Source organism: Staurois parvus, unplaced genomic scaffold (genome assembly GCF_062004578.1).
Source record: "Staurois parvus isolate SC_StPar_1 unplaced genomic scaffold, SC_StPar_1.0 ptg000195l, whole genome shotgun sequence".
Classification (NCBI taxonomy): Eukaryota; Metazoa; Chordata; class Amphibia; order Anura; family Ranidae; genus Staurois; species Staurois parvus.
The window spans coordinates 11963247-12024194 of record NW_028317991.1 but is presented as its reverse complement, the minus strand read 5'-3'; the positions used below and the strand labels follow the sequence as shown (position 1 = coordinate 12024194).

The 60948-nt window shown below is 44.6% G+C and overlaps 1 protein-coding gene across 1 annotated transcript; it reads left to right on the top strand.

The window, feature by feature from the left end:
• The first annotated feature begins 11708 nt into the window (after positions 1 to 11708).
• LOC149461719 (interleukin-10 receptor subunit beta-like) lies at positions 11709 to 53976 on the top strand. The gene is made up of 7 exons (XM_089677972.1): positions 11709 to 11834; positions 35646 to 35775; positions 37440 to 37600; positions 42313 to 42479; positions 46272 to 46422; positions 48015 to 48166; positions 48610 to 53976. Exons 1-7 carry the CDS (start codon positions 11795 to 11797, stop codon positions 48748 to 48750), a joined length of 942 nt encoding a protein of 313 aa, XP_089534098.1. The 5' UTR covers positions 11709 to 11794; the 3' UTR covers positions 48751 to 53976.
• Positions 53977 to 60948: the final 6972 nt, after the last annotated feature.

Below are 60948 nucleotides of genomic sequence, written 5' to 3'. Positions count from 1 at the left end.
GAGAGGAATAGTGCCCCATCATTGGCGTCAGCGGGAGGAATAGCGCCCCATCATTGGCGTCAGTGGGAAGAATAGCGCCACATAACAGGTGTCAGTGGGAGGAATAGTACTTCATAATTGGTGTCGGTGGGAGGAATAGTGCCCCGTCATTGGCGTCAGTGGAAGGAATAGTGCCACATAACAGGTGTCAGTGGGAGGATTAGTACCCCATAACAGGTGTCAGTGGGAGGAATAGTGCCCCGTCATTGGCGTCAGTGGGAGGAATAGTGCCCCATCATTGGCGTCAGTGGGAAGAATAGCGCCACATAACAGGTGTCAGTGGGAGGAATAGTACTCCATAATTGGTGTCGGTGGGAGGAATAGTGCCCCGTCATTGGCGTCAGTGGGAGGAATAGTGCCCCGTCATTGGCGTCAGTGGAAGGAATAGTGCCACATAACAGGTGTCAGTGGGAGGATTAGTACCCAATGACTGGTCTCACTGGAAGGAATAGTACCCCATAATTGGTGTCAATGGGAGGAATAGCGCCCCGTCATTGGCATCAGCAAGAGGAATAGTGTCCTGTCTTTGGCATCAGTGGTAGGGATAGTGCCAGTGGAGTGCCCCAAGGGCCGGATAAAGGCAAGCAAAGGGCCACATACGGCCTGGAGGACACAGTTTGGAGACCCCTACACTAGAGAAACCGAATACATTAACTTCAGGAGCAGTAACTCATAAGGTTACTAGATTAATTGAAGCTTGACGGTTAATTTGCTAACATCCCCCCCATCTTGATCCCCTTCACCCTTTCATCAACATGCTAATCACAAATTTTAAGTAAAACCTTGCCATTTATACTTTTTATTTAGATCCAGCAATGTTATCATTGGGTCTCTGTGCTTCTTTATGCAATGCAGGCAGATCATGGCTGGTAGGAGGGGCTGGATGGGTGCTGTAAATAGCTTTCTGAAAACATCACAGCACCCTGCCTCTGTACTCCACTCAAGAAGCCTCAACACAAGGAGTCTCCAAACTTTCTAAACGAAGGACCAGTTCATTGTCCTTCAGACTTTGGGGGGCCAGACTGTGACCAGGAGGAGTAGAACATGTCCTGATGTCAGTAAGTGTAAATAATGCCACATCTTTAGTGGGAGGAATAATGCCCCCCTCATTGGTGTCAGTGAGAAGAATAGGGACCCATTGTTGAGGTCAGTTGCCGGAATTATTTCCCATTGTTGGTGCTAGTGGGAGAAATATTGCCTAATTGTTGGTGCCAGTGGTAGGAAATGTGCCCCATCATTGGTGTCAGTGGGAGGAATAGTGCCCCATTGTTGGTGTCAGTGGGAGGAACAGTGCCCCATCGTTGGTGTCAGAGGGTGGAACAGTGCCCCACTGTTGGTGTCAGTGGGAGGAACAGTGCCCCATCGTTGGTGTCAGTGGGAGGAACAGTGCCCCATCGTTGGTGTCAGTGGGAGGAACAGTGCCCCATCGTTGGTGTCAGTGGGAGGAACAGTGCCCCATCGTTGGTGTCAGTGGGAAGAATTATCCTCCCATTGTTGGTGTCAGTAGGACGAATAGTGTTCCAAGGGCCAGATAAAAGCAAACAGTAGGCTGCATCTGGGCCCCTGGCCTGCAGGTTGGAGATCACTGCTCAACACTGATGTAAGCAGTGGGCTGACTCTTTGGAGGAGCTATGCAAATGTCAAAATGCCTTAATGGACAGATATCAGTCTGGAGGAGTGGGTGTTTCTAGTCAGGATATATTTGCATGCAGACCGCACCCACATGTAATGTTGAACCTCCGTGATTGGAAAAAACAAAATCCAATGAATGAAAGAAGAGGGGCGTGGCTGAGGAGGAATGGGCTAGATGATGCTGAATGCCTTCCAACCTGGCCTCTAGAGAAGCTCACAGCGTGCAGTGAAATCAGAGTAAACAATTTTCAAAGAGGATCCTGTACAACTGGACAAGACTAAGCCTGGGTTCACACTATGCGCTGCAGAACACCGCCTGTAATTCGCACTGGAATCTCATGGCATTATCACTGGTTCCCACAAAGTGTCAGAGTGTAAAAATATCCGCCGCAATATCACAGTCCCGCTATAAGTCGCTGAACGCCGCCATTACTGGTGTCAAAACTTTTCTTAAAAATCCAGTATATGTACCATAGTTTGTAGAAGCTATAACTTTTGCACAAACTAATCAATATACAATTATTGGGATTTTTTACCAAAAATATGTAGCAGAATACATTTTGGTCTAAATTTATGAAGAAATTTGATTTTTAAAAATTTTTATTGGATATGTTTTATTGCAGAAAAAAAAATATAAATTTTTTTCAAAATTGTCAGTCTTTTTTTGTTTATAGGGCAAAAAGTAAAAACTGCAGAGGTGATCAAATGCCACCAAAAGAAAGCTCCATTTGTGGGGAAAAAAGGATATAAATTTAATTTGGGTGCAGAGTTGCATGACCGCGCAATTGTCAAAGTAATGCAGCGCCGTTGTCATGTTTCACATGACTGTCATATTGACTGTCATATGCCTTTAAATGTTTTCTATATCTTGTCTCTGCTCCTCCCTTTCCTTTGGTTTAGATTGCCAACCCCTTTCCCAGAAATGCATTGCATTGCCTCATGTCATGGTGCAGGAAACAGAATGATCTTTTGACCTATTGAATGTTCATTGTTGTAAGATTCTCTCAGTTTATGGAATATACTTCACAAGGTCTGCCAGATGTCTTATCGATTGAGTCACTGACTGTGGTATCCAGCTGAGGTTGAAGTTATCGCTATCTCATCACAACTGTATGCAGGCCATAGACAGGTTGTTTATTGGCTGAATTTTTGTCCACACTAAAAATATTCACGCTGTTAGTGGGGACAGCCCGTCGGCTGTTTTTCGAGGATCTTCTTGTTTATTTTTATCGGTCATCCTGGAAAACCCATGAAAAACGTCCAATTTTCATGAACATTGGTGGCAGCATCGGCAACGGGGCCAACTGATTCTTCATTTATCGGCCGATAAAAGGCCCGTCTATGGCCTGCATAAGTTACAGATGTCACGGATCCACGGTCGCCGCCACCAACATGCGACTATCGCACGACCGCGACTAACAGTAATACGTCACGCCCACAGCGTCAGACCCCAGACTTTCTCACCAAACTCGTGACCGAAGGACCGGCCGATCTAAAACCGCGGTGTGACATGCGTAACAAGGCCCCACCCAGCTGCACCCTGCACAGCGATTGTCCAGCTAAGGGGCTACAATCGGTGCCTGCAGCCTGAATGCGCTTGTTACTGGGTCGGGTTAATTAAGCAACTAACCCTTCTACTGCCACCACCGTCTTGAAATGTACAGAGAAGACGGACTCTGTCAGAAATACACTATAATGATTGAAAAGTCACCTGTGAATTATGGTCAATTGGGCAGGGAGTAAACAAACACAGTAGCGTCTCTTCAAAAGGCAGGAATTCGTGAATTGCAGGTAAACGCTTAAAAACAGTTTAACACTTTCAGAAAGAAAGATTTATTACTAAAAGAGTCAAATAGGTGCAATAAAATATTTACAAAGAGATATCACAAAAAAAATAAAAAATAAAAAATATATATATATATATATATATATATATATATATATATAAAGACACAGCAAAGAGATAATTAGGAAGGAAATTACAGGATTAAGTTACTTGCCCTTAGCCTGGGTTTGCAGATCCAAGTTGCAGAGCAGGACGATTCTTTATCTCCTCCTTAGATGTTACTGGGAGATCTGTATCAACTCTCTCTCAGACTTGCTATCCTGCCTCTTTTTAAAATCCCCCCCCCCCCCCCCCCGGCAAGGGGGGGTGGCTCTGCGTCTGCCCAATACAATATGTTGGCCAGGATGTCAGTGGACTCTCAGTTAAAAATAACAGCTTCATAATCCATGACATGAAACATACAGTTGACCTGAGGAATATTCAATTCTCTTTTAAGTCTGGGAAAGAAGCTATTATCTGTTTTATGATGGGTGAAAAAGGTTACACTTACACAAATGTCTGGCACCAAACTGGGGAGGCTTAACCTGGGCTGACCCACACCATCTGTCAGGAGATAACGTTTGCCTCTCAGGACTGGAGGGGGGTAGGGAGTGTGAGGAATACTTTCCCTAAAAGAAAAGAAAAAGGGGAGCTCCGCTTCCAACTCTGATGAGCAAGTTTGCTACAACAGAGATCACACTATCAATGCTTAGATTGGAGAGACAGAACAGCCATATCGCAAACAATTCTCTGGTCAGAAAGGGGGGTAAATCCTCAGGAGGGCTAGTGGTTAAACCTGGTACAGGCTGAGAATATCGGATGGATGATCGTCCGTTTTTCTTTGCATGCTAGTCTCGTATCGAAAATGAAGAGGTACTAAAGTTACAAAAGTTCTTACACAACAGAATACAACTTCCTGCGATGATGTAATGTATTGTATTGTAATGTATTCTTTTGCTTCTGAACATGCACGGTCTTGATCTTCTGATTTTTTTTTTTGACAAATACTGTACTGATTAAACGAAAATCATTTGTTCTGGTTCATTTGTGTTTGTCCCTTCGGATAATTCAGATAATGACTTGTTGTGATCAGCCCTTGAAAGCTGTGTACGAACAATCAGATTATCAGACGATCTATCCAAAAGAGATATTTTTCGTCCAATTTTCTGATCGTACTAGGCATTGGGGTTCACCCTGCTGATTTTTTAATGGCTGCAGCAAGTGGCACTGGCAAACCTAAATATTTTGACTTTAGGTCCATTTTAAATCTGAACTCCCATTATTCTTGTACAGGTGAACAGATAAAATAAAATGATTTCAATTGTATATTCAAAAGAATAAAAAAGAAAAAAAGCAAATAAGGGAAATTTATTTTTCGAGTATAAACACTTTAAAGCGGAGTTCCACTCACACTGTCAAAAAATAAAAGTCAGCAGCTACAAAAACTGTAGCTGCTGACTTTTAAAAAACAGCCACTTACCTGTCCCACGAGCCTGCAGTGTCCTCCCCGCAGCCCGTTTCACCACCTGTCCTGGATTCCTGGAGGCCGGCATCTTCAGTGTGGGCACCTGGCTGTTACAGCTTGTGGCTTCACAGCCGGGTACCAACTGCGCATGCGTGAGTAGCGATGCGCTTCATGAATGGTCCTGTAGTCTTCTGGGACCTGTCACATGTCCCACAAGACCAGGGGATGGAGGGTAGGAGGACAACTTCTGCTTCTGATTGCCTAGGCGATCGCAGCAGAAGTGTTGGAGCGGGTACCTGTCAAATTCGGGTACCCGCTCCCCAAAGGTGCCAATCCTTAATGGGGAGCGGGGAACCAGTTTTTACAGTGGAACTTCCCCTTTTGGTTGGAGCTTCGCTTTAAGGCACCCTACCAGCCCCTCCCATTAGTCATCTGCCTGCATTGCATGGAGAAGCACAGAGACCTATTGATGATGTCATTATTCTAAAATAAGGTAGGCAATGAAAAGCAAAGGTTTCATTTAATCATTTCATTTGCAGTTTGATGAGGGGGGAGCAGATAAAACTTCAACTTTAAGTTGTCTGCGGTCAAAGTGTAGTTGAGTTCTTCTCTCTAAATTCTCTGTTGACAGTTGCATAAGCAGAAAAGATCATAAATTACGTATGAGACAAAATTCTACTTCCTCTTTCTTAAAAAACAAAAACCAGCATAACAAGATCTATATAGTAAAGTTTCCTCTACTCTCACACAGATGTCTGGCTCAATCCACCCTAAAGCACAAATGACTCATCTTCAGGCCAAATGATCCTTTCAGTAATACGTACATCAACATACATTCCTGATGCAGCACGTACCCCTGAAGGGATGACAAGGACCCTTCTGGCAACGCCGCACCCTCTGACACACCAAGAATAAAGGAAGATTTTATTTAGAGAAATCCTTCCTACAAAGAAACATACAGAATGTCAAAAGTAATGACAGGCAACAATCTTGTACAACAGCACAATCAATGAGGGGAACTTTGTACCTGAAGGATGTAGTCACATGCCTGCGATTAGAACAAGGTCCCCGGCAGGGGATTCCCGTGATTAGGTGGTAGGCAGCTCTATTGAAAGAAATGGGAGGCTGTTGGTTCTTGCAGCTAATGGTGCCCCGCCGCATGTAATCACTCATGCAATATTAACCTGCAAGTGATTGGCCCTGGACAGAGACTTTCATGGGTTTGCTGCTTAGGAGATTACATGCGAGTGGCTATGAAAGACAATAAGGATCCAACGCACCAACAAACTCAACCCAGTCACTATGTATAGAGAATTGGCTTCCTCCCAAAGCCACGTCCCCACTGATGCGTTTCACCCCTCCATGGGTTTAGCCATAGAGTTCAGCCTGTGGGAGTGTGAAACGCATCAGTGGGGCATGTCTTGGTGAAGAAACACTGAAGCTGATTCTCTATACATAGTGACTGGGCTGGGTTTGTTGGTGTGGGGCTCTTCTTTGTCTTTCACAGCCAGTTTCAGTGGACAAGGTGAGTCCTGCTGGATGTCGACACCGAACAGCATTGAATAAAAAAGGATGTATACTCACAAACCAACGTGATTATAGGCAGTATGGGTGATCCACAAAGACAGTCACAATGCAACTGTGTCTAATGATGCGGATAGTATAAAAAATACAGTGAGCGCTCCAATGGTCAGCAGCTGAACATTCAAGGAAAACACATAAAAGTCCCAAAAATATATATATAAAGAAAATACAGCACTGTGTGATGTTACTATATTGTGGGCAGATATAAATAATAAATGAAACCAAAGCAAATGAATAAATAAATCAATAAATAAATAAATCACAGTCTAGTAATGGTGCTCGCTGATTCCCAGTGCAAAAGTTAGAAATGCGCACTAACCAGAAACGTATTAATAATACGCATGTGTATATGATATCACATGCGTATTATCTGAGGAAGGGGGTCCAGCCCCCGAAACGTGTCAGATTATCCGCATCATTAGACACAGTTGTATTGTGACTGTCTTTGTGGATCACCCATACTGCCTATAATCACGTTGGTTTGTGAGTATACATCCTTTTTTATTCAATAAATTACGTGGTATACCCCGCTAATGCACAATGAGAGTGCGCCCTTGTTTATTTTCATTTACCAGTGGTCAGATGTCGCGATCTCAGAAGGGCAGCACCTCTTCGATTGGCATTTTGGCAATTCCTTGGCTTGCATGAAGATTGGAGCGCTGGTTTCGTTTGTCTATCTCTTGGACCGAACAGCATTGACATCACTGGGTTGTTGTAGGTTGGCGCTTGGATTGGCACTCTGCATTTCTACCAAGGTTAAAGGCAAGTGGGTGCAATTATCTAAGCGCCTACAGACTCCCATTGCTTTCAGTGGGGCTGCTTACTTGCAGCTAGGGACAGGAACCCCCATGGGGCTCTCGCCTCTAGTTGCAGGCAGGGTGGATTCGCAGGTGTGAATACATCCCAACCCTGAATCTAGGGAGGCCAAACTGAAAGCTAAAAGGGTCCTTTGGTCTCTCAAAAGCCCTCCCGCTGGCCAGTGTACTATTAACCACTTCAAGTCCGGACACTTTTACCCCCTTCCTGTCCAGGCCAATTTTGAGCTTTCAGCGCTGTCACACTTTGACAATTGCGCGGTCATGCAACACTGTACCCATATTAATTCTTTAGCATTTTTTTGAGACAGATAAAACTTTATTTTGGTGGTATTTATTCACCGCTGGGATTTTTATTTTTTTGCTATATAAATGAAAAAGTCCAAAATATTTTTAAAAAGTGTTTTTCTTATAAAATTTTGCAAATAAATAATCTTTCTTCATAAATCTTGGCCAAAATGTATCCAGCTATCTTTTTAGTAAAAAAAAATACCCAAATTAGTTTATAACCAAAAATTATAATTTAAAAAAAAATTTTTTTACATTCTAAGTTGTTGTTCCGTGTCTTGGCTGCTCGTTTAGCTAAGGTAATTAAAAAGTTTTTTTTAAATATATTCTTCAGACTTTTTTTAACATATTGAAAAGTAATTTTAACATATATTTGTAAATGCATTCCAAAAATGTAGATCTGTATTTTTAAAGACATACAGTATATTTGAAATGTATTTTTTTTTTAAATATATATTTATTTAAATATATTTTGAAATATATTGAATATGGCCAAAATTGTAGTATTTCAAATATATGTCAATATATTTGGGAAGAATATTTTTGAAATATATTTCAAATATATTTTTCTTCCATGTAGGATTGGCCTTAATGTGGACATGGGATTCCTCACTCATTATCCAACAGTTTTACAGACCCCCTCTGTGACTGTAGTCCCAAACCCTGCCCCCCCCCCCCCCCCAGTCTTTGCTTTTGCTCTGTCTTATCTCTAGTCTAATCCTAGTTTTATAACCATTGCTGTGATTATTTCTTTTAAGATTCTGCTATAAACCCCGAAAAGGGATGTTGAAGTAGGCGACATACCCCGAAAGGGGACGTTGAAGGGGACATACCCCGAAAGGGGACCTTGAAGAAGGGGACTGTCACAGACCTGGTCCTTCCTTCCCCATCCTCCAGGTTTGCTGGCTGCCACCCTTCTGTCCCATCCATGCTGGGACTTCTAGTCCTCTTTGTCCCTGACACAGGCAGACCTCAGCAGCCCCTCACCCCCCTGGCTTGCAGCCTGGCCTCCTGCTGAAGGAATCTACAAACAGGCCATCTCCTCCCTTCCCCCTCATGCACAAATTCCTGGGCCCCATGGACAGGTCTGGAGACAGGGCCCGTTGCCATGGTAACCCGACAGGAAGTATCCGGTTACCAGCTCTATACTTAAGGGTGAGCAGACAAACCCCCCTGTGTGTTCTCCTGGCTGTGTGTGTGAGGGAAGGCTGTGCTGAGGGCCAGCTTCTCTCATCCCCCGTCCTCCTCCTCATCTCCTGGACTGTCTGTGCTGCCTGGAATCCCTGCACTGTGGAGGGATCTTCTGCTGTCCCCGTGCATCTGCCTGGATCTATCACCTACCTGGACTTAACCCCTCGTTCTCTGTGAACCTGCCTGGACTTAATCCTTTGTTCTCCGTGATCCTGCCTGGACTTAACCCATCCCTGCCTGGAGCCATCTGTGTGGACTAACCCTGTGGATTACAATACCCCTGTTGTTCCATATTGCCTTCCAGAGAACTGTACTGTGTTGCTGTGTCTGGTGTGGATCTGTGGACTAAAGGAACTGTTGTCTGTGCCCCAAAAACCTCCCCAATAAAAGCACGTTGGGTTCCGTGCAATCTGTCTGTGTGCTCTCTGGTTCTCTTGACAGGGACATACCCCTAAAGCGGACGTTGAAGTAGGCGACATACCCCGAAAGGGGACGTTGAAGAAGGGTACATACCCCGAAAGGGGATGTTGAAGAACGGAGGGGACATACCCTGAAAAAGGGATGTTGAAGTAGGCGACATACCCCGAAAGGGGACGTTGAAGAAGGGGACATACCCCGAAAGGGGACGTTGAAGAAGGGGACATACCCTGAAAGGGGACGTTGAAGAAGGGGACATACCCCAAAAGGGGACCTTGAAGAAGGGGACATACCCCGAAAAAGGGATGTTGAAGTAGGTGACATACCCCGAAAGGGGACGTTGAAGAAGGGGACATACCCTGAAAGGGGACGTTGAAGAAGGCGACATACCCCAAAAGGGGACGTTGAAGAAGGGAACATACCCCGAAAGGGGACGTTGAAGTAGGGGACATACGCCGAAAGGGGACCTTGAAGAAGGGGACATACCCCGAAAGGGGATGATGAAGTAGGCGACATACCCCGAAAGGGGACGTTGAAGAAGGGGACATATCCCAAAAGGGGACCTTGAAATAGGGGATATGCCCCGAAAGTTGACCTTGAAGAAGGGGACATACTCCGAAAGGGGATGTTGAAGTAGGCGACATACCCCGAAAGGGGACGTTGAAGAAGGGGACATACCCCGAAAGGGGATGTTGAAGAAGGGAGGGGACATACCCTGAAAAAGGGATGTTGAAGTAGGCGACATACCCCGAAAGGGAACGTTGAAGAAGGGGACATACCCCGAAAGGGGACGTTGAAGAAGGGGACATACCCCGAAAGGGGACGTTGAAGAAGGGGACATACCCCGAAAGGGGACGTTGAAGAAGGGGACATACCCCAAAAGGGGACCTTGAAGAAGGGGCCATACCCCGAAAAAGGGATGTTGAAGTAGGTGACATACCCCGAAAGGGGACGTTGAAGAAGGGGACATACCCTGAAAGGGGACGTTGAAGAAGGCGACATACCCCGAAAGGGGACGTTGAAGAAGGGGACATACCCCGAAAGGGGACGTTGAAGTAGGGGACATACGCCGAAAGGGGACCTTGAAGAAGGGGACATACCCCGAAAGGGGATGATGAAGTAGACGACATACCCCGAAAGGGGACGTTGAAGAAGGGGACATATCCCAAAAGGGGACCTTGAAGTAGGGGATATGCCCCGAATGTTGACCTTGAAGAAGGGGACATACTCCGAAAGGGTATGTTGAAGTAGGCGACATACCCCGAAAGGGGACGTTGAAGAAAGGGGATATATCCCGAAAGGGGACGTTGAAGAAGGGGACATATCCCGAAAGGGGACCTTGAAGTAGGGGATATGCCCCGAAAGGGGACCTTGAAGAAGGGGACATACCCCGAAAGGGGACCTTGAAGAAGGGGACATACCCCGAAAGGGGCCCTTAAAGTAGGCGACATACCCCGAAAGGGGACCTTAAAGAAGGGGATATACCCCGAAAGGGGACGTTGAAGAAGGCGACATACCCCGAAAGGGGACCTTGAACAAGGGGACATACCCCGAAAGGGGACGTTGAAGTAGGCGACATACCCCAAAAGGGGACCTTGAAGAAGGAGACGTACCCTGTAAGGGGACCTTAAAAAAGGAGACATACCCTGTAAGGGGACCTTGAAGAAGGGGACATGCCCCGAAAGTTGACATTGAAGAAGGGTACATACCCCGAAAGGGGACCTTGAAGTAGAGGGCATATCCTGAAAGGGGACCTTGAAGAAGGGGACATACCCCGAAAGGGGACCTTGAAGAAGTGGACATACCCCGAAAGGGGATGTTGAAGGAGGGGACATACCCTGAAAGGGGATGTTGAAGTAGGGGACATACCACGAAAGGGGACCCTAAAGAAGGGGACATACCCCAAAAGGGGACCTTGAAGAAGGGGACATACCCTGAAAGGGGACCTTGAAGAAGGGGACATACCCTGAAAGGGGACCTTGAAGAAGGGGACATACCCTGAAAGGGGACGTTGAAGTAGGGGACATACTCCGAAAGGGGACCTTGAAGAAGGGGACATACCCTGAAAGCTTGTCCTGAAAATTGTATGTTAATGCAAATAAAAAAACTATCACAGACAGTACTCAAACTTTGTAACAAGTTTCTTTTTGGTGATATTAAAAGTGGCAGCTGCATTAGTGGTTTTCTGTTGACACCAATAATCGCAAAGATTTCACAGTTTTTTGTTTTTTTTCTGATAGTACACAAAGAACTGGTCCTGTTAGTTCCGGGAAAATCTGCACTATATATACATTTACAGGTAGTCATGTTCTGGAAGGAAGTGACCTTTATATACACCAGGGGGGAGACAGCCTGCTCTGACACCTTGTGGCGGTTCAAGGATGATACAGGAGCCTGTCAGCTGTCCCCTCCCTTTGGCTCTGTAATATTTTCCTCCCCTCTACTTTCCCTGTAAAAATGAGGAAGTGACAGTATCGTTGTCGTTGAGAGTGAGAATAAAAAAGCGACATATCATCGGAGGACACAAAGGGGCTCACGATGTATACAATCCTCGTCTTCCTCGGCCTCGCTATACCAGGTATGTGTTGTTTGTACTTTTATTTATATACAGTATATACACGTTTAGAGTGTTAGCCTGGTGAGCCAATTTCAGATTTCGCCTTTCTAAAGTAACACAAGAGCTCAGGATTTGTCTCAGGAAACTTTTCTGAGGAAATGCCATACAGAGCACCGTGTCCATTGTTTTGTGCGATTGTCTTGTGGACACGGGGGGTCCAGTCATGTGACTACGCTGTGGTCCATACAGGGGTATGACACTATGGGGGCCATGCTGGAAACTGTTCAGAAATGTAAGGACAGGAAATGGGGTTGTCACAAAATCTAAAAAAACATACATTGTTACTGTTTTCGCTGATTTTTGCACATCAGCCAATCATAATAGTGTATCAAACACTAGGGAAGTCTGTTACACAGCTCTCTACAGCCATGATGACCAGCCTATGGCCGAAGGGCCACATACGCCTTTTGGTACTCATTGTGCCGCCCTTGGGGCCCTGCTGACAGCAGACAGTTTTCCCTGGCTAAGTGACTTGTTTTATTTTTTTTTCTTTTTGTTATTATTTGCATTGTTTTACTTTTCTGTGCTGTCCATCACTGTTCTGTTTTTATTTTATTTTTTTCTTCTGATCTGTTATAATGGTTCTTGCTGAGAAATATCAAATGTGGCACAAGTCTATTTTTTAGGAGAGCTGTAGAGAGAAAAAATATGGAAGCATTGTAAAGGGCCTGGATGTGCTCTCTAGCAGTCTCATGAAATGTGTCTTCAGTCTATGACTGTCTTTGGAGCATGTCCCCCACTCTCCAGGAACTCCTATATCATTTAGTCTCTAACTATCTAATGTAACTTGTCTGCAGTCTCTGATCATTTCTTGTATCAAACCTGCAGTCTCTGACCATATCTTGTAGCATGAATGCAGTCTCTGACAGTCTACTGAAGCATGTCTATAGTCTATGACTATTTGTTGTATCATGTCTACAGTCTCTGACCATCTCCTGTAGCATGTTTATATCTCTGAGCATTTCTTGTATGATACCAGTAGTCTCTGACCATCTCTTCTAGCATGTCTACAGTCTCTGACAGTCTACTGAAGCATGTCTACAGTCTATGATTATTTGTTTTGTACCATGTCTAGTCTCTGACCATCTCCTGTAGCATGTTTATATCTCTGAGCATTTCTTGTATCATACCAGTAGTCTCTGACCATCTCTTCTAGCATGTCTACAGTCTCTGACAGTCTACTGAAGCATGTCTACAGTCTATGACTATTTGTTTTGTACCATGTCTACAGTCTCTGACCATCTCCTGTAGCATGTTTATATCTCTGAGCATTTCTTGTATCATACCAGTAGTCTCTGACCATCTCTTCTAGTAGCATGTCTACAGTCTCTGACAGTCTACTGAAGCATGTCTATAGTCTCTGACAGTCTACTGAAGCATGTCTACAGTCTCTGGCCATTTCTTGTATCAAACCTGCTGATACAACTAGAAAAAAAGGGGGGGGATAAAAAGTAGGGACAGCACTATAGCGTAGAATCTTTGTCTCAAAAAGTTAGATAAATAGGACGTATCTGTACGGTATCTGTACCTATGCTGATTGGCAAACCGATATTAAAGTAGACATCTGGACTATCTAAGTATCTAAGCTTAAACCTGCTCCCAGCCCCATTTAGGCCCTACACTGACTATCCTGTAAAGGAAAGATGCCTTTAAGGGCTCTCCGGTGAAGTCATGGGTTGGCTTCAGGGAGGAGGAGAGAGCAGCACAGCAGGGCCTGGACAATGATATCACGCATAGACTTACTATGGGGGCATCCATTGTTGGCTGTCCCTCCTCTGTCCCTGAAGCCTATGGGAGCCAATGCATTTTGTAGCGACTCAGGCTACGTCGTCAGGTATGGTACATCAAGACTCCTCTGCATTCCTGTTGGTAGTGTGCAGAGAAGTGTACACTGGAGTTTGACATTTTTTTAAGAACTGGTCTACCTGGTTGCTACCTGCACCCAAAATGCACAGTTCAAATGCCAAACCTTTATCCGTTCAGATCTCCTCCCAACCAATTGGCTTCATATATACTGTATACTTACAGCATTTGACATGTCCTTCAAACATCACAGTAGGTCATTCACTTCCTTGACCTCAAGTAACTATTTGGCAGTCAGATTAAAGCTGTCTATAAATGGGTTGCTTTTTTTTCATTCAGCCAGGGGGTTACATGAAAAAAAACAAAAACCAAAAACAAATGTGCTCCTCCATCCACAAAAGTGAGGTAGATGAAGGAATCTTCCCCATTAAGACATTGTACTCTGACTGCGGGACTCTCTCCCATTCAGCAGAAGTCAATCTAACAATTGACCTCTGTGAAACAGGGATGCCTACACATGGATCAAAATTCACCAGTCCCTGCTGAATCAGCCAAACTTCCATCTATGACCAGCTTATGAATGGCCACGTAGAGATGGCTGCTACTCACAACACTGGAGCTGCCATGCAGGCAGATATAGAGTGTCACATAGGGTCTACTCTTGTTCACAATGCTAGAGCTTCCCTGCAGGAGATAAGGAAGGTTCCATGAGGTGGCTTCAGGAGCATAAAATAGGACATGAATGGCTTCGTTCGGGAGAAGAACTGGGACATGCACAGTAAGAGTGGCAACAGAAGACAGAAGATCACAGTAAAAGTAGCGTTGCCACTCTGATAAGGAAAATCTTATGAATTGTAGAAATTAAATTTTAAAAAATGTATGTAAACCCCAAATCTATGTTTTATTATCTTTGGCATCTGGCACCATGGTATACAGTTATCTTCGATTGGAACTAACCTGAAAATACTCACCTTCACCTTCCAACAATGTGGTGGTTACATCCCTCAGTGGCTGCTGTCATCTTCTCCCTGGCTACATCCGAGTTTTCAAGCTCCTGATTGGCTGGTGGGGAATGACGCCATTCATGTGTGCGATCGGTAGTCGGTCATTCTGTCACAACTGGAGTATGCACACTAAGCTCACTGTACGTTCGATAGAAGACCATGAGTATGTAGGCAGGTGCCTACAAGTGGGAGTTAATAGAGAATGTGGGTTGCCCAGGCAGGTAGGGATTAATGCCAATTCAGTGTTTTCCCAGGTTTTTCTCTGGGTCCTGCCCTCCACCCTGTGTGACGTATAAAAGGAGGATGGTTGGGCTCAGGAGGCACTGGGGAACACCTGGGAAAGCAGTAAGGATCCACCTGAGAAGATGTGAACAGCACCTACCTGCAAACCCTGCAGAGGAAACCTACCTCTTTAGGGATTTACCACTAATGTTTACTTATTACCACAAATATGCCTGGCAGCCAGATGCTCGTTAGTTAGGAAAAGTTGTGTCTGAACTTCAGTCTGTGATGCTGCAGAATCTCCAGTAAAGCTTTTGAACTGATTAAGATCCTGGTCTGAAGTTGCTACACAGTGGTGCGTGAAAATAAATAGCATATTGAAGAACAGAGCCTGTAAAGCACCCATGGGGTAGAAGAGGAAGTTCTCTACAAGGGGTTAACTCAGCATGAGTGATGGAGGAGAGTAGTTGAAGATGTGACGTAACGCGTAGGGTACGCTGATGACGTCAAGCCGCAATACAGGAAGTACACGGGCCACCATCTTGGTATAGGAAAACATACACATACTAGGGCCAATTAACCTACCAGCATGTCTTTGGAGTGTGGGAGGAAACCTACACAGGCACAGGGAGAACATGCAAACTCCAGACAGGTAGTGCCACTGTTGGGATTTGAACCAACAACCCTAGTGCTGCTAGGCAGAAGTACTAACCACTTAGCCACTATTTACAGAGGATTTCTGTTCAATCACCACTGCATATAGTGTATGGCCCATCTCTAAGCTGAGGTTCCGCCTTAATGCTGTTTTCCACATGAGCGTGGTCCTCCTAGTCCCGGGCATTGATGAGCGCATACACAAAGAAAAGGTACCCCTGCGTATACCGGGCAAGGGAGCCCCACTCCCATGCAGGACGGTAAGTGTGTGTTATTGCAGAAGAGACATAGCCAGGGGCGGACTGACAACTCATGGGGCCCCAATAGGGGATCATGGGGCCCCTGTGTCCTTGCCCAAACTTAAAAAAGCCTATGAAAAAGGTACCAGGGGCATCTCATGGGGCCCTCTACTGACCCCGGGCCCTCGGGCAGTGCCCGAGTTTCTAAATGTTCAGTCCACCCCTGGACATAGCGTACCTGCCCCGTGTCCTCCTTCAGTTGGTCATTAGGCCGCCTATTAGGTCTTCAGCTGGCATCACAATGTACATTTCTTCATGGTAAATGAACAGCTACTCATCATAGCCCATACCCAGCTCTTCCCCTCCCCACCACCCTGTTAGCCCCCCCAGAGCCAAGGAAATACCGGCTAATTATAGATCATGGGTGAGAATGTGATTCTCTCACTTTCATCTGACAATGTAGTACTAGAGGCCTGATTGGTGGGCCCACATTTTAGGGGGGGTGTCTGACCTTGGCTCTTGGTCATGGCTGTGGTGGTCCTACAAGGTGGCGGGAGAGGAAGTGTCAGGTTTGCTTTTAATGTTACTTTAAAAAATGTTGGGCTGTATGTAACTTTTAGGACTGATATAAAAAAATACATACTTGGACTGGCAGCGCTAAAGAAGAAAACGAATGCAGCCACCATGTCAAATGATTGGTAACTGCAATTTATTACGGTTTTGGTTTGGGGTTTAATACGGTTTTAGGCTAGTCATACATGGCCAGGTTGTTTCTTGTTCACATTCTTGGAAACTGCTAACTGCCAGCTATTGTAATTGGCAGTCACAATACCAGGGGCTGTGTGAACACCCAGTGACTACGGTACATCGAATAGGATCAGGGCTGTTCATAATGGGGTATCACCAGTCCTCCTGTATGGGGCTCAGGCAGCTGGGTGAATCAGGTGTTGGCAGGGAGGATGATCGGCACAGCAGGGGGGCAATCACAGGAACCAATCCCCTGCATGGCTCTCTCTGCAGCAGCTGAGAGCTAACTTCTCCTCTTCCTCCTGCTGACTTTCGGCTGCTGCAGAGAGAGCCATGCAGGGGATTGGTTCCTGTGATTGCCCCCCCTCCGTGCCGATCATCCTCCCTGCCAACACCTGATTCACCCAGCTGCCTGGTTCCAGTCATTGCCTCCCCCGGTCCACCCATCATCCTCCCTGTACCCCATACATTTCCCCCTGCTGCCCAGGCCCCCCTGTGCACCCCCAAAGTGTTTCCGGCTTCCCTCCTCTCCTTCCCACCAGCCTCTGCAAGCACACAATAGGATCCTTCAGGATGGAGAGTGGGGGAAGAGTCCAGTAAATATGTCACATTTACCAGCCACTTCATTTCTTGAATAAACACAATGGGTGATCAGTACCAATCACTCACTGTGTACATTCATAACTGAACTAGGTGTATGGGGCCCTTTGGTTTTTAACAGCAGCCCTGGATAGGATGTAGTCACTGTCTGGTCGATCATTTTCAACCCGTCTCAGTCAGTTTTACATGGACTGTTGTAGAGCTGAGTAGTACTTGCAGGGCCACCCTGGCCTGGCATGTGAGCCGTCTTCCTGTGTCTGACACCCTCCTTCAGGCAGACAGGAAGCAGAACTCATTTTTTTTTCCATTAAACCTCTTTCCTGCCCTCTCTCCCACGCCTTTCACTTTTCACTGCACAATATGAAGTGGTTACGTTGGCTGACTTGTTGTGCAAATGTTTCTGGAAAAAACAATTATTGACCAATCAGATTCTCCCATTTATGCAATCTAGAGCAGAAAATACTAAGACGTTGGCCCTGTAGTGACCCTTGTTCTTCTTTCTGTCAGTTCTGTAGAGATCATGGCCTGTGTGAGTCACAGGAAACCCCGCAGTCCGGCATTTCCTCTGCTGAGACATTTGTATTCTCTGTCTGGAACTGCATCTTGTTCTGGCTTGGCCTTATGGCCGCTTGTGGCAAGACGGTGAGCATGGCAGGCTGACATGACAGATTGGTGTGACCGTGTCTCTTACATGTAAGGCCCCGTGTACACAGCCACACACAATTCACACAGGAACTCACTGTGTTTAATAGTGCCCCATCATTGGTGTCAGTGGGAGGAATAGTGCCCCATCATTGGTGTCAGTGAGAGGAATAGTGTCCCATCATTGGTGTCAGTGGGAGGAATAGTGCCCCATCATTAGTGTCAGTGGGAGGAATAGTGCCCCATCATTAGTGTCAGTGGGAGGAATAGTACCCCATCATTGGTGTCAGTGGGAGGAATAGTACCCCATCATTGGTGTCAGTGGGAGGAATAGTGTCCCATCATTGGTGTCAGTGAGAGGAATAGTGCCCCATCATTGGTGTCAGTGGGAGGAATAGTACCCCATCATTGGTGTCAGTGGGAGGAATAGTGCCCCATCATTGGTGTCAGTGGAAGGAATAGTGCCCCATCATTGGTGTCAGTGGGAGGAATAGTACCCCATCATTGGTGTCAGTGGGAGGAATAGTACCCCATCATTGGTGTCAGTGGGAGGAATAGTATCCCATCATTGGTGTCAGTGGGAGGAATAGTGTCCCATCCTTGGTGTCAGTGGGAGGAACAGTGTCCCATCCTTGGTGTCAGTGGGAGGAATAGTATCCCATCATTGGTGTCAGTGGGAAGAATAGTGTCCCATCATTGGTGTCAGTGGGAGGAATAGTGCCCCATCATCGGTGTCAATGGGAGGAAGAGTTTCCCATCATTGGTGTCAGTGGGAGGAATAGTGTCCCATCATTGGTGTCAGTGGGAAGAATAGTGTCCCATCATTGGTGTCAGTGGGAGGAATAGTGTCCCATCATTGGTGTCAGTGGGAGGAATAGTGCCCCATCATCGGTGTCAGTGGGAGGAATAATGTCCCATCATTGGTGTCAGTGGGAGGAATAGTGCCCCATCATTGGTGTCAGTGGGAGGAATAGTGTCCCATCATTGGTGTCAGTGGGAGGAATAGTGTCCCATCATTGGTGTCAGTGGGAAGAATAGTGTCCCATCATTGGTGTCAGTGGGAGGAATAGTGTCCCATCATTGGTGTCAGTGGGAGGAATAGTGTCCCATCATTGGTGTCAGTGGGAGGAATAGTGCCCCATCATCGGTGTCAGTGGGAGGAATAATGTCCCATCATTGGTGTCAGTGGGAGGAATAGTGCCCCATCATTGGTGTCAGTGGGAGGAATAGTGTCTCATCATTGGTGTCAGTGGGAGGAATAGTGCCCCATCATTGGTGTCAGTGGAAGAACACTGTCTCATCATTGGTGTTAGTGGGAGTAATAGTGTCCATCATTTGTATCAGGGAAAGCATTTATGCCCCATCATTGGTGTCAGTGGGAGGAATTGAGCCGCACTTGTTGTGTTCACTGGGGGTAATAGTAACCCAAGGGCCGGATATAGGCAGGCAAAGGGCCGCATCTGGCTTCCAGGCCACAGCTTGGAGATTACTGATCTAGACGAATGACACGGCACTTTGAGGGCAACCATAATGCTGATACGGCCCGCGGTGAAATGCAGTTTGACACCCCTGTAGTAGACCCTTGGTGCCTAACTTGCAGCCCATCGATACGTAAAGAGCAACATTTGGCCTCTAGCAGCCAGTAGCAGGAGGGCTCCTTTGTAAAGGGGCTGCAATATCCGCCATCTGTCCTCCCTTTGCCTTTAGAGTTATGCAGGGAGGAACCTGCATATCCCTAAAGCATTGCATCATCAGGAGACGTAGCAGCTGAACCAGCAAGAACCTACGGGCCTCTTGATTATGTCATAATCAATATGGAGACATGGGATTGAGAGGTGGCAGAAAAGCGGAGGATCTCAGCGGGACCCTCTGGGCGGGTGAGTATAGGAAATACAAGCAACGTGTCAGTGGCATTTTATGAAATCAGTGGGCCTGTGGACTATATATTTGGAGAGTGTGATTCCCCCTGAGGATCCGCTGCTGTAGCTGAAGCCAGCGGGAGGGGGAGGACGGAGGCTGGCCGGCAGTGCTGCAGGGAGGGAGTGCCAGGGCATCGGTGAGGGGGGCCAGTACAGGGGAAGTTGGTCAGAGCAGTGGGGGATCTATTTGCAGAGTTAAATCCCCCTGTGACTCCTCTGCTGCATTTGTGGCTCCTGGGCTCCCGAAAACGACAGGATTTGACACCCATGGGTCACGCGTCTAGTGTGCATGTAGCCTAATACTACATGTCAAAGATTGCTGACACTGCAAGAGATGGTCAGAGACTGAGCACATGCTACAGGTGTGACTGGAGAAGCAGGTTTAGACTAGAGACATGTTATGTCAGACTGCTACAGATCGCCGATATTGCAGCCCCGTTACAAAGGAGCCCTCCTGCTACTGCCTGCTAGAGGCCAAATGTTGTTCTTTACATATTGAGGGGCTGCAAGTTAGGCACCAAAGGTCTACTGCAGGGGTGTCAAACTGCATTTCATTGTGGGCTGTATCAGCATTATGATTGCCCTCAAAGGGCCGGTTGTATCTGTAAGGATGGCCATGCACTATACAATTTTCTGTCCAATTTCTGCCCAATTTTCTTTAGATTTACCTTCAACTGTGTAGTGCAAGGGCCTGTCTAATTGGATACAACTGAAAGTGTTGTTTAGGCTTGACCTCCTATTATATGGTTTTTGGTAAATCTAAAGCAATTTTCTAAAGAAAATTATATAGTGTATGGCCAGCCTTAGACTAGATATCCAGAACACCCGACCCCCCATTACATCAGAGGTCAAGAATCCCACACCCTCCCTAACATCACCGTGCACCCCCTTTGGTGGCAGAGCTGGGAAGCAGAAAGTGCAGGGTCTGGAGGAGGACCAGAAGAAGAGTGGAGTCAGTTACCAGAGTCCGCTGAATGCCGAGAAAAGGGGAGGCAGAGAGGAAGGGGTGCTGCAGTTGCCCTGAAAGGTGTAGGATTTGGCAGAGGAGTTCTGTTCTCCTCTCTGCTGCCGACTGCTGAGATAAGATGGGGGTGGAGACAAGGGGGTACCTGCAGGAGAGGTGCAAGGGCCACATGAAATGGCATGGAGGGCCGGATTCAGCCCACGGGCCTTGTGTTTGACACCTGTGGTCTACAGTGATGTTTTGCCCATGTAGTGGATAATTCATTAACCTCATTAATCTGAACACAGGTGTTATTCACTCCACACAATACCCTTCACAGATTTTTCAACCCAGAAATCTCTAAAATTTTATTCTAAAAACGTTTTTTTACATGGCATAGAGTGCGTCTCTATGGAGAATTCCCCTTACTTCCTGCCTTCATAACATCATTGTCACCAGAACAAAAGTAATGGGAAACTCTCTTTAAAACAGAACTTCACTGCATCTGACGCCACAAACCCAACGGCTATTTAGCCCCCGGTCACATCGGATGTGAATTGACATGCGATTTTCATGCCATGCGACTTGCAAATCATATGCCAAGTCGCACCCTATTGTCCGCTATTAGAGCGGTCGTATCGGTGCGATTCCAACTTGGTCAGAGCCGCACAGATTTCTAAAGCAGTGCATGCAATACTTTTGTTGCAATTCGCATAGACATCTGTGTCAGATATCTTGCAAATCGCAATGAAATTGGCAGGTCATCCAATTTTGAAATCGTGCGACTTCACTGTAAGTCTCATGCTTTCCAAATTGGCTTTGATGTGACCGGGGGGTTCATTCACTTTCAATATTTAAAACAAACTTCCCCATCCATCCATGTCTCCATGCTTTATTTTGCTGAGAAATCACTTTGAACACCCCCTAGCATATCTGGCCATGGCCAGCTTGAGTAAGGGCAGATAATTCATGTAGCAAATACTTCCTTGAATCCATCTGCCCTTAGCTTAGACATGCAGACAGGAGGGTGTGCTTAGCTGGGAAAACCCTTCCTTCCTTCCTGAAGACTCCTGGGATGTACAACATCATTTGCCTAGGCCTGGAACCAAGAAGTAACTGAAGAAATGTAAAAAAAAAGAGTTTAAAGCAAGTAAATATAAAATACCTTCTTATCTATTTACTATTGCTAGCAGCATAAGGATTAAAAGTAGTCAATGTTGATTGAGAGAGTGACGTTCCCCTTTAACCGCATGCCGCCCAGCCACTGTACATATACGGCGGCAGGGCAGCACTGGCAGGCAAAACCACGTTTTAAAACGTGTGTTTTGTAAACAAATAGGGGGCGCGCGCGAGGCGCGCCGCCGCCCTATTTGTCCCGAGGATCACCGCCGCAGATGTCAGTCGCCGGGTCACAGCCGCTCCTTAGTGGCTATGTTCCGGCGATCGGCGGCAAACAGTGACAGAGAGCACAGCTGCAGTAGCTGTGCTGTCTGTCACTTCCCTGTCAGCTCGAGGATGAGCTGATCGAGAAAGAACAGTTTCTCTTTCTCGATCAGCCTTGTCCCGCCCAGTACACCCCCCGCCTCCTAGTAAAACACTCCCCTCACTCCTATAACCCTTCCCTGCAAAATAAAGTTAACCCCTTCCTCCCCATTGCCATTAGTACAGTGTCAGTGTTTTTTTTTTTTGCACTGATCACTGTATTAGTGTTTTTGGGGATGTCAGTGACCCCAAGTCAGTACCCCCCAATGTCAGAATGTCCGCCGCAGTCCCGCAGTCCCGCCATAAGTCGCTGGTCGCTGCCATAAGTCACTGATCGCCGCCATAATTCGCTGATCGCCGCCATTATTAGTATAAAAAAACCCTAAAAATCCCAGTATCTTTCCCGCCATTTGTAAACGCTATAACTTTCACGTAAACCAATTAATTTACATGTATTGGGTTTTTTTTTAGCAAAGACATGTCGCAGAATGCATTTTGGCAGAAATTTATGACTAAATTTGATTTTTGCATTTTTTTTTTACTGGACATGTTTTATAGCAAAAAGTCCAAAATATTGTTTTTTTTCCTCAAAATTGTCAGCCTTTTTTTTTTATAGCGCAAAAAATAAAAACCGCACAGGCGATCAAATACCACCGAAAGAAAGCTCAATTTGTGGGGGAAAAAAGGATGTAAATTTCATTTATGTACCGTATTGCATGACCGCGCAATTGTCCGTTAAACTAGCGCAGCGCTGTATAGCAGAAAAATGGCGTAAATTGCAGTATTTATACCATAGTTTGTAGACGCTATAACTTCCACACAAAGCAATCAATATACACTCATTGGGATTTTTTTTACCAAAAACATGGAGAAGAATACATTTTGGCCTAAATTTATAACCAACTTTGAGTTTACTTTATATTTTTTATAGCTGAAAATAAAAAATGTTTTTCTTCAAAATTTTTGGCCTTTTTTTGTTTATAGCGTGAAAAATAAAAAGCGCACAGGTGATCAAATTACACCGAAAGAAAGCTCTATTTGTGTGAAAAAAAAGGACGTAAATTTCGTTTGGGTGCAGCATTGCATGACCGCGCAATTATCAGTTGAATTAGTGCAGCGCCGAGTAGCAAAAAGAGGCGTGGTCATTAAGGGGGGTAAATCCTCTGGAGCTCAAGTGGTTAAAGCGGTATTAAACCGCAGGAAAAAAATGAAAACATCCCCTGCAAGGTAATGTCATAATGTCCTAGTGTGCATCTCATACTAGCGCACTATGAAGGACTTACCTTAAAACGAAGCCCTCCAGCGGCACGCTGTCACCACTGCAGAGGCTTCCATCTTCCCCCATTCTTGTTAGTGCTCCATCACTAGCATCATCACTCCCCCATGTATGCCGGGCCACGGCGCAGTACTCTGAAAGAGCGGAACGGGTATGCCATCCCTACAGAGCGCAAGCGCTGGCTCTAAAAAAAGATAATATCTCCTAAATGGTGAACGTTTAGGAGATATTCATTTTACTTACAGGTAGGCTTTATTACACACTTATCTGTAGGTAAAAGTTTAAAAAAATGAGTTGACTACCACAGGGAGCATCAGCAATAAAAAATCTTATCTAGTTGAGTGGGAGAAGGCAGCAACCTTTGGCAGCTTTTTTGTTCATCTGTCTGTGTACTTGTTTGGAGATATCCCCTCGCTTCCTGTCCCAGTGACAACTTTGTCATCAATAAATAACAGCAGCGCTAACATTTTACATATAATGCCTGTAAGCAGGGGTGGACTGACAACTCATGGGGCCCCCGGGCAATAGGGGATCATGGGGCCCCTGTGTCCTTGCCCAAACTCAAAAAAGCCTATGAAAAAGGTACCAAGGGCATCTCATGGGGCCCCCTACTGACCCCGGGCCCTTGGGCAGTGCCTGAGTTTTCAAATGGTCAGTCCGCCCCTGCCTGTAAGTAAATACCAATAAATAACATATAAATGTGTATATGAGTGTTCATATGAACATTTTGTGACGTGAGTCCGCGTAACCAAAACCAAAAAGAGTAAATACTGTAAATGCAATACAGTACAGTGACGTCATCACGCACTCAACCCCCGCTGGAGTCAGCGTTTTTTATCACTACAAGCGATTATCCTGCTAATTCTTTTTGATTGTTTCACATTTGATTGTATTTGCTTGTGAGGCTGTTTTGTTTCAATTTGGTTTACTCCAATAAACAGCGTAAGCCTATTTTTCAACTTGCTTCACTATGGAAGAACACTGTATTGCCAGAAGTATTGGGCCAGCCCTCCAAATCATTGGATTTAGGTGTTCCAGTCACCTCCATGGCAACAGGTGTATAAAATCAAGCACCTAGGCATGCAGACTGCTTCTACAAACATTTGTGAAAGGATGGATCGCTCTCAGGAGCTCAGTGACTCCAAGCGTGGTACCGTGATAGGTTGTCACCTGTGCAATAAGTCCATCCGTGACATTTCCTTGCTACTAAATATTCCACAGTCAACTGTTAGTGGTATTATAACAAAGTGGAAGCAACTGGGAACAACAGCAACTCAGCCACCAAGTGGTAGGCCACGTAACATGACACAGTGGGGTCTGCGCATGCTGAAAAGCACAGTGCTTAGAAGTCGCCAACTGTCTGCAGAGTCAATAGATAAAGACCTCCAAACTTCATATGGCCTTCAGATTAGCACAACAACAGTGCATAGAGAGCTCCATGAAATGGGTTTCCATGGCCGAGCAGCTGCATCCAAGCCTTATATCACCAAGTGCAATGCAAAGCGTCAGAGGCAGGGGTGTAAAGCATGCCGCCACTGGACTCTAGAACAGTGGAGACGTGTTCTTTGGAGTGACAAATCACCCTTCTTTGTCTGGCAATCCGATGGACATGTCTGGGTTTGGTAAACAACACAAAAACAGCGCGAAATCTAAAATTAAAATAACACAAATAAATAAACACTAAATTTATAATAAGTGTCCGTGAAAAAATATATATAAATAAGTCCTTATTCCCATCAAAACCAATAAAAAAAAAAATCAATCAAAAATCTTCCAAATGTGCTTCCACCTATCCACCACGTGAGAAATAATATTGACCGCACTCACCAGATGGAGGTGAGTAGTAAGCCTTATAGAATATAAGGGATCCTATAACCCCTCCAAAGGAACTCCAATCTCCTTCTTCACCCTGCTATGGTATAGCCCTCGTCTCCACTCTATTCCTCCATGGATTCCTCAATGGTGTGCAGAGAAAAAAACTACATAGTATAATACTGCCACTCCATATAAAATATAAAGATAGAATAAGGCCACTCACATGTTTAAATAAAATTAAAAGCCTTGTTTAATAGCCTCAATGCCTCATGATAACCAATTTCCAGAATGTAGATATAGGGATCTCACGCTTTTATAGTCACTGCAGAGGATGAACAGCCTTCCACCTCCAAGATGGCCACTTGAACCGCATAAGCCGGCATGCGTTCCAAACACCGGAAGTGCCGTTAACCAGAATGTCGGCAGGACCAGAAGTGCGTCAACGCGTTTCGCCCCACCCACAGGGCGTTCTCAAGACACTGCCTTCAGTGTCCAGCCGACATTTATACAGCTCAGGGAGAGCTCACATCCATCTCCTATGCAAATATCTGTATGTACCTCCCACTGTCACCCCTGGTGAATAATCCCTTCACATCGCTGCTGCTAGTACCCGCCCACTACCCTTACCTCATCCTCTGTGAACTAAACGTGAGATTCCTTCACAGCTTATATACAAACAATGACCCACAATTTGGACAATATAACAGAAATCAAAGCAAATATATATTAAATCGCATTAATTGAAAATAGCATTTATCATATTAAAACTGATCAAGAAAAATGTATTCTTTAATACAATATGAAGATCTAAATAAAATTGCAAATACTAATAAAAATAAATACAAATTTAATAAAAATACAAAATAAAATAAAATAAAAATAAAAATGAAAAAATAAAAATAAAAAATAATAATAAATATTAATGAAAAATAAAATAAAAAATAATGAAAATAAAAATAAAATTAAAAAATAAAAATAAAATTAAATTAAAATAAAAATTAACATAATAAAAAAAAAATATATATATATATATATATATATATATATATATATATACAGTTGCAAGAAAAAGTATGTGAACCCCTTGGGATTACATGGAGTTTTGCATGAATTGGGCATAAAATGTGCTCTGAACGTCATCTAAGTCACAACAATAGAAGAACACAGTCTGCTGAACATAATACTACACAAACATTAGATGTTGCCATGGTTTAACTGCACATAACATGTAAACATTCACAGTGCAGGGAGGAAAAAGTATGTGAGGCCCTAGCTTAATGACTTCTCCCAGAGCTAATTGGAGCCAGGAGTGAGCCAACCTTGACTCCAATCAGTGTGATGATATTGGATGTGTTGCTAACAGCTGTCCTGCCCTTAAAAAACACACACCTGTTTTGGGTTTACTGGTTTCAAGAAGCACTGTCTGATGTGAACCAAGCCTTGCAGAAAAGAGCTCTCAGAAGACCTACGATCAAGAATTGTTGACTTGCATGAAGCTGGAAAGGGTTACAAAAGTATCTCCAAAAGCCTTGATGTTCATGTGTCCACGGTAAGACAGACTGTCTACAAATGGAGAAAGTTTAGCACTGTTGCTACTCTCCCTAGGCACGGTCGTCCTGTAAAAATGACTGCAAGATCACAGCGCAGAATGCTGCATGAGGTAAAGAAGAATCCCAGAGTGTCAGCTAAAGACCTACAGAAATCTCTGGCACATGCTAACATTTTTGTTGACACATCTACAATACGGAAAACATTAAACAAGAATGGAGCACATGGGAGGACACCACGGAGGAAGCCATTGCTGTCCAAAAAGAATATTGCAGCACGTTTTAAGTTTGCAAAAGAGCACCTGGATGTTCCACAGCACTACTGGCAAAATATACTGTGGACAGATGAAACAAAGATTGAGTTGTTTGGGAAGAACACACAACACTATGTGTGGAGAAAAAAAGGCACAGCACACCAACATCAAAACCTCATCCCCACTGTAAAACATGGCGGAGGGAGCATCATGGTTTGGGGCTGCTTTGCTGCCTCAGGGCCTGGATGGATTGTTGTCATTGATGGGAAAATGAATTCCAGAGTTTATCAAGACATTTTGCAGGAAAACATACGACCATCTGTCCGCCAACTGAAGCTCCGCAGAGGATGGGTGATGCAACAGGACAATGAAACAAAGCATACAAGTAATTTAACAAAACAATGGCTGCAACAGCACAGAATACGCCCAGTCAGAGTCCTGACCTCAACCTGATTGAAATGCTGTGGCATGACCTTAAGAGAGCAATTCACACCAGACATCCCAAGAATATTGCTACACTGAAACAGTTTTGTGAAGAGGAGTGGTCCAAAATGACTCCAGATCGTTGTGCAGGTCTGATCTGCAACTACAGGAAACGTTTGGTTGAGGTTATTGCTGCCAAAGGAGGGTCAACCAGTTATTAAGTCCAAAGGTTCACATACTTTTTCCTCCCTGCACTGTGAATGTTTACATGTTGTGTGCAATTAAACCATGGCAACATCTAATGTTTGTGTAGTATTATGTTCAGCAGACTGTGTTCTTCTATTGTTGTGACTTAGATGACGTTCAGAGCACATTTTATGCCCAATTCATGCAAAACTCCACGTAATCCCAAGGGGTTCACATACTTTTTCTTGCAACTGTATATATATAAATAATATGAAATGAATGAAAAATATAATAAATAGAAATAAAAATAAAAAATGAAAAAGAAAATAAAAATAATAATAAAAATAATAATGAAAATAAAAAATCAAAATCAAAATAAAATACAAAAAGTGTGCTCAAATAAACATAAAATTAAAAATTGAAGCTATAACACCAGAAACCTATATTGGATGCAAGCATTAACCTTCCACTGAGTAGAGTGACTGACACCCACCGAGAATAATATTAATGATCTCAGTCAATCTATTCACCAATTGGACAAGAAACAATTAATGTCAATTTCTGCATTTAAACCTTTGGGGACCAATGTCCCCATATTATAAATCCACTTAGTTTCATTTTGTGAGATGCCTATCAACATATCCCCTCCTCTCCACGGCGTCTCCACTCTATCTATTCCACAAAATTTTAAACAGGTTGGATCCCTATTATGACAAACCCTAAAGTGATGTGATAAACTGTGATACTTAAATCCTTTTTTGATGTTTCTAATATGCTCTCCCAATCTAACAGATAGTTTTCTAGTGGTTCTCCCTATATATTGAAGGTTACAAGAACATTCAAGCAAATAGGTAACATGGTTAGTGTCACATGATATAAACTTCTTAATTTTATAAGATGAACCAATAGAGCTTGATTTGAAACTATCACTGTCAAGTATTTTTTATTATTATCCCCTTTCAAAAGCCTACATGCTAAACATCGTCCGCATTTAAAAAAAACAACTCTGTCCAAAAAGGTGGCTATTTTCCTCGGTTTATCAGGAACATTCTTTACCAACTTATCCCTTAATACAGGCGGTCTTCTATAAATGAAACTAGGCCTTTCCGGAAGTAGTTTATTCAAAACCTCATCTCTTTTTAGAATCGGCCAATGCTTTCTTATAATCTTTCCACTAATTTAAATTGGCGAGAATAACTCGTTATAAAAGCCATATCTCCCATTTGCCTATCTTTAGACTGACCAGCAGTTCTTCCCTATTCATTCTCTTGACCTGTTCTAGAGCACATTGCAAGGACTGTTCTTTATAACCTTTTTCTTTAAATCTATTCAATAACATATCAGATTGATTTTGAAATACCTTATTATCATCACAGTTACGTTTTAACCTAATAAGTTGACCTTTAGGAATGGCCTTAAGCCAATTCCTGTGATGACAGCTATGGTTAGGAATGTACCCATTCCTGTCAACATCTTTAAAGTCGGTCTTAGTAAAAAATCTATTTCCTTGCCTGTACACCGTCAGGTCCAGAAAATCAATGGCTGTTTCACTCACGTGATAGGTGAACGATAAGTTAACATCATTATTCCCCATTTTATTAATAAAGTCAACAAGTCCTTCTCTCTCTCCTTTCCATACAATGATAATGTCATCTATGAACCTTCTATATAATAGCAATTCTTTCTTACTACCTTCAAAAATAGCCTTGCCTTCCCACCTACTCATAAATAAATTGGCATACTTAGCACCCATAGCTACACCCATAATTTGTTTATAAAATTTATTAGAGTGCCAGAAAAAATTATGTGTCATAGCCAGATCCAGACATTTTACAATGAATTCTATTTGGTCAAAACCAACTCCTGACTTAATTTCCAATGCCCATTTGACTGCTAGTAGGGCATCATGATGTTTTATATTAGTGTATAATGAATTTACATCTACACTGGCCATGACACAATATTCACTTTCATTAATATCTTTGAGTAAGTTGATCAAATCCCCGTTATTTCTTAGGTAAGCGGGAAAGGAAGAAACCAAGGGTTGCAGAAACTTGTCAACATTTTCTCCCAGTCTAGAGAACAGCGAGTCAATCCCATTTATGATCGGTCTTCCTGGAGGTTTTGCCAGATTTTTATGAATTTTAGGTAATTGGTAAATCACTGGTACTTTAGGAGCCTTAGGCACTAGATATTTTGTCTCCTTACTATTCAATATTCCCAATTTTTCTCCTTCTTTCACCAGTTTAATTAATTTTGATCTAAATTTTCTCGTAGGATTATTTTTCAATAATTCATATGTGTTTGGTGTGTTTGGTGGTTGCCAGATGAACGGTACTTGCCTGACTGCATTGTGCCAAGTGTAAAGTTTGGTGGAGGGGGCATTATGGTATGGGGCTGTTTTTCAGGGGTTGGGCTTGGCCCTTTAGCTCCAGTGAAGGGAACTTTTAAGGCATCAGCATACCAAGACAATTTCATGCTCCCAATTTTGTGGGAACAGTTTGGGGATGGCCCCTTCCTGTTCCAACATGACTACGCACCAGTGCACAAAGCAAGGTCCATAAAGACGTGAATGAGTGAGTTTGGGGTGGAGGAACTTGACTGGCCTGCACAGAGTCCTGACCTCAACCCGATAGAACACCTTTAGGATGAATTAGAGCAGAGACAGGGAGCCAGGCCTTGTCATCCGTCATCATTGCCTGACCTCACAGATGCACTTCTGGAAGAATGGTCAAACATTCCCATAGACCAGGCATGTCCAAAGTCCGGCCCGCGGGCCATTTACGGCCCGAGGGTCGGTTTAATACGGCCCTCCATGTCAGTGTGTCAGTGTGTCATATGGAGCGGCCGGTCCGGTATTTCCACTGCGGCCGTGTCAGAATACCGGGCCGGCCGCTCAGCTCTGCAGCGGGACCTTACCTGTTCCTCTATCCAGCGGCGCGCTGTCTTCCCGGCTTCTGTAGTGTGGGCGCTGGGCATGACAGCCGGGTGCCAAGTGCGCATGCGCAAGAAGCGGTGCTTTTTGTGAATGGTAAGGCGGTACCTGGGACACATGACAGATCCCAGAAGCCGCCGGACCAATCACAAAGCGCAAGTGCTTCTCGCTCATGCGCACTGGGCACCCGGCTGTCATGCCGAGCGCCATTACAGAAGCCGGGAAGACAGCGCACGACTGGATCGAGGAACAGGTAAGATCAAAGAACAACTGCGGAAGTAAGAGCGGGTACCTGTCAAATTCAGGTACCCGCTCCCCACCTCCCCAAAGGTCAGCAGTCATCTGTACTGTCCGCAGTCTCTGGTCATCCCTGTGCTGTCCGCAGTCTCTGGTCATCCCTGTGCTGTCTGCAGTCTCTGGTCATCCCTGTGCTGTCCGCAGTCTCTGGTCATCTCCTGTACTGTGTCTGCAGTCCATTAGTTCAGAATTTTTTTTTTCCTGTTTTCTGCCTCTAAAACCTAGGTGCGTCTTATGGTCAGGTGCGTCTTATACGGCGAAAAATACGGTAACTTGGCATAAAATAATTTATTTGCATTTAATTGTAATGGTTCAAAGAATGTTTGGAAAAATGTTCGGCCCTCCACCATGTTCACTTCATCCAATCTGGCCCTCTTTGAAAAAAGTTTGGACACCCCTGCCATAGACACACTCCTAAACCTTGTGGACGGCCTTCCCAGAAGAGTTGAAGCTGTTATAGCTGCAAAGAGCGGAGCCAACTCAATATTGAACCCTACGGACTAAGACTGGGATGCCATTAAAGTTCATGTGCGTGTAAAGGCAGGCGTCCCAATACTTTTGGAAATAAATTGTATTTTTTTGTTTCCATGGTCCATTTCATATGGATGTCGGTGTGAGCACCTGGATCCTTGGTGGAGTCACTATTGGTGACTGACATCAAGCACACATTGACCATTTATAATCTAATGATCCACCACATCTGGTAAGAGGTGTCTGTGTCACTATTGCACTTGGTAGTGGATTTTCCATGGTGGATCATATCACATTGTATGTGGTTGGTTATACCCAATGAAGGATTGGAATATCACGGACATTCATTTGGACTGTAGTGTATTTACTCTTTCTAGTTTTGGTGTCAAGAATGGACTCAGCACTGGTGGTGGGACTCCCCTGCCGTGTGGGCTGCAGTACCAGAGCTGACCAGCGGGTGCTCTCAGCACTGGTGGTGGGACTCGCCTGCCGTGTGGGCTGCAGTACCAGAGCTGACCAGCGGGTGCTCTCAGCACTGGTGGTGGAACTCACCTGCTGTGTGGGCTGCAGTACCAGAGCTGACCAGCGGGTGCTTTTAGCAGCCAGAAGCTCACAATCAACCAAACCTGGGGCTGATTACAGAAAAGTGTGTATATAAGGCATTACCAGGTCTGTGCTCTGGGCCTTGGTGTATGGTTTCCCATGAGCCTCTGTACCTGTACCTGTACCCTGTGTTCCTGCTTCGTTGCTGACCCGGCTTGATCCTGATCTCTGTTGACCGTCTCCTGTTCTGACTACTGGCTCATCCCTGACTATTCTTCTGCCTACTCCTATGCTGTTTGACCTCCTGTTGCTGTACCTTGGCTTGTGACCCGTTTGCTCTTTGCCTGCTGCTCTGTACTGATCTGCCTCCACCGCTACCGACCCGGCTTGTCTGACCACGCTAACTACTCTGCGATCCATCCATCCTGCACGGATCCAGCCGTACCTGCACATACCTCTGGCGGATCCCTCTACCACTAGCAGGGGTACTCAGGGGCCGCGACCTGGTCTCAGTCCTGCACCAAGTCCATCCCCACCATCAGGGGCTCTGGTGAAAAGGCAGACTGGGGCTTAGACTCCGTGCCCTGGGGAATCCTGCCCTGAGGACCACTAGAGGTACCACCAAACGGTCATTACAGAACCCTACGGCCGGCCTGACCGTTCCACCTCTCCAGCCCTGACTACGCCTGTGTTCCTGCACCTCCTAAAGATTAGTGGAAGGTTGGTTTGCTCACTGTGCGTTTTATATAGATATATATCTGGGTGGCTAATAATAACCTGTATTATATTGTACCTGAGACCTGCGTTTCCCTGTGCCAGTCCACACCTTTCTGGTCATTCCTTGATTCCTGACATTTGGTTATATTATAACCTTAGGCGGACTCCTGTGGCACAATGTTTATATTATTGTTTTATTATGTTTATATCCGTTATATACACATTTATATGTTATTTATTGGAATTTATTTAGAGGCATTATATGTAAAATTTTAGCGCTACAGTTTTTATTTATTGATTTCTCTACTAGTAACACAGTTGTTCAGCTGCTGCTTATTTATTATTATATGTTTTTCTGACCTAGCGCAGATATTATTTATTCTCAAACTTTGTCATCGACAAATCTTTCTCAGTGGGACCCCAGACAGCAATGAAAGCCTAACAAGTGATCTACCCCTTCCCCACTCTATCCAGAACTAAGTTTTGTCTGAAGTTGTAAAGTTTGTTTTATAAAAACTCAGCCACCAAGTGGTAGGCCACATAAAATGACAGAGCGGGGTCTGCGCATGCTGAAGCGCACAGTGCGCAGAAGTCACCAACTGTCTGCAGAGCCAATAGCTAAAAACCTCCAAACTTCATCTGGCCTTCAGATTAGTAAAACAACAGTGCATAGAGAGCTTCATGAAATGGGTTTCAATGGCCAATCATTAATTTTTGAAATCTTTGTTGTCACCGGGCACCTTTGCTCCTCAGCGTTGGTTGAAAAAAGAAAAAAAGACAGTTATTGTCACTTGACACAACGTACCAGTTTCTATTCTGTGACATCAGAAATTCTTTAAGCTAAAGTCTATGTTTTTTTGCCGGGTAATTCCAACAAAAAGTATAATTCAGAGAAAACAGAAAATACCTGATTCCAGCTGACGTTATGGCAAAACTTAGTGACTCTTTTACTAATTGGTGTTCCTTCACTAAGCTGTACAAACACTTTTAGCTCCTGTTCTCACCGGTGCGAATTGTCATGCCACTTGACAGATCAATGTCACTTGACTATTTGCACCCTATTTGCAGCTATGGAACTGTTCAAGGTCAAGATCGCAAGCAGGGGCTGACAACTCATGGGGCCCCCGTGCAATAGGGGATCATGGGGCCCCTGTGTCCTTGCCCAAACTCAAAAAAGCCTATGAAAAAGGTACCAGGGGCATCTCATGGGGCCCCCTACTGACCCCGGGCCCTCAGGCAGTGCCCGAATTTCCAAATGGTCAGTCCGCCCCTGATCACAAGGTATACTTTTATTGAAAGCTGAAGGTTTAAACATATTTTTTAAATGATTTCTGAAAGTACATTGACATGTCATAGTGGTTGTAAAGGCTGAAGGTTTTTTACCTTCATGCATTCCATGAATGAAAGTAAAAAACCTTCTGTGTGTTGCAGCTCTCCCTAATAAGGACCTGAGCCCATCACAATCCAGCGATGTGCATGAGAACCTTAGCTCTTCAGGGACTGTCCCTCTTCATTAGCTGAGACAGCAATGGGAGCCATTGGCTCCCGCCTCGGTCAATCACAACCAGTGAGACATTAAGGAGAGGGAAGGGTTGGGGCCGAGCCACCGATCTGTGTGAATGGACACACAAAGCAGCGGCTGGGAGCAAGTCTGCTCAGGTGCCCCCATAGCAAGCTGTTTGTGGGGGCACTAGGCAGGAGGGAGGGACCTGGAACACTGGCTGGAGACCCCAGAAGAGGAGGATCACAGTTGTTCTGTGTAAAACCACTGTACAGAGAAGATAAGTAGTACGTTTGTTTGTTTTTGGGGAGTTTTTTTGCCTTTAACCACCTGCTGACCACAGATAGCCGAATGACGGCTACACTGCGGCCGGCCAGTTCTGGGAGGGCGTCATAAGACGTCCTCCCAGAACACGATCTCCTGCGCGCCCCTGGGGGCACACACCCGGCGATCTCCATGATCGCTGTGTCCTACGGACACAGCTGATCACGTGATGTGGTAAAAGGCCAATCACAGCGGCCTTTTACCATGTGATCAGCCGTGTCCAATGACACGCTGATCACAGGGAAATGCAATTGCCGGTTCTCGGCTGCACTTTCCTCACGCTGTCAGATCGTGAGGAGAGTACTGCCGAGAACCGGCAGTTGTCAGAGCAGGGATTGGCACCGATCATCAGGGCACTGATGATCAGTGCCCTGATGATCGGTGCCCAGCAGTGCCACCCACCAGTTCTGCCCACCTGTACCCAGCAGTGCCACACACCTGTGCCCAGCAGTGCGCCCACCTGTGCCTAGCAGTGCGCCCACCTGTGCCCAGCAGTGCACCCACCTGTGCCACACACCTGTGCTCAGAAGTGCCACCCACCTGTGCCCACCTGTGCCCACCAGTGCCACCCACCTGTGCCCACCAGTGCCACCCACCTGTGCCCACCAGTGCCACCCACCTGTGCTCATCAGTGCAGCCCAGCAGTGCTGCCAGTCAGTGCCCAGTGGTTGTGCCAGACAGTGCCCAGCAGTTGTGCCAGTCAGTGCAGTCTATCAGTGCCACCTATCCGTGACACCTCATCAGTGCCGCCTATCAGTGCCGCCTATCAGTGCCGCCTATCAGTGCCGCCTATCAGTGCCGCCTATCAGTGCCGCCTATCAGTGCCCATCAGTGCTGCCTCATCAACGCACAGCAGTGAAGGAGAAAAATTACCTGTTTGAAAAATTTTATAATAGAAACAAAGAAACTTTTTTTTTCACATTTTTTGCAATTTTTGTTTATAGTGCAAAAAGTAAAGCGCCCAGCGGCAATTAAATACCACCAAAAGAAAGCTCTATTTGTGAGAAAAAAATTATAAAAATGTCATATGGGTACAATGTTGCATGACCGCGCAATTGTCATTCAAAGTGTGACAGTGCTGAAAGCTGAAAATTGGCCTGGTAAGGAAGGGGTATAAGTGCCGGTAGGCAAGTGGTTAATATCACACAAGAGTTATAATTGAATGAAGCAATGCTTCTTTTGTTTAGGTGAAGCCCTTTAATGCTCTTTATTTTGTGTTGTATTTCAGGTTTTGGGAAGCTGCCTAAACCCACCAATGTCAGGATGGATTCTGTAAACTTTAAGAACATTCTAAGATGGAACCCTCCACCCGGCTTCACGGAAAATGAAGACGTAGTTTATACAGTGCAGTATAAAATGTAAGCTTCAGTCAGTTCTTTTCTTTTGTAAACCTGCCAATATTATCTGATATCTCAAAATAATGTGGGTTCATTCCTTCATATCTCCCGAACTCCACCCACAATTGCTAAAGCCTGGAAATAGTAATAATGTACCTTCTATGAGCAAAATATCAATGTGTATCCACATATATAATGTCTGGGGGTTCTAAGTAATTTTTTGCAAAAAAACCAAAAAACTGATTGTTACGTGTGAACAAAAAGTTCCAGAAAAGGCCTCGTCCTTAAAGCGGAGCTCCAGTCTCCGGTGAAAAACAATAAAAGTCGGCATCTACAAAAACTTTTAAAAAACAGCCACTCACCTGTTCCTCAATGTAGCGGTGTCCTCTGTCTCCAATGTGAGCATCTTAACCTCCCTGGCGGTATTCCCGAGTGTAGCTCGGGGTAAAGTTTCAGTACCACTTGTGTACCGAGCTACACTCGGGCTTACCATGCAGCGCTGCTCCACGATCCCTCGGTCACTTACCTTGTCCTTCGCTCCCGCAATGTCCCTCCTGCAGTGTCCCCGGCAATGTAATCCGGCGGATGTCGGCATCTGTCATCTGGGTTCCATCCCCTGCGAGCGTCGGGACGTATGGGGGACGGAACTGGCGGGAAATTTGAAACTGACAAAAAGTGACATTCACTAAAATCACATAGTAAAACATTACTGTATCAAACCATTTCACATACATTTTGTCCCGAGTGCTTTGTCCTGTGCCCTGCCTGCATTTTTACTGTTCTTTCTGCCTGGAAACTGAGAAACGTCCATGGCGTCCAAAAAGCGTCCCTTTAGGTCAAAATCGGTTTTAGACCAGCTAGAGAACAGCGATAGTAAATCAGAACCACTTGCAGAATTGAGTGATAATGATTTGTGGGGAAATTCATCATCAGACACTGAAAACGATTTTGCGACTTTGCTCAGTGATGTGCGAACTTGGCGCTATATTTCAAATTTCAGCATTTTTGGTTTGATTATATTATTGAATTAAATTTATTATTATTATTTTTTATGATTATTTATTAAAGTATAATTTACGATTTCGTATTTCAAGTTTTATCATACCCGGGATGTTTACTAGACTTTTGTTCGGACAGATTTCAGTGAGTTATTCCTAAAAATTACATGCCTACAATAAAAAAAATACATATTTCCATGAAAAAAAATGTACCGCTTTGAGCACAGAAATATGGACATAATCAGACCGCTAGGGAGGTTAAGTGTGGGTATTCGGCTGTGACAGCTTGCAGCTTCACAGCCGGGTGCCCACTGCGCATGCACATTTGGTCCCGCAGTCTTCTGAGACCTGCCATGTGTCCCAGAAGACTTCAGGGGGGAAGTAGAACTTCCACGTCCGATCGCCTATGCAGTCAGAGCAGGTACCTGTCAAAATGTTAATTTGGGTACCCGCTCCCCCTCCCCTCCCCCGCTCCCCAAAGGTGCCAATCCTTAACTGGGAGCGGGGACGGGACCTTAAAGCAGAACTTCCCCTTTTGGGCGGAGCTCCGCTTTAAGTGGTTACTTTTGATCTGCCAGGAGTTCAGCTTTAACGCATTTTGAAGTCTTGCTTAGATTGTGTTTATGTATTTTGTCATGAAATGCATTTTTAAAAATTACAGTTACAATTTTTTTTCCTTTTTTGCAGTGATTACAGTAAACAGATTAATTACTCTGATGTCTGTGTAACTCCATACCTGGTGTGTGATTTAACATACATTACTTATACATGTTATGCAAGAGTGAGTGCAGCAGTGGGGGGCAGCCAATCAGACTGGACGACAATACGATTTGACCCCTACAATGAAAGTAAGTATATTTATTCTGTAAACCAGCTAATGGCTTGTGTAATTTTGTAGATGTAAACTTCCTAGGATGTTACCAAGGGCAGGATTTCAGGGCAGGAGCCCATCTGAGAATATTTGGAGGCATGCCAAACTTTGCTCACTCTCTGATGGAGTCATGGGGAGCACTGTAACAGGACCTTGTACCAACACTTTACTAACAGCACAGTGAGAAGTTAAGGTAGTCCAACAGAATCCTTTACAGCGGCAGATCCATTGCACAGGCCCCACAAATCCTGCCCAGACTAGGGGCGGACTGACCATTTGGAAACTCGGGCACTGCCCGAGGGCCCGGGGTCAGTAGGGAGCCCCATGAGATGCCCCTGGTACCTTTTTTCATAGGCTTTTTTGAGTTTGGGCAAGGACACAGGGGCCCCATGATCCCCTATAGCCGGGGGGCCCCATGAGTTGTCAGTCCGCCCCTGCCCCAGACCCATCACATTTGAAGGGCCTGATGCTGATCTGATGTTTTGACTGCAGAGGCCATTTGTTGAGCCCCATCTCTTGAAACACCCTACAATTATAAAGGGCATACAAGTCTACATGTTTGTGGCTCACTTGATATATCAACGTGTTATTAAACCCAGGACCCTGCATTCACTATATCTGGTCTCCCACAGTACACACAACATGGAAATGCAATTATTTTAGTAAATATAAACTGCTAAATACCTTTTCTCATTAGCAGTATATAGTCTTGTAACTTCTGTCAGTGTCTGGCTGAGTACTGGTTAAAGCTTGTAGGAGGAGTTTTCATTCTGCTCTGAGCCTGGGTTCATACTGATGCGGTGCGGAAATTGCAGTGTTTTCTGTGCAAATTCCGCACCGCATCACAATCACACCCCGCTGAGGATGTGTATGCTAAGTTAACAACACCCCAAAATCGATTCGCAAAATGTGGTGCGATGTGCAGAATCGCTTTGCATGGGTGTGAATACCCATGCGATCTGATTCTAGTGTGGACCAAAAAAAGGGTCCTGCGCCTTTTTTGGTGTGGATGCGGTAAGATTTGAGTCATACAAAATGTGTGGCTCCAATCACACCGCACACAATTTGCATATGATTTGCACAGGAATGCGGTGTGGTTCCTGTGCGAATCCCGTGCGATATACCGCCCTGCGCGCTCCCAGCACACATGTCCGGTACTCACGGAAAGGTCCCGATCTCCTCTTTCGATCGAGACCTTTCCCGATCATGTGACTGCCGTGGCGGCATGTCACGGCGGTCACATGTCCCTAAACCCTGACATGCATCCCAGCTTCTGAAACCCTTAAAGGACCGGGAGGCGCCGGTGCCAAGGGGTTAAAATTAAATGTATAGTAAAACCTTTCTGCTGCTTCACATTTACAGAAGTGGTGCAAGAGCAGAGCTAAGGACAGGTTTTTGGTAGCAGAAATGATAGCAGGCTATAGTATTTGCTGTATGTGCCAAGCCGGAGACAGGCAGTGGGTCAGTTGTTCATTCTTCTTAGTGAGCAGACCCTATCATTATCATTATCATTATTATTATTATACAGTATTTATATAGCGCCGAAAAGTTTGCTCAGCACTGTACATTATAGTGGGGGACAGAACATGAGACAATACAGTAACAAAACAATACACGAGAGGTTCGAATTAGCACATTTGTCAGAAAGACCCTGGCACAAGTATGGACCCAGATATGTCCTTAAATCATGCTCCTTGTCTTTGTATGACACCTACAGCAAGCAGATCCTGTCCTCAAATTGGCACATGCATTGTGCAGACCTTGTTTTTGAATTTTGACATGCATAGAGCAGATCCTGTCCTCAAATACACACATTTATCAAGCAAACCCTGTCCTCATATAGGTGCACGCAGCAAACAAACCCCGTCCTCATATAGGTGCACGCAGCGAACAAACCCCGTCCTCAAATAGGTGCACGCAGCGAACAAACCCCGCCCTCAAATAGGTGCACGCAGCGAACAAACCCCGTCCTCAAATAGGTGCACGCAGCGAACAAACCCCGTCCTCAAATAGGTGCACGCAGCGAACAAACCCCGTCCTCAAATAGGTGCACGCAGCGAACAAACCCCGTCCTCAAATAGGTGCACGCAGCAAACAAACCCCGTCCTCAAATAGGTGCACGCAGCAAACAAACCCCGTCCTCAAATAGGTGCACGCAGCAAACAAACCCCGTCCTCAAATAGGTGCACGCAGCGAACAAACCCCGTCTTCAAATAGGTGTACGCAGCGAACAAACCCCGTCCTCAAATAGGTGCACGCAGCGAACAAACCCCGTCCTCAAATAGGTGCACGCAGCGAACAAACCCCGTCCTCAAATGAGTGCACGCAGCGAACAAACCCCGTCCTCAAATGGGTGCACGCAGCGAGCAAACCCCGTCCTCAAATGGGTGCACGCAGCGAGCAAACCCCGTCCTCAAATAGGTGCACGCAGCGAGCAAACCCCGTCCTCAAATAGGTGCACGCAGCGAGCAAACCCCGTCCTCAAATAGGTGCACGCAGCGAGCAAACCCCGTCCTCAAATAGGTGCACGCAGCGAGCAAACCCCGTCCTCAAATAGGTGCACGCAGCGAGCAAACCCCGTCCTCAAATAGGTGCACGCAGCGAGCAAACCCCGTCCTCAAATAGGTGCACGCAGCGAGCAAACCCCGTCCTCAAATAGGTGCACGCAGCGAGCAAACCCCGTCCTCAAATGGGTGCACGCAGCGAGCAAACCCCGTCCTCAAATGGGTGCACGCAGCGAACAAACCCCGTCCTCAAGTGGGTGCACGCAGCGAACAAACCCCGTCCTCAAGTGGGTGCACGCAGCGAACAAACCCCGTCCTCAAGTGGGTGCACGCAGCGAACAAACCCCGTCCTCAAGTGGGTGCACGCAGCGAACAAACCCCGTCCTCAAGTGGGTGCACGCAGCGAACAAACCCCGTCCTCAAGTGGGTGCACGCAGCGAACAAACCCCGTCCTCAAATAGGTGCACGCAGCGAACAAACCCCGTCCTCAAGTGGGTGCACGCAGCGAACAAACCCTGTCCTCAGGTGCACGCATTAAAGTATTAGTAAACCCACAACAGTAAAATCAGTCTATATATGCAGTAAACATACTTTTTTAGGTCTCTTTCACACGTCGGGTCCGCCTGTCATATGACATCCCCCCCACTCTAGCTGCGCATGCGTGCCACTGGGAGCGCGTGGATCACCAATCGCAGTAAAGAGCCAATGACGTAGGCTCTGTACCATGTGCTCAGCTGTGTCCAATAACAGCTAATTACATGTAAACAGGAAATGCCAGTTATCGGCAGTTCTCTCCTCACGCTGACAGCACATGAGGAGAGGAGAGCCGATAAGCGACAGTCCACACAGTGGACATCTACACTGATAATCAGAGCACTGATCATCAGTGCCCTGATGATCAGTGCTGCCTTTCAGCGCCCATCAGTGCTGCCTTTCAGCGCCCATCAGTGCTGCCTCTCAGCGCCCATCAGTGCTGCCTCTCAGCGCCCATCAGTGCTGCCTCTCAGCGCCCATCAGTGATGCCTCTCAGTGTCCTTCAACGCTGCCTTTCAGTGCCCATCAGTGCTGCCTATCAGTGCCCATCAGTGCTGCCTATCAGTGCCCATCAGTGATGCCTGTCAATGCCCATCAGTGCTGCCTATCAGTGCTTCCTCATCAGTGCCACCCATCAGTGTCACCTATCAGTGCCCATCAGTGTCACCTATCAGTGCCCATCAGTGTCACCTATCAGTGCCCATCAGTGATGCCTGTCCGTGCTCATCAGTGCCTCCTCATCAGTGCCATCTATCAGTTCCCATCAGTGCCACCTGACAGTGTCACCTATCAGTGCAGCCTCATCCACGCACATTAGTGAAGTAGAAAAATTACTTATTTACAAAATTTTATAACAAAAACTAAGAAACTTTTTTTCCCCAAATTTCTCATATTTTTGGGCTTGTTTAGCAAAAAATAAAAAACCCAGTGGTGATTAATACCACCAATAGAAAGTTATATATGTCTAAAATAAATGTATAAAAATTTTGTTTCTATAACCGAGCAATTATCATTCAAAGTGCAACAGCACTGAAAGCTGAAAATTGGCCTGGGCAGGAAGGGCGTGAAAGTACTTGGTAGGCAAGTGGTTAAATAGTACCTGTAATATCGGTCAGTGGATGATTGAGAGTAGGTGACTCAAAACTAGGAACGGAATCTGAGACTTTTTTGCATGACAGTCATCAAAAATATAGTATATAATAATGTAATAATCGGAAATGTAGAGGTTACTAAAAGAAAATTCTCGTATGGCAGGATACAACTTCAGCAGTGATGTAATGCATTGTGTTCTATTGTAATGTACTCTTTCATTTTTGAGCATGCGCGGTCTTGGTCACTCGCTTTTTTCAGACAAATATTGTACTGATTAAATGAAAATCATTCGTTCTGGTATTATATGAGAAAAATTTGAATGCTTGTCCCTTCACATAATTTTGCACGATCTGTCGTGATCAGCTCTCGAAATCTGTGTACTAACGATCAGATTAACACATGAACGCTCTTAAAGCGGTATTTTTCATCGGATTTTCTCATTGTGTGTACTAGGCTTTAGGCACCCAGATCAGCTGTATTTTTAGGTTTTTGTAAACAATGGAGACAATCCTAAATTGTAATCATTACTGTATAAATCTTGTTCTTTGTTCTTCTCCAGCGGTGATTGGTCCACCAGAAGTCCTTGTTTCCTCCAGGTCTGGCCACCTGGACACCGTTATGTCTGGTCCTCATCTTGAGTCTGATCACAAAAAGGAATCCATAAAGGACAAATATGGTGAACTCCTATACAGAATATTGTACTGGAAGGAAGAGGACCCTTCTCATGTAAGAATTTATATAAATATCACATAAGGCCAACTGCCTTCCTGGAGGCACTGTGTGTATAACTGAAGTGTACAGTGCATGTGAATGGGCTGCTGGGCCAGCACAGACCCACCATAGTGTGAACCTATCCTTACATGGGATAAAAAAGGCAAAGTACTAACTGATGGATTTTACAGACACAAGGTGGATGTATGTTAGACTGATTATCGCTCCCATGACCTCCTGTGATTTATTACTAGTGATCAACAATTAATACATATGCATACATTACACCATAAATAAACCATCTGGGAAAATACCAATGTATGTGTGCTGGAGGGGGGATACAAGGGAAAATACCAATGTGTGTGTGCAGGAGGAGGGATACAAGGGAAAATACCAATGTGTGTGTGCAGGAGGAGGGATATAGGGGAAATACCAATGTGTGTGTGCTGGAGGAGGGATATAGGGGAAATACCAATGTGCGTGTGCTGGAGGAGGGATATAGGGGAAATACCAATGTGCGTGTGCTGGAGGAGGGATATAGGGGAAATACCAATGTGCGTGTGCTGGAGGAGGGATACAAGGGAAAATACCAATGTGCGTGTGCTGGAGGAGGGATACAAGGGAAAATACCAATGTGTGTGCGCTGGAGGGGGGATACAAGGGAAAATACCAATGTGCGTGTGCTGGAGGGGGGATACAAGGGAAAATACCAATGTGCGTGTGCAGCAGGAGGGATACAAGGGAAAATACCAATGTGCGTGTGCAGGAGGAGGGATACAAGGAAAAATACCAACGTGTGTGTGCTGGAGGGGGGATACAAGGAAAAATACCAACGTGTGTGTACAGGAGGGGGGATACAAGGAAAAATAACAACGTGTGTGTGCAGGAGGAGAGATACAAGGGAAAATACTAATGTGCGTGTGCAGGAGGAGGGATACAAGGGAAAATACCAATGTGTGTGTGCTGGAGGAGGGATACAAGGGAAAATACCAATGTGTGTGTGCTGGAGGAGGGATACAGGAGTACTACATACTTTTCTGCAGAGTCTCCATTGAATTCTATAGAACCAAAAATGCTACTTTTTGCATTAAAAAAGTCCCTGATCCTTTCCAAAAAATGCACCGGGTGAAAACGCGGAGCTGTGAACGTGGCCCATAGGAAATCATGTTAAATGGACTGTACTGTGTTTCTGCAAAACGCTGCGGAAAACACTTAGGTGTGAACCTGGGGTAACACAGGGGAGCTTTTGTATCATGTGACACCATCAGAGACGATTAAAGAAACAGTATTTCCACAGATCTCTTTTATACAGGCCATGCGGGGGGGAGGGGGAGGGAGTTTTTAGCACCACTTATAGTATGGCTTTACTCCCATTTTATTCCATCAGTGACCAGTCTGCCATGTATGTGTATTACCCTCTCAAGGATCAGGCAACACAGAAGACACATTACCCACCCCCAGTCCATCAGCCTTTAAACATTAACCCCTCGGTGACCAGTCTCCAGCATATAAGCATTAACCCCTCTGTGACCAGTCTGCAGTGTGTGCAATCTGCTTCAAGAACATGTGCATGAACCCTTCAGTGATGAATACTCAATGTGTGCATTAACCCCTCGGTGACCAGTCTGCAGTGTATAATCATTAACCCCTCAGTGACCAGTCTAGAGTATATAAGCATTAACCCCTCCTCTGTACTTATGTATTAACCCCTCATCGCCGAGTCCTCAGCCCATGTGCATTACCTCTTCAGTGCCCATTCCCCAGACATATACAGTATGTTGTAGAAAATAAATGCAGCGCTAATTCATGGATAAAAACTCAAAAATGTATGTTCGTGAATAGAATGACAATATTTTTCATGCAAGAGAGTCCAGATAATGTAGCTGGAATTCACAAAGACCCAGTGACAAAGAAAATAAAAGTGCTTGAAAAGGAGACTTCTTCCACCTTCCACATACAGTGACGGAAATAAGTATTTGATCCCCTGCTGATTTTGAATGTTTGCTCACTCACAAAGAAATGATTGGTCTAAAAATCGAATGGTAGGTGTATTGTAACACTGAGAGACAGAATAGCAACAAAAAATTCAAAAGAAATGCATGTCTAACAAATGATGACTGATTTGCATGTTCATGAGGGAAATATGTATTTGATCCCCTATCATTAAGCAGGATTTCTGGCTACCAGGTGTCTTTCATACAGGTAACAAGCTGAGATTAGAAGCAGTCTCTTAAAGTGAGTGCTGCTAATCTCATTTTGTTACCTGTATAAAAGACACCTGTCCACAGGAGCAATCAAACAATCAGATTCCAAACTCTCAACCATGGCAAAGAGCTGTCCAAGGATGTCAGGGACAAGATTGTAGACCTACACAAGGCTTGACTGGGCTACAAAACTATCGCCAAGCAGCTTGGTGAGAAGGTGACAACAGTTGGTGCAATCATTCACAAATGGAAGAAACACAAAACAACTGTCAGTCTCCCTAGGTCTGGTGCACCATGCAAGATCTCACCTCGTGGAGTGTCAATGATCTCCAGGCAGCTGGGACCACAGTCACCAAGAAAACAATTGGTAACACACTACGACGACAAGGATTGAAATCCTGCAGTGTCCGCAAGGTCCCTCTGCTCAAGAAAGCACATGTCCAGGTCCGTCTGAAGTTTGCCACTGAACATCTGAATGATGCAGAGGAGGACTGGTTGAAAGTGTTGTGGTCAGATGAGACCAAAATCCAGCTCTTTGGCAGCAACTCAACTCGCCATGTTTGGAGGAGGAGGAATGCTGCCTATGACCCCAAGAACACCATCCCAACTGTCAAACATGGTGGTGGAAACATTCTGCTTTGGGGGTGTTTTTCTTCTAAGGGGACAGGACAACTGCACTGCATCAAAGGGACAATGGACGGGGCAATGCATCATCAAATCTTGGGTGAGAACCTTCTTCCCTCAGCCAGGGCATTGAAAATGGGTTGTGGATGGGTGTTCCAGCATGACAATGACCCAAAACACATGGCCAAGGCAACAAAGGAGTGGCTCAAGAAGAAGCACATTAAGGTCCTGTAGTGGCCTAGCCAGTCTCCATACTGATTTCAGCTCCCTCCAGATTGAAAATCTGTGGAGGGAGCTGAAAGTTCTAGTTGTCAAACTTCAGCCACTAAACCTTAATGACTTGGAGAGGATCTGCCAAGAGGAGTGGGCCAAAATCCCTCCTGAGATGTGTGCAAACCTGGTGGCCAACTACAGGAAACGTCTGACCTCTGTGATTGCCAACAAGGGATTTGCCACCAAGTACTAAGTCATGTTTTGTGAAGGGGATCAAATACTTATTTCCCTCATGAATATGCAAATCAGTGCATAATTTGTTAGACATGCATTTCTTTTGAATTTTTTGTTGCTATTCTGTCTCTCAGTGTTACAATACACCTACCATTCAATTTTTAGACTGATCATTTCTTTGTGAGCGGGCAAACATTCAATATCAGCAGGGGATCAAATACTTATTTCCTTCACTGTATATAGCCTTTTACTGGAACAACATGACCACCAGAGCAAGCGGTCAAAAATGCGTACAGTACATAGGGTTGGCTGGAGGTCTCCAAAGAATCACTTTCCACTGCTGTATACTCCTCAATATTAATATATATTAAAATACCAAAAAGGGGTGTTGGGACACTCCTTGTCTCGTCTTTTCTATGAAGACTTTGTAGTAGCTGTGTACAGGCTTTGCAGGATCTCCAAAATGTGGCCTTTGTGTATGTGATCTCTCATTCTGGAAGGAGCTGACTTTAAAAACCTTCCTCTCTTCCAGGTTCTGGCTGTGAACACTTCACACAATGCAAAAACATTGACTAAGCTGGAGACCTGGACCAACTACTGCCTGAAAGTACAGGCCTATATTACAGAGTATGATAAGGAAGGACAATTCAGCAAAACAGTCTGTGGGAAAACTACTTCTGATGGTAAATATTACTGTCATTATTTATTTATTTATTTCAGGTACTTATATACCGCCATCAATTTACACAGCGCTTCACATATATATTGTACATTCACATCAGTCCCTAACCCTCAAGGGGTGTACAATCTAAGGTCCCTAACTCACATTCATACATACACATACTAGGGCCAAATTAGACAGATTCCAATTAACCTACCAGCATGTCTCTGGAGTGTGGGAGGAAACCCACGCAGGCACAGGGAGAACATGCAAACTTCATGCAGGTAGTGCCGTGGTTGGGATTTACACTGACAACCCTAGTACTGCCAGGCGGAAGTCCTAACCACGTAGTCAGTGCGCTGCTACTTTAACATAACATTTATATCCAAAAGCTAAAAAAAAAAATGGAAAGGGATCCAAATCTAACCCTGGAAGGAAGATTGGGAGAAGACTGAAGTGCCCATGACAGCCAAGAGCATGTACACTGCAATGCTGGAAGGGATCACTAGGCAGGTGTTCTGCCATAATGTGCTAATATATGGTACATATTAGTATATTATGGTATAAAGTCTCCGTGGGGGGGAGGGGGCATTTTTTATGCCGAGGTTTAATTCCGTTTTAAAGTGTCAGAACCCAAGATTATTATACGTATATCGCAGCCTACAAGTTCTTCAATAAGGTGGCTGCATTCTTTTTCTTTTGTCAAGCCTTTCACCTCTTGATCCTTCCAGTAGCACACTTCCTGTCCTAGGGTGACAACACTGACTCACTGTATCTATGGTGGAGTAGCGTTGTCACTCTAGGACAGGAAGTGTGTTAGGATTACAGAACACCTTGCCCTCTCCTCATTTCCATAACATAATTGGGAAATGTTCGTCAGTCCACAGACACCTGGCTAGGGCTGCTAATATTGTTTGAGATAATGCTGCAGAGTGAACAAGAGAGAAATTAATTTATCAAACTATAGAAATGCAGAAAGGACCAACTGGATGGAAGAGTCCGAGATCATTTTAGTTGTTGCTAAAAAAAAGTCATATAAAAACAGCCAATGTGTTTTGGGGGGAGGCTGGGGGGCGCAACACCACTCCTCCTTCTTTGGGGCTCAACAAAGGATAAAACTTGGATGGACTCAGAAAAACAGCAAATGTATTACTGCACAGCGACTGCTGTAAAGTCCATCTAAGTTTTATCCTGCATTGGTCCCTGATGAAGGAGGAGTGGTGTTGCCCCTGAAACATGATGGCTGTTTTTATATGACTTTTTTTTACCAACAGTTATAAGTATCCTGACTTCTTTCATCTGGTTCTGGTTTAGGGCTCCTTCCTGTATTTCTATGGTTTGAGTTGCCGTTGGGTGCCCATGGACAGGAGCCTAGTTCATACCTCCCAGCTTTTTGAGATGTGAATGAGGGACACCTATTATGCACTGCATGCATCTCTCTGCTTCTGCTTCATTCATTCTGTGGATCTGGAGCAAGGGTTACTGAAGGTAGTGCAAAGCTGCTGCTAAAAGCATCCAATCAGAATTATGTTTTCTCTTTCAAGCTCAGTACCCTACGTGAAATAATTCTGCTGAATTTGCATATACTTCACATACACTGCATATGAATTACAGGGAGGATCCCATGGTGGCAGATCGCTGGCGTGTTCCTCATAATGGTGTTATTCACAATGACAGCAGTCCTTGGACTTTGCTACTTCGGTTTCACAGCATACAGTAGATGGAGATCTTTCCCGTCATATTCCATCCCCGAACATATGAAAGAGGTCGGTGAATGCAGATGAGACTCATTTCATTTTCTGTACAGTTGTATGCAAGTTACCATCCACCTTCCAAATATCCAGTGAAATCAAAGAGTCTGTCTGTCTGTCTGTCTGTCTGTCTGTCTGTCTGTCTGTCTGTCTGTCTGTCTGTCTGTCTGTCTGTCTGTCTGTCTGTCTGTCTGTCTGTCTGTCTGTCTGTCTGTCTGTCTGTCTGTCTGTCTGTCTGTCTGTCTGTCTGTCTGTCTGTCTGTCTGTCTGTCTGTCTGTCTGTCTGTCTGTCTGTCTGTCTGTCTGTCTGTCTCTTTCTTCCTTCCTATACCTTTGAAATCAGAAAATCTATCATCTGCCTGACTGTCAATCTGTAGTGCAATGGTGTGACAGGTCCTGTAGCGTCTTTGACAGTGTGATCATTTCTTTGTGGATAAACTGATTTTTTTTTTTTGCAGTTTTTAAGTAATCCATTCAATAACACCCCAATACTACCAGCACAGTCTTCAGAAGAATGTGGAGAGTCCTGTGAGCCGCTGACATTTCTATCAGAGGAGAATGAAGAGACCAATGAAACAAAAGAAGAACTCCGCATGTAACACTAGTTTCCATAACCTCTTCTACAGTTTCCCATACCAGTTTGCTAGTTGTAAGAGAAATACCAGTGCTGCCATGGACATGTCCCTCGAAATTGCTCAAGGAATTTGTTTCCTGGCAGTCCCTCCCCTAAATTTACTACTTAGTAAGCCATTGCCTGGAATAAGTACTCTAGTACTCTATCGACGTCTAAACAAGTTAACAATGGTGTGCAGATATTACTCTCAGTACAAGTGTGAGTTAGGTTTGCATGCTCATTGACAGTAAAGCTATGTTCAAATCTTTGCAATGTAACAGCACATGTACGTTTACACACGTTTTTGTGCACAGTACTGTGCGTTGCCATAGGGCAACCCATTAATTTGAATGGGCTGCCAAACGTACGTTCTTTGTAAAATGCAGCAGACCACAATGCATGTTGATAGATTAGTATGCATTGTGGTGCACTGCAACGCACGTGTGTTTGGGTGCTATTAAGAATGAATGGCACCACAACACACCTATGATAAAACTTGTGTTCCTGCAGCTTGCAGATGTAAATTATTTTTTAGAAATAATCAGTGCTCTGAATGAAAAAGGGGGTTAGGAGAAGCATGGTCACATGCTTCACTCACTACAAATTAAAAACATTTCCCACTATATGCAGAGTAACTGGCATTTTTCCTGCACTTGATCAATGCCAGTCATAGAAATGGCACACAGAAAACAATTATCTTCTATGTGCCCTCTTCACGCTGCAGTGCTGCCTCCAGGTGGATTGCAGTGCGTTGCGCCGGAGCTTACCTGAAGGCAGTGTTTTCGCACTTCAGATCTACTGCGATGTGTAGAAATAAATGAAATGTCACATTTCAATAAAGTAATGAAAAAATTTTTAAATGATCGTTTTAGCCTGCGGTTAGTGCTAGTTAATGTAGTTAGTAATAGTTTTCCATAGCTTTTCTATGGAAAAAGTGTCATGGGGTTGATATAGGCCCCTTTCACATGGGGTGGACCTGTCAGAAGATCTGCTTGCTCAGCAGGGGATCTGTTTGCTGATCCCTGCTGAGCAAGTGGATGACAGGTCTGCTTATGCAGAGCGGGCACGGTCACAGCCTGCCATCCTCTATGGGCGGTTAGATAGAAACAGACTGCCTGTTTCCATCTGACTGCCATCCGATCTGACAAATGGAAGAGCAACAGATCCCAATTTGTCTCTTTTTGGCGGATCGGATTGGATGTCAACGGGAGTAAATGGACACATGTCCGTTTACACCCACCACTGCGTAGAGGAGAATAGAGGTTCCGATCAGAATATCCATGGGAAAGGGTGTCACAAACCATGGCTGGTGGCCGAGTTGACGAGAGGGCTCCCTTGTGGCTCTGGTCCAAGCACCCCTGAATGTGGTGACAGAGGTACAAAGCTCAAAGTAGCACGGGTGCCAGCAGCTTGATAGCAGGTGACTGCCATGGTCAGGGACATAGTCAAGGTGAACCAGGATCATACACAGTGAGACAGTAGCATGGTCAGGAGGCAGGCTGGGGTCAGTACCAGGTTAGCAAGCAGAGCGGTCTAGAGCCAAGCCAAGGTCCGAACCAGGAGATAAGGCAGAAAATAGTCTAAGGCAGGGGTGGGCAACTGTGGCCCTCCAGCTGTTGGTGAACTACAAGTCCCATCATGCCTCTGCCTTTGGGAGTCAAGCTTGTAACTGTCAGTTTTGCAATGCCTCATGGGACTTGTAGTTCTACAACAGCTGGAGGCCACTCCTGGTCTAAGGCAAACTGAGGTCAGAATCCACAGAGCAAGGTCAGGAACAAGCCATGTCAGTAACAGAAGATCAGTCAGTACAAACAGGAACACAGATGGCAGGAAGCTGAAGAACATCCAGCCATTAGTACACAGCAGAGTCTCCTTTAAATAGGCAGCTTGGCAGCAATGCGCAAAGACGTATGCACCAATGGTGCACAGAAATGCGCCTACATGTCAGTGCACGCTGGATTTTATCCTGAGCTTGTCTGTGTGCTGGCACATGTGCATAAGCATTAGCTGCACGGGAATTAGCATTAGCTGACAAAGGGGCCTTACTAAAATTGGTGCACTCAGATTCTGATGCAGCTGTGTATGGTAGCCAATCAGCATTTAACTTCAGCTTGTTCAATCAAGCTTTGACAATAAAACCTGGAAGCCGATTGGCTTCTATGCAGAGCTGCACCAAATTTTGCACCATGCAGTTTTGGTAAATTAACCCTTTTTACTATGAATAATAAGAGACACCCAGATGTCAATGAGTATTTTTTGCAGGCAGGAGAGAAGATATGAAGAAATTAATATGAAACAAAAAGTAAAATAAAATAAAGCAGAACTATAGTCATCTTCTCTCCAGCTCTGGGGTGTCCTGGAGCTTCCTACTATCCCCTGACACGTTCAGCCGATCTCCTTCTAGGTACTGATCTCCGGACATTTTTCATTGACTGGACCAAGATTTTGTTAACGCGCAGCCAAAATCGCTGTGCACATTTGGACTTTTTGATAGTGTTGCGTGGCCCTTCCCCTGTTCTCCTTTTCTATTGGTTCTTTAATGTGATTGGTTGCCTCATTAACCAACTGCAAAGCTCAGGAGGTAGAAGGGGAGGGGCAAAGCTCAACTTTGTCTATATTGTTGTCTATATTTTTATATTTGCTAAATGTTTTCACACTGAAGGTAACCCCTGCTAATGAATGTTACGTCACATGTTCAGTTTGAATAGTCCAGATCTACTTTAACATGTATTTCCAGTTTTTCAGCCAAATTAGAACAACTACTTTATATTTGTTATATGTTCCCATTCACATAGCATAACTTCAAAAACTATTTAAAAATTTCTGCTTACCTTTTTCCTTACCTGAAAATCCTACCTAGCTTCCCCCTTCTTTGTAATGTTAAAAGAGAAGTATGGGAAATGTAAAAAAAAAAAAATCATACTTACCTAGGTGGATGCATCTGTCCCCCGCCAGCTGTAAGGGTGAGAACTCATCCCGATCACATGACCGTTGATTGCTGAGTTCTCACCACCACTGTGAGCAGAGAGCGGTGACTGACAGTCACCGCTCTTTTCTCTGATTCCCTGTGCTCACTGGAGTGCTGGGCTGTGGAGGGGGCAGGAGTAGCTGGCTCAGGCTCTCAGAAGCTCACTGATCCAGGTGACAGTCCAGGCTCTGGGGTATATCCCGACTATATGGCCACGATCATTCCCAGCCTGGACTGGCTCTGTGACTTCAGCCCGCTGTCAGCTGAAAATGGGTCACAGGAGTAAAGAATGAACTGCACTCCTGTAATCCATAGAAGTACAGCCAAAATAACTTTGGCTATACTTCTCATTTTAAGGAGGGGACTGGAGAGCTAATGTTTACTAATACCCCTGGGTGTGGTGTGCTGGCAGATCGCTTTATCAGTTGCAAACTAGTTGGGTGCACTTTCTGTCCTAACAAGATCTCAAGGCTTGTGGCAGTCCATTGTATGTGAACACACTTTCACTCAGTTGGTCTGCACTCTAAAGTTGTTCAGAATATCTTGCAGGCCTATGTATAAAACAAAATATAATATAATATAAAATAGTAGGTGCTGCACTAATCATAAATCATATTTAATTAACCTTTAATAATTACACCACTCCAATAAACACAGGGTCACCATTACTTTCTATGTATAATACTGCTCCAAAGAAACATCTAGAAAGGTAAGAAATATTTTTAAAAAAAATATTTTTATGAATGGGAACACATAAACAACAAACATATGGTGGGGTTTCTTAAATTTGACTGGAAAAGTGGAAAGTAGAATCATTGTGCAAAAAAAAAAATCTGAGTTAGCGGGACTAACTCAAGTCTGTTAGAAGATGTATGTTTTTGTAAAGTTCATTTATATATTTTACTGTTCATTTGCGATTTACTTGTACCTCTGCAGCAAATACAAGGGCTGCCTAACCTACTGTTAGTTGGAATGATATTGAGTTTATTTAATAAAGACAAGACAGGTGTAAGGGCAGTGACTGCATCAATCATTTACATTTCTGTTTATGGAAGTCGCATCAGTAAAAGATTTTAATTTTAATTAGTTGCTATGGTCTACTGCAGTTCCCACCTTGCTCTTTACTTTATTAAATGAACCCATTCTTTATCTTCATTAGCTGTTCTAAAGTAAACCTCTGCTTTGTCCATGAATTTCTAGATGATGGGTGTATAGAGAGGTATATTTTTCTCAACCAGGATGCCATTTGAGTTTTCCCAGGGTGCCATAGATATAGGACGCAGGTTGTCCCCTATTTTTGCACTACGTAATAGGTTGCCTTGGTTTAGGCCAGCCACTCGTACTGTAACAACCAATGATTTTCTAGAGCCAAGGCACATTATGTCATTCGTTACGATGACAATGGATGATGCTGATCCAGGGCGGGTGTCCCCCAACATGTAGTAGAGGATAGGAGTATACCTCCATGCAGACCTGCTCTGCCTCCCACTCTCTGCTATGCTGCTGGAGACAACAGGACTCTGTGAAGGGGAAGGGGGGGCCTCTGATGTGATGGGAAACCTCTGTTATGATAGGGAGGAACCTCTGATGTGATGACGGGACCTTTGGTGCAATTACACTTATATTGAAGGCCACCCTCACCCCCTTCCCCCCAGGTCTGTCCTCTATTCAGATAAATATCACCAACAAAGCCAAAGAGCCCCTTTTTGAAAATCTTCTGAGCTCGGTTTGCTCATGCGCACTGCTCTCTCCCATGCAATCCTATGGAGAGTTTGTATTCCATTCTCTGTAGTACAAAATCTTTATTAGACTGAACGGGGAATGCACAGCATGTGTATAGGGCCAGCTCAGCGGATTAGGGGGGTCTGCAGCTCCATGCTTCTATCTCACTGGATCTGCAGCTTCATGAACAATATCTCCCCAGATGGGGAATAGTTGGGTATACGATTACCAGGGGTAGATGGAAGCTGGGCAACCTACAATAAAAGTGGGCTGCCATTACACTGAGGGGCGTATTTACCACAAGGCAAACAAGGCATTTGCCTAGGGCAGCATTTTTCAGGGGGCAGCAGCATTTTTCAGGGGGCAGCGCCGCCCCCGAAAGAAGGGACACACACACACAGCATGTGGACCAGGTGGGATCTAAGAGGGGCTGCTTGATGGTGTATGCAGAGCCCGACTCTTGTTCCCGGGGATGTACAGAGGTGTGAAGGTGAGTGTCTTCTCTCTCGCTGGGTGGGGGGGTTGTCAGTGTATGGGGGGCGGTGGTAGTGGAAGGCTCTCTAGAGTGGGGGTGGGGGGGCTGGGGTGTTGTTGGTCAATGTCAGGCTCTCTTCGTGGGAGATGGTCAGTGTCAGGGTCTCTCCCGGGGGGGGGGGGGGCGATTTTTGTGTTGCCTAGGGCAAATACACCACTGATTACTGGTTATTAGGAGCAGTACCCCTTTTGCAAGCAATCTGATGTTTTTCTCCTAAAATGAGATCAAAGATTTCAGTTATGTATTTTCTGCCCTTGGTATTTGCAAAAAGCAGTGCTGTCCTTTCTATGCAAATATCCGTTTGGACTTCCAAATCCATAGTTACCAACACAACTTAATCTTCCGTTTTTTCTGCATTTATAACGTTGGTTATCCATAGCACCTTCCAGCCTGCCGACAAGGAGGCTCGGTCAGTGCAGCCAGGTCTTGTGAATGCTCCTCCCGCCAACTTGCAATGGTGCATACACAGGATTTGGGAGGGGACAAATAAAAAGTTGGTGAACAATGTGGTGCACACTAGTATAAATATGGCGCCAGCTGCTGGTATTTCAATGTGGTTTGGAAAATGGGCGAAGGTGACCACAGGAGATCTCTTTGAGATAGTGTTAGGCTACGTTCACACTAGCTTTGTCAGCAGGTGTCAGACAGGCGTTTGGGAAGCATTTTTAACGCTTCTCAGACGCCTATGAAAATTCTGCACATGGCAGCACACAGTGCTGTTCACACTGAAGCGTTAGAGTCGCGTCACGGCAAAACTGACACCTCATGTTGAGTCAGGAGGAGTTGAAGTCTCCATTTCAAGTCTATGGTGCCGCTCCTCAAACGCCTGGCAGGCGTTTGTGGGGCGTTTGCAGAGCGTTAATACCATTTAACTTTATTATAGGCGTTTGTGGTGTGGTTTTAACGCTTGACAAACGCCTATCAAACGCATCAAAGCCGCGCATAGGGCATTTGGGGAGCGTTTAAGGAGTGTTAAAAACGCTTCCCTAACGCTTGTCAAACGCTATAGGGGCGCTTGGCAAGAGTTAGATATAAAGTCAAGTGTGAACGAGCCCTAAGGGGTGGAAGATGCCACATGCTTACCTTTTCTGTGCTCCATTCAGCCTGTCGGGAAATGCCTGCTGCTTCCAAAACTGGAGTAGCTGGGGACTCAACCTATGCAGTAGTGCTTGGTGATGTTCCACGGGTGTCACATGGAGGAAGATGGGAAGCTTTTTGTAAAGCTGGCCACAAATTTAAAGGCTTTTCATTCTACCCATCAGGCTGAACAAGAGAAATGAATGATGTTCCCATCCATGTGATGGACGAATCTCCTGCTGTTGCCTATTGTATTCTAGCAGCTGACACCCGAAGCTGTCAGAATACCTGAACAATGACTACAGCTGATTGGCTGTAGTTACTATTTGGCTGACATTTGTCACTCGGCTCCTTTGTTATCCCAATTGAAGTTTGTCAAGCTGGGTGGTGTTGACAGGGCCACCCATGGCTCTCTTTTTTGGCCAATTCACAGGAACCGTCCCAAAGTCGAGTCATGTATGGTCAGCTTAACCATTAGCCGCCCGGCCAATGGCCGTTTGGCGGCTTGAAAAGCGCTGCAGCTTTCCGGGTGCACGCCATTTGGCGTGCTCCCGCACATGCGCGGTTTGCGCGGTTGCAGAGCGACGCAGCAGTGCGATCTGTCACCGCCCGTGCACCTCGGACACGGCCGATGACAGATCCGAGTACCGGCTCCCGTTGCCGGTACCATGTGACCTGCTGTGACCAATCACAGCAGGTCACATGACAGTTGTATACAATGGATGGCTTCATTCATGATGCCATCCATTGTATACTAGTGCCTAGCTGTGAATGGTCACAGCTAATCACATGCACATGTCATGTGATTAGCTGTGACCAAATCACAGCTAAGCACAAAAAAAAAAAAGTTGAATGAATCGATTTCATTCAGGTAAATGCTTGCTTATAGCAAAGTAATTCTTTGCTATAAGCAAATTGTGTAAAAAAAAAAAACAAAAAAAAAAAAAAAACTGATCACTTCCCCAAAGTAGTACAGTGTTCCTATGGTAACATTGTACTATTTTGGTCATAGTAAAATATGAAAAAAAATCTTTAAAAAAATGTAATAAAAAATTAAATATAATAAAAAAAAAATAAAAAAAAAAAAAATATATATATATTTTTTTCATACTGTCACCAGTCAGTGTCGCTGTTCACCGCCATGGCAGTTATATGATGACGCTGTACTGCACTGGTGACAGTATGTAAATAAAAAATAGTGAAAATAATTTTTTTAATTTTTTAATTTTCCGAAAAATTATGACAAAAAAATACAACTTCAAAAAACTCGCCATGCCTCTTATGAAGTACGTCGGACTGTCTACTCTGCAAAAAGGGGTCATTTGGGGGATATCTGTACTGTTCTGACATTCTTGGACCTCAAGATATTAGATTGGCTGTCAGTACATCAGGATTGATCAATATTCAGATCTATACCATAGTTTGTGAACTCTATAACTTTCCTACAAACTAAAAAATACATCCTAATTTGGGTTATTTTCACCAAAGACATGTAGCAGAATACATCTCGGCCTAAATTTATGAAGAACAATTATTTATTTGTAAACTTTTATAACAGAAACAAAGAAAAATGTGGTTTTTTTTCAAAATTTTTGGTCTTTTTTTGTTAATTTAGCAAAAAATAAAAACCCCAGCAGTGATTAAATACCACCAAAAGAAAGCTCTAGTTGTGTGAAGAAAATGATCAAATTTTAGTTTGGGTACAATGTTGTATGACCGCGCAATTGTCATTCAAAGTGTGAGAGCGCTGAAACCTGAAAACTGGCCTGGGCAGGAAGGTGTAAAATTGCCCGGTATTGAAACGGTTAAACACAGACTTACACAGGGCTGTCCTTCCTCACACCCCATGGTAGAAGAGAGAGACAGGGGAGCACAATTAAGGTAAATAAATGATTTTGGGGATGAAGAAAAAATGATTGTGTTGCTTTTCCCTGCATGATAACAGCACAGGTTCACTTTAACAGTAAGAACTCTTCATTGAATAAAGCCAAAGGCTTGTTCACTTCTGACTTTTCCGACTTTTTTCTTTCAGACATTTGTGTTAAGTTATGAAAATGTCTTTAAAATGTACAGTATATACATACAAGTAATGACACTATTTTTTCTTGTACATTTTACCTTTGCACAGTAATAAAAAGCTTTTATATCCGAATGACCCAAAGCAAGCAATCAGATTCCAGCTCTGTATCTCTATTTAGACAATAAAGAATCTGACTGATTGCCATTATTAAGCTGACACTGTTATCTATGTCTTTTTTGTTTTTTTGTTCCACAGTAACTAAAGACTTTCTATGGTGTGTGCAATTAACAATGATTTTTTTTTTTATAAATAAATATATTTTTTTTTCCAAAAGAAACATGACTGTCTTATGCATGAAATTAAAGGTTTTTTTTTTAGCTATATACATTATATTATCAAAGGTTTGTGAACACCTGACCATCACACCTACAGTGGGGATCGAAAGTTTGGGCACCCCAGCTAAAAATTTGTATTAATGTGCATAAAGAAGCCAAGGAAAGATGGAAAAATCTCCAAAAGGCATCAAATTACAGATTAGACATTCTTATAATATATGTCAACAAAAGTTAGATTTTATTTCCATCATTTACACTTTCAAAATAACAGAAAACAAAGAAATGGCGTCTGCAAAAGTTTGGGCACCCTGCAGAATTTATAGCATGCACTGCCCCCTTTGCAAAGCTGAGACCTGCCAGTGTCATGGATTGTTCTCAATCTTCGTCTAGGAAGACCAGGTGATGTCAAGCTCAATTTGTTGCCTTTTGGAGATTTTTCCATCTTTCCTTGGCTTCTTTATGCACATTAATACAAATTTTTAGCTGTGGTGCCCAAACTTTCGATCCCCACTGTATATGGGCTTGTTGGAAATCCCATTTCAAAACCATTGGCATCATTATGGAGTTGCACACCCCCTTCCGGTGTGGCTATGACAGCCTCCAATCTTTTGGGAAGGCTTTCCACAAGATTTTGGAGAGTGCCTGTGGGAACGTGCCCATTCAGCCAAAGGAGCATTTGTGAAGTCAAGTACGTATGTTGGATGAGAAGACCCGTCTTGCAGTTGGTGTTCCAATTCATCCCATAGGTGTTCATTACGGTTGAGGCTTGGTGCATGCCCCCTTAAAGCGGAGTTCCACCCAAAAGGGGAAGCTCCTCTTGTCTGCCTCCTTCCCCCGCTGCCACATTTGGCACCTTTTGGGGAGGAGGGGGGAGCGGCTACCTGATTTTGACAGGTACCTGCTCCCACTTCAGGCTCTTCAGCCCTTCCTCCTTCCCCCACAGCCTTCAGGGACACTTCATGAGTCCCAGAAGACTGAGGCCCATTTACAAAGTGCTGTGAACTGCGCACATACACAGTAGGAAACTGGCTGTAGGCTTCACTGCCGGTTTCCCTTAGTCAAGATGGCGGCGCCAGCACCCAATAGCCGATTGAAGAATTGGCTCAGGTGAGGACACCACTGTATGCCTGGACAGGTAAGCACCAGGGGTGGCACAGTGGCTTAGTGGTTAGCACTTCCGCCTGGCAGTACTAGGGTCATTGGTTCGAATCCCAACCACGGCACCATCTGCCTGGAGTTTGCATGTTCTCCCTGTGCCTGCGTGGGTTTCCTCCGGGAACTCCAGTTTCCTCCCACACTCCAAAGACATACAGGTAGGTTAATTGGATCCTGTCTAAATTGGCCCTAGTATGTGTGTGTATGAATGTAGGTTAGGAACCTTAGATTGTACACCCCTTGAGGGTTGGGGACTGATGTGAATGTACAATATATATGTAAAGTGCTGCGTAAATTGATGGTGCTATATAAGTACCTGAAATAAATAAATATTAAAAGTCAGCAGCCATAGTATTTGTAGACTGCCAGCGCCCGATAGCCGATTGAAGAATCGGCTCAGGTGAGGACACTGTTGGATGCCTGGACAGGTAAGCACCCTAATTTTAAAAGTCATAGTATTTGTAGCTGCTGACTTTTAATTTTTTGGGGGGCGGAACTCCTCTTTAAGTTCCTCCATACTAAAACCATTAAAGCATGACTTTATGGAGCCGGTTTTATGCAATGAGGCACAGTCATGGTGGACAAGTTTGAAAGTGAAAAATTGTCTAAAATGTAGTCAAACGATGTAGTAATAAAGTGTATGTAACCCTCACCTTGCAAAACGACCCATTCAGTTTAAAATAGAAATGAAAGGTAAAACATTTGTGTACAGATATAAAAGAATTATGAACATTATAAATACCTTTTTTTTCACTTTTTTAAGCCATAGTAAAGTCTGCTTTTTATTTTTACCTATAGGTAAGCCTACAAAAAGGCTTACCTATAGCAGTGTTTCTCAACCTTTTTCCAGTCGAGGCACCCTCTGAAATTTTGGACAGTTCCGAGCCACCCTTTAAAAATATGGACAGCCTTGAGGCACCCCATTCTAAAATGTGAAAAACTATTCTAATAGTTTTATATAACGCAGCAACATCCACACATGTAGGACACCCAACATTAGAGGTGATTTATTCTTCCAAAGCAAATACACTTTTTCACACTGGTACTGACTAGTATTCCATTGTTTCTCTTCTCCCTCGGTTTTTTTCCATCACTGAGCTAATGTGACCCCAACACTGATGGAGAGGGGCAGGGGAGGGTCAAACTAGGATGCTGTGCAGGCAGCTGACATCCTCTTTATCAGCTGATGATGTCATTGGTTGTCAGGATGCCGGCGGTTAGAGGGTTGTAATGGTGCACAATGAAAACCTGTGGCTTTGTGTAACTAAAAGGCAGGCTTGATCCACCCGCTGGCTGGTATACAAGTTTTTATGCAATTTTGAGACATTTTGCCAAGGCACCCCTGAAGAAACCTCAAGGCACCCTGGTTGAGAAAGGCTGACCTATAGGTTCATGAAATATCTTTTGTAAGTCCAAGAACATGTCACACTCTGTATTGTTATGATTCGCCCAAGTCGCAAGCAAGTTGCAGCAAAGTCACAAGCCAGTCGCAAAAATAACATGACATAATGAATGAATCTGACTCTTCTGAAATAACTTCTGAAAATACGCATCGAGTTGAAACAACAGATTTCTAAACGCATCTGAATATACAAAACACAGTCTGAAAACGAATCATTCTAACATAATGAATATGATGAAATAACAAAACAAAATGATTGACTTGACAAACGAATCGGAAAAATAACGAAGCAAATTTTTTTGTTGTGCGCATCTCTAATGCATACTAGAACAACATGACATTAACGTGCAGAAACCACAGGGTGGATGGAAAAAAGGGCCATCGCTGTCTAATATTGCATTGTGTGCAATGGCAAGAAAATATCCACTAAAAGCAGAAGTGGTAGGTTTTATCCTGCTATGGAGGGGGTCATACTTCATCCATTTCATTTTCTTCTAAGTAGAGCATTAGTTAGAGTAACTGCACTTTTTTTGAGAAAAAAACTTTCCCCTCTGGGTGATCTATGTGCATTGCAAGGGTTTTAACAAACTGTGTTGCAGATTCCTACCTTTTGGTATTCTGAAGAAAAAGCTGTTTGTTTGTCAGTGTCCATGTGCAAAGTGAATCTGTATGGGAGTGATTTTATAATTATCAATCAGCTGCTGTACCTGCAGGGCTCTGAGGAAAGTGGCAGGGTCTGCATCCCTTTAGATGTCATTTTTGTTGAAATATTCTCAATAGAAATCACATTTTTGTTGCAGGGATGCCTGAAATCTGATTTGTATCTTAGTGAGCCAGGCCCAGATATTGGAACGCTCCTGTTGCAGCATGAGAACATTACCTACACAGTACATAGGATGGTATCAACGACTGGCAGCACATTTCCTGGCACGGCACTCTCATTTTATATTATTAAAACATCTGAGAAAAA

What these genes read in the sequence shown, in the direction of transcription:
- LOC149461719 (XM_089677972.1), top strand. Translation starts at nt 11,795, where the DNA reads ATGTATACAATCCTCGTCTTCCTCGGCCTCGCTATACCAG. An exon ending in ATTTGACCCCTACAATGAAA is followed by an intron (nt 37,601 to 42,312) that starts GTAAGTATATTT and finishes GTTCTTCTCCAG; the next exon opens with CGGTGATTGGTCCACCAGAA. An exon ending in TCCCCGAACATATGAAAGAG is followed by an intron (nt 48,167 to 48,609) that starts GTCGGTGAATGC and finishes TTTTTTTTGCAG; the next exon opens with TTTTTAAGTAATCCATTCAA.